This window comes from Eurytemora carolleeae, unplaced genomic scaffold, assembly GCF_000591075.1.
Source record: "Eurytemora carolleeae unplaced genomic scaffold, Eaff_2.0 scaffold773, whole genome shotgun sequence".
NCBI classification, from domain to species: Eukaryota; Metazoa; Arthropoda; class Copepoda; order Calanoida; family Temoridae; genus Eurytemora; species Eurytemora carolleeae.
The window spans coordinates 40,196-106,637 of NW_019396899.1; the positions used below are offsets into that span (position 1 = coordinate 40,196).

The window sequence follows — 66,442 nt, forward strand, 5'->3', positions numbered from 1 at the left end:
GATATTGTTATTTACTAGGCTATTAGGGGTCTTCGCGCCCATATTCCATTTAAATTGTGAACATGTTCTTTTTGTTCACATTTTAAAACAAAGAAGAAAAAATTTTGCGGATTTAAAAAAAAAAATTCTCGGATTTTCAAGAATATTAATTTTTTTACAAAATTAAAAACCTTTAAAACACATTTTTTAAAATTTTTTATTATTCATAAATCTTCCCTGTGGTCACGTGATGTCCCACAAAATATTTGGGCCCGATCGGTACAATCGTTTATTGGATACAAACAGACAAATAGACAAGCCAAATTTATGTATAGAAGAAGGAGTAATCTTTGTTTGTTTGGTTATTTATATTTTTCGACCATAACTCGTGACACCCTTCGCCGATTTGCCTCAATTTTGTATCGGGGAAATGATTTTGTTTTCTTGTTTAAATATTATATGTTGAGTGAATGATCTTCACAAGAACGGCTTAACTTTCAGGCCAAACTGCACACGCAAATCTGCCCCTTTGATAAAAGTAAATTCAACCTATATCAAGTATAAAGCCTGACCGAGTCAACCTTGTTGCACCGGCTAGTCCTGTCCATATAGGTACAGTATAAACTGGGACCGGAAAGGTTGACCCGGCTCTGAACTTTAAATGTACTACGGCTGCCTGTGACTGGGTTATGAAGCTAATTATCGCATAATTGATTAATTATTATATTCCTCTAGATGCAGAGTTGATTAATTGATTAATTATTATATTCCTCTAGATGCAGAGTTGATTAATTGATTAATTATGTACAGGTATATATTTCAAGTATTAAAATATCAGAGGCAGCTGTGTACAGGTATATATTTTTCCCCTTCGTTTACAGGAAAAACAAATCTGTTATTTATGACATCCTACAATGGACAATGAAAAAGGTAGATATCCTCTAATAATTAAGAGTTTAGAAAACTTGCCCTTTAAACTTTTCTTCACCTATTGATTTCCACCGAGTTCTCTTCAATTTTCTTTTATTGACACATAAATGTGTTTATTATAATCATTCAAGCCCTAATAAGTCCAAACTGCTTTCAATGGAATCATTAAAGTTCTTATTTAAATTGTATACAATATCAGTACAAAGGAATTAATGGGGAAAAGTAATACTAAAGTTAGTTTTATAACATTATAAAACTAGATTATATTAATAATTACTAATTAAACAAGTACTAATTACTTAACTGTTTTTAACTAAATTTACCGTAACGTTGTATAATGTCAACAACAATGTACTGTTCAAACGTTTATAAGTATAAAGAAACTGAAATAATTAATTAGAAAATAGAGCCTTTGCCACAAACTTTCATTTTCTAATCCTTATATCATTGCTAACCAAAACCAATATCGTAGTCTCGTAGATATATGATATTTCAAACTATGAATCCTGTTGGATCAAATAATAATCTTAGATTGAAATATCAAAGGTTTACATCATCAGGATTCAAAGATAAGGAGATTAGAAACCTTGAGTTTGTGGAAAAGACTCAATTCGTATTCACTCTTGATCATTGAGAGAATGTAACGGTACTGTTATGTTGTTTATAAGAAATACCACAATATAAACAAGGGGCATTTTAATTGTTTATAAGAAATACCACAATATAAACAAGGGGCATTTTAACTGNCCTCCTCTCAATCTCCCCTCGCCTCAATCCCCACTTCCCCTCAATCCCCCCTCCTCCTGTCTCGGTCTTGACATAAAGTTTAGTGGATCCTGTTTTACAGGAAATAATGAAATTGGAAAAATCTGTTTTTCCAACAATAAAACTAGTTCAAAGTTGCAACAGCTTTATCTACTAGCTAGGATGGAAAAGGAAGGATAATCATTATTAAATCTCATTTCAGATAGAAATCTCTTATTTTTTCAACTTTATCGCTTTTAAATTCTATAATATTACACTATGGGGTTTAAAAGATACAGAGTTAAACCCCAGATTCGGAAAGAAATTGAGTGTTTGCCACAAAATCAAATATTCTAATCCCTATATCTTTTCAACCTGATGGTGTAAACCTTTGACATTTCAAACTTAGATTATTTGACATAACAGAAGTTAAAGTTTGAAATATCTAAGGGCTACAACATTGCTCGGATATACGGATTAGAAAATCAGAGTTTGTGAGAAAGACTAAATTCCTTTAAAATAAAAATAAAAATAATATGTCTTAATAAAATATGGGTATCTACATAACTGCCTAAACCCATTCATGAAACTGGGTTTTCGATACTGGGTTTCATTACGATATCCTGTCTTAAGTTTCGGGCACTGGTTAATATCAGAAAAAAAGAGTTAAGCAATTGTACGCTAAACATGTTTTTATCTTTTTAAAATCTAACCTAAAAGCAAAACTTAAAACGAAGTTTGTTTATCGATATATTTTTTAGCCAAAAAACTATTTTCTTTTTGTCTTGTTGTGTAGATATTGATTTATAGTATTCATAGGATATATATCAAATATGTTTAGTGTTAACCCTAAAAGGCTGGGGGCAAGCGAAACAAACTGTAAGTGCCCAGAGCTGAAAACTTTAGAACAAGCAATATTTAATCTGGAGATTAAGAAAAAGAGTGGATCAAGCATTAATCCCGATATCCACCATTCTAAAGTTCCCAGCTCAGGCATTGTAAGAAACGTAAAATTCGCTTTACTTCAGTCTCCTCTGTAAAGAAATTGAAAATAAAAAAGTAGAAAACAATAAGAATAAAATAAACTAAGGAAAATACCATATAAAACAATTACGTACTTCTATATGTTGAGGAAAAATGATTCATATCTATTATACAATGTAACTTATGATTAACTTTGGTTCAAACATGAGAAACACATCATATTCATATACAAGTATCAAATAAATAATAAAGTATAATAGTACACATTACAAAGTTTGAGTATGATCTATTGGAGATATTCTGCCTTTTACCTTGTTATTATCATTATGAAAATGAAAAAAAAAAGTATAACTATAACATTAAAGGACAGGAGATGTTTGAATCTGATAGCAAAATCTCTGGGACATGTGACTCATTTAAGAGTTGCTCTCCCCTTTAATCCTTCTTCTAAGGATAAATTTTCTTATGAAGGTTCTTAATTAAAGATTCTTTTGTAGATTTATGCATCATGATATCTGAAAGGAATTGAGTAATTTTACTACAAACTCTGATTTTAGAATCCATATATCTTTGCAACCCAATGTCGTAGACAATAGATAGTTTAAACTATGAATTCTGTTAGATCAAATAATCTAAGTTTAAAAGATCAAGGGTTGTTTACACAATAAGATTGCAAAGATATCGGGATTAAAAAATGTGTATGTGTGGCCCAATACCCAGATTTTGTTACACAGTAAAGGGGATTACACTTGTGAATCTAAAATTAAATATTTCTTTAGAGTATCAATAAAAAATCGCTTACAGTTTTTACGATGGTTTAAACCGAATTTAGACGATTTGATTTATAATAATTTAAAATATCAAAGATTTAAACACATCAGTTTGCAAAGATATAGCCATGGGGATTAGACAATCAGGGTCCGAGAAATTGTGGCAAAAACTCAATTTCTTTTTTTGACTTTTGAGAAATAGTACTCTAAAGGATAATTTACCTAATTTTTTTTTAATGCATAAATAAAGGTGAAGAAAGGCAAAAAAGGTTGGTCAGTGTTAATCTTTTTTATTTGTCAAACGCAATTTTCTTAGTTTAAGTTTTTCGACTTTTCCCCCCATTTTTTTTAAACCTCCCTTGCAACCATAAATGGCCTTGAAAAACTGGACTTTAAACATAAATGTATTCCTTTCCTTACAGGACTTTTACACCCCCCCCCTCCTCCACACAGCCTTTATAGGGTTAAAGATCCGCAGTAATATATTCTTGATTCGAGGGTGTTTTCTGTGGTTGTTAAGCTGTGTATTGTATAGACACTAATATATGAATATATACACCCTGATATAGACCCATAAACATAAACCCCTGGAGGGGCATTATACTTGGCCATAAATATATGTTTACAGATATACAAACAAAAGGCTTTACGGTGCTTCGAACCCCCTTTCTAATCATAACTAAAGCTTTACCTTGTGCTTTTTAAGATCGACACCAACCTCCACGCATTTCCAGCATGCTATAAAAAAAAATTTCCCGGAATTTTTGTTTAAATTAATTGATTCTCGAAATATTCAAAAGTCGACATGTTTTCGTGTCTCATTTTTTTTATTTCGACCAGCCATAACCTTTCCCTTTGGTGTATGCAAACTGGCACACAAAGTTTGGGCCCGAGGACATCATATTTCCCTCGTACATTTTAATAGATAATAAAGATTTCGTAGATTTTTCTGATTCCATTCCTGGTTTTACAAAATCTAATAAAAATATTTTTATTAAAATATATAGATATCAGTTATAAACCTACCGGCTACCCTTGTGTCAGATAAGGTCATATAGAAAATGTTTAGATTATCACTCAGTTCAACAGGTAGTTTTGATTGGATATAAACATAGAAAAAGTGTACAGAGAAAATGAATGTTACAAGTATTATGTACGTATGTACCCCCCCCCACATATTAAAAGTTCAGTTCATTTGCTTTTTCAAGGTCTGTAATTGTATAGGTGGGTTTTTGATACAGGGTTAACCACAAAGGATGAGACTGTAAAGACGACATTAAACTATTTATATTTGACGATTCCAGGATTGTTAAGTCTTTTGCTTTAATTCATAGTTTTTATGGCATTTTTAATGATTGAGCACAGAAAGAATTTAATATCTAGTTGCAGAGAATCCTAAATATAAGGAAGCAGACGGTATGAATTTCATACAGTCGTCTTTGAAGGTTCATCCTTTGTGGGGAACCCATGATACTATGTCAATATAATAAAACAAGACAATCATATATATGCTGCGTATAGCCGACCAAACGGCTGGACCGAATGGGCTTACATTTTTGGTGGACTCTCATGGGTGGCCATGGGGTGTCTTAGGCTAAAACAAAACGAATTTTTTTTCAACATTTTTTAATTCAAAAAAAATATTTCACAGGCAAGGCCGGGCCCTTCAGCTAGTATTATATATATACTTTTCTTGACTGTCTGTTTGTTTGTATCCAATAAACGTCAAAACGGCTGAACTGAATGGAACCACATTTTTTGTAGGACCTCGCGTGATACCGTGGAAGGTATATAAGAATTATCGAATTTTCGAAAATTTGCCTCTAACAAATTTCGATTTTGAAAATTTTTAAAATCCACGAAATTTTTTTTTTTTTTTACAATGTATACAAAGAGAACATGTTCACAATATACATAAAAGATGGGTGCGAACCAGTGCAAACCTAATATTATATAATTTGCTTCTCTGTCTGTACAGGATGTTTGTTTCCAATAAACGTCAAAATGGCTAAACGGGAACTATACATGACCTCAGGGAAGGTTTATGGATAATCAAAATTTCGAAAAAATCGGCCTGAAACAAAATTCGACTTTTATTAAATTTATGAATGCGCAAACTCTTTCTTACAAAAAGAAAATGTTCACAATTGAAATAGAAGATAGGCGCCAAGCGCCCTGAAAGCCTACTAGTAAAATAGATTTTCATACTTCATGTTTTCTTTTTTCCTTCTACTTCTAGCTTTTTTTCAAAGGAATTGAGTCTTTGCCACAAACTCTGCTTTTCTAAACCCTATATCTTTGGATTTAAATGTCATAGACCTTAGATATTTCAAACTATGAATACCCCCTCCCTGAATCTGATTAGGATTAATTGTGTGTAGTTAATTCTTAATATACTTTAAGACTAAGACTGATGTAGAATAATTTAGTATTTAACCATTATAGAATCTAACTTTTCTATCTTTAATGTACAAACTCAACCTGGACCAAGGTTGTAATGCAAGAAAAGTTAATTGCAGTTCCGTATACTCTAAGTACATACATTGAAACCAGTTCTCTCTAAGCGGAATTGATAAACAAGAATAGATGCATCAGTGTTCGTTTAGTATCCGAGGAGGTTAAAAGCATTATATTTTGATAATTTTGATAATTCACATAATAGTTTCCTATGACCAGAATATTTCATTGATTTTTTAATGTAGAAGATGGATCCCATGTCAGGCTTTGACATCCGTCTTGTGTTTACATTACCGCCCAGAGACAGTACACTGCATGCAGTACAAAAGATGCGTACACTTCTGAAATAACTTTCCTTGCATTACATCCTTGCCCTGGACTTACCACTAACCAGAGTGAACAGCTTTCGTTTTCTTCTATTTGAAATCAAACGGATTTTGGTATATTTTTCTTTTAAAATGTATATGCTGACAAAAAAGTATTTAAGAAAAGAGAAAAGGCTAAAATAATATGTTTAATGGGTCAAATTGTGATCGAAATTCACAGCTTTCTGGAATATTGACAGAACTGTTAAATCCACGTGAACTACCCATAAGGAAACTCACCTGGGAATTTTTGAGTTTGATGCTCACAATTCCTATCACTTAATCTTGACATAAACTTTTAAAAAGTATCTGTATTAAAGGAATCCTTCTAAAACTATAATTTCCATATCTTCTTTTTAGTTATTTCTCCCATGATCAAAACTGGCAACGATAACCATGCGGAATATCAAATAAAGATTAAATTAATCTGCAGATTAACCTAATATAGAGATCAAGCATTGATTTCGATATTCACAATACAAGAGCTCTTAGCTCTGAATACTTGCCTCAATCCCTAAATTTTAATTTATTTAATTTGACCTCGATTTATTCATTCTTATATATTTCAACTTTTGAAAATTCTGCCGCATTTGGTGTGTCATATTTGGTGTGTCATACCAATTGGACAATTGGACAATTGAACGAACATAAGTTTTTGATTAATGTTTATTGAGACTAATGTTAAAAGAACTATAGTCCTTAAATGTGATAAAATATGATTTTAATAAGTTCATATTAACATGATCAAGTTATATTTGTTTAAATCAGGGGGCGGAAACGTCATGTGCGTGTGTCTGTACCAAAAGAGTGTGTGTCAGTTTAAAGTACCGAAGGTGTGTACTACGTAGGTTTATACAGTACGTAAGAATCTCGGTATTAGTACAGCCTAGGAGAGTACATTTGTTTTTTGTTAATTGTTTACTTAGAAATAAGTTTAATATACATGTAATATATTATTTACATATTTAAGTCAACACTGTTAAGCCAAATTTTCACGCAAAGAATACAATTTGATTAAAGTTTGCAATAAACTACTCGTTATTCAAGTTTAATTATAATCGACGACATTGTTCTACAATTTCCTTGACTGTAGTCGTGTTGTGTGTCTGTACCAGAAGAGTGTTTGTAAGTTTACTGTACTGGTCTGCAAAGCAGTGCGACTGGCTTTCTCATGCCGGACCAGCGCCATTTCCTTTCCCTATATTCCTGTTCCCTGGTTTAAATGCTTTAAAAGCCGGCATGTGAACAGCTGACTTTAGTCCAATCGAATATTAGTCCAATTAATATAGCATCGTATTACATGTAGTAGAAATGATATATCCAACAAGAGCGGATTAAAAATTCTAAAGTTTTATCTCTGATGATGTGCAGACGTCTGATTTTTCAATCTATAAGGTTTGCTGTATAAAATTTTAAAATTTTATACAACAAAGATCGTCATCTGTTTTTAAACATTCAAGGTATTTTTGCTTTAAAACAATTCCACAAAAATCTTGATTTAAAATGTTTTTCTTGAAAAGTTTAAGGAAAATAATTTCTTTGACAAAAGATATTAACTGAAACAATTTATCTTATCTAAAAATATCGTTGACCTAAGTAAAAGTTTTTCATTATGTCAGGTTGGGGGCGAAACCGAAAAGTGTTTTTTCGCATGAAATTGCCTTTTTTTATAGTCTTATTCATTTACATTTTCGTGTAGGAATAAAAGTTTATTGTGCAAACTTATGTACAGGATGTCCCACATCATTTCGGATCGTTAAATTGCAATTGTTGGGACTATTCATAGCATCTAGAAAGATTAAATCAATTAAAAAAATATATAAGTGTACACAAATTTGGGTTTTTCAATTTATTTAAGCGTTAAACCTTGGAGATATATGATATGGAACGGTCTGTATAAGAACATTAAAATGTCGAATAGATTTCCTTTCCGAACGTGCCTAGCGTGCGTAGCACTAGTTAATATCTGGTTAAAAACCATGTACGTTTTATATGAACCTTGACAACGCTTTGGTATTGGAAGGTTGCATTATAACTAATATTATACTAATTATACAGATTAACTTTAGATTTAATTCTAGATTTGTATTAAATACTGCAACTCCATTTCCTTCGAACAAGACATTGTCATTGTTGAGAAAATACAAGTTGGATTTAATTTTATTCGGTTTTAAAAATACCGAAGCATGTGACTCATAGCGAATGTTTCACATCTTTGTTTTTTCATTCGTTTTTTGTTTATATTTACCCTAAGGTTCAAAATTGACAGAATTTTAGAAAACAAAAGTTTCTAAAAGTTATTCATTCTTTTCTTACACTATGCATAACTTTGGCCCTGCCAGAAATTATATTCAAAAAAGATCAAAAAAGACCCAAACTCTAATGTGTTGTTAATACAATCGTTTTTGGTTCATTTTCGATTTCTTAGGATAAGAATATTACAAAATCTAATAAAAGCAAGCACTAGCAAAATACAGTTTTTTAATGGTGCAAGCTGTATAAAAAATTGTTAAAATAAAACCTAATTCTGATTGGGCTATTTTTGTCCAATATGGACTTAAGGGAGTTTGATACATGTCCATATAGTTAAACTTTTCAAGACCTTCTCTTGTTTAAAAATTTAGACCTATAATGATGTTTAGGGTGCAAGGGGGGATTTTTAAAAAGTTCAAAAAGTACGTTAGAAAAATGTTAATTTTTTACTTTTGACTATACGACACATATTTCATTTTTCAAGTGCTTTTTAAATAAATATGTAAATGTTAGCCCTGTTTAATCAATTAAAAAGTAATTAACCATTTATGATTTTTTTCAAACACCAACCCTCTGTAATTGAACGTCCTCTACTCTTACCATATGAATCAAAAAAAATATATTTAATTTTTTTTTTTACACAACTTTAAAATTGAAAAAGTGAAGATGTTTTTGCGTTCCAATGTACGCAGTTATTAAGTTAATTATAAAAAACCACAGGAGGGCAGGGGGGGAGGGTGAAAAACATTCCCCCCCGGGGCCCCGGTTGTGATAGGGTTAACGTAATTTAAAGTGTACTTCTATTATTCTTCTATGATTAGGGCTATTTTTTGATAATTATTTCATTAAAAATATTGCTAAAATCAGTTTACATAATGAATGTCGCAATCTAAATCTAATATGGACAAATTTGAAAACACGCAGAAAGTGTAAAATAGTTTTACAAATGTTTCTGGTGCAATTTCTCATGCAACAAACTCCCAAGAGCATTTTCTACAAAAAGCATATTCCCAAAAGTCAATTAAAGGCTTAAAAAGGAAAAGATTTCTCTAGTTAATCGGCTCTATTGTCGTTTGAAGTTCATGGTGTGGAGGGGGGAAGGGATGGGGTGGATGGTGAGTAAAAATAAGGTGTTCTACACAATCTTAAGGTGACCCAAGCGATGAAAAGAAACATGTAGTAAAAAGTTTTTAGAACTTTCAGAACTTTAAATCGGCTTGGGAACCCAGGGTTGTCTGGAAGTGTTTGAAAATTCCAAGAAGATTGTACAGTCAAGACACTACACTTACTTAAAATTGCAATAATTCATGTTGTTTGTTTTGTTTAGTTCCCCCGACTAGCCTGGCGTTGTATCTACATGAAGAACAACGAAGTATTACAGAGTATACTGTACTGCAACCAGTTAAAGAGAATACACCGTACTCAGCCAGTTGTACTACAAACACAGGTACAGCAAAAGGACAGTCAAGGGCACAGTCAATGTTTTAAGTCAAGGGTACAGTCAAGGGTACAATCAAGGGTACAGTCAATGTTTTAAGTCAAGGGTACAGTCAAGGGTACAGCCAATGTTACAGTCAGGGGGTACAGTCAACGTACAGTCAATCAGTATGGCACAGTTAATATTACAGCCAATGTACAGTCAATTTAGAGTCAAATGGGTAAATTAAATGATACAGTCAAGTTACAAAAGCAAGGGTACAGTCAAGGGTACAGTCAAGGTTTAATCAATGGCACACACAAGGGTACAGTCAATGATACAGTCAAGGATACATTTAAGGTACAATCAATGGTACAGTTAAAGGTACAGTCAAGGGCACAGTCAAGGGTAAAGTCAAGGGTACAGTCAAGGGTACAATCAATGGTACAGTTAAGGGTACAGTCAAGGGTAAAGTCAAGGGTACAGTCAAAGGTACAGTCAAGGATACAGTAAAGGTACAATCAATGGTACAGTCAAGAGTACAGTCAAAGGTACAGTCATAAGTTCAGTAAATGGTACAGTCAATGGTACATTCAAGAGTACAGTCAAGGGTACTGTCAATGGTAAATTCAATGGTTCAGTTCATGGTACAGTCAAGAGTACAGTCAAAGGTACAGTCAATAGTTTAGTTAATGGTACTGTCAATAGTACAGTCAATGATACATTCATGGTAGAATCAATGATACAGCCAAGAGTACAGTCAAAGGTACAATCTACGGTTCAGAAAAGAGTACAGTCACAAGTACAATAAATGGTACAATCAATGGTACAGTCAAGATTACAGTCAATAGTTTAGTTAATGGTACAGTCAATAGTACAGTCAAGGATACATTCATGGTAGAATCAAGGGGTATACCCGATATAAATTGGGTGGTTGGGGATTTCTTAAATGCATAACTAGCACAACTAACACAACTTAAGATACTCAAGGATAGAAACAAAGGTATAGTCAAGGGTACAGTCAAGGGTACAGTAAAGGGTACAGTCAAGGGTACAGTCAAGGGTACAGTCAAGGGTACAGTCTAGAGTACAGTCAAGGGTACAGTCAAGGGTACAATAAAGGGTACAGTCAAGGGTACAGTCAAGGGTACAGTCAAGGGCACAGTCAAGGGTACAGTCAAGGATAGAAACTAGGGTACTGTCAAGGGTACAGTCAAGGGTACAGTCAAGGGCACAATCAAGGGTACTATCAAGGATAGAAACAAGGGTACTGTCAAGGGTATAGTCAAGGGTACAGTCAAGGATACTGTCAAGGATAGAAACAAGGTAGAGTCAAGGGTTTAGTCAAGGATACAAACAAGGTTAAAGTCGAGAGTACAATCAATGATACAGTCAATTTTGTTCAGTCATTTTGGTACAGTCAATTTTGTACAGTCAATTTGGTACAGTCAATTTTGTACAATCAATGATACATTCAATTTTGTGCGAGCAATTTTGTACAGTCAATTTTGTACAGTCAATAACATGGTTTAGGTTTAAAATTGAGTCTTTCTGTCACAAACTCAAACCTTCTAACCCCCCTATCTTTGCAATCTGATGGTTTGATATTTTAAACTTAGATTATTAGATCTTTTGATTGAAACATTGGGCAAAGACTCAATATTCCTTTACAAAAAAAATGGGCATTTGATAATAATAGAAACTACTAAAAAAAATTATTCAGGGAACCCGTTGCCTCGCCTTGTCTGGTTTATAGGAAAAGATATAGTTGATGATAGTTACCAGGTACTTTATAGTCCCGGCTTGGAGGGAAATAAAATTTTTTTTAAAAATTATAATTTCAAAATAATGTAATATATTGCAAGCCCATTTTTTAATTACAGCTTTTCCAATTTTGTAAATTTATCATAATAACAATTTCATAGAATCAAATCTGAATCAAAAATAGAACCGGATTTTGACAAGAACTCCTTATATACCGTGGCCAGAATTAAACACTTGCTTTAAATTCAATAGATATCTTACATTATGTAGAATCTTATTTGTAAAAAAACAGATAAAAATTTAGTCTTAAGTTATCTTAAAAAACACCAGAGGAGCAATTTGATTGTTTCAAGATTCAAACCGGTTTTGTATTCTTAATTTCAAGTGACCCTCTATACAAAGATGTTCATGCCCGATTTACTATGGTACCCTTTAATAAATGTATGATTTAGATTTCACTTTTTTCATTTTCAATGTGATTTCTTTGCAGAAATTACTTGCGCATTTCTCGGTCGTAAGAAGCAATGAAGAAATTATCGGAAATAAACTCTTTTCGAGTTAGAAAAACGACGCTATATCTTCCGCATTATTATTCAGATTAAAGTTTTGGTAACGTTGTAAATTGGACATTGCCATTTGCCGTACTTGCATCGAGGGTAACTTGAACTTAATTACACGTACAGAGGCCGAATTTAAAGAATTTGAGCCGCAGCTTAAATTTAAGCCGCGGCAAAAATTAAATTTTATTAAGTTTTTCAAGATTGAAGACCTATAAAGTAGTAAGTAAAGTAGTGTTGCTTTTCATTCCAAAACTGATGTCCCTTCGATTTTGGAACTAATGTTCCCTGAATAAAATAAACAACAATACACAATAGACATTTTTGCTTTAACTAAGTTGTTTACTACTAATATAAATATATAACAATATATTTTCAATATTGGTTCAGTTTGTGGTGCAAAACTACTAATATAAATATATAACAATATATTTTCAATATTGGTTCAGTTTGTGGTGCAAAACTACTAATATAAATATATAACAATATATTTTCAATATTGGTTCAGTTTGTGAAGCAAAACTACAAATATAAATATATAACAATATATTTTCAATATTGGTTCAGTTTGTGGTGCAAAAACGCTTTGCTGATTAATAAGTAAAAAAGTAACTCACAAACGGCTCATTAATGATGAGAATTCAGACTCGACTTTGCATTTTTTAATTTCTTAAAAATAAGACTTAAGGCAAATTTTCAAGCTTTAAGACTTTGAAATGTCGCTGCTGGCTTTGATCTTATTTTGTTTAACATCTAGACTTTAACCCTATTCCTGCTGGGGGGGGATCAATTTGACCCCCACCCCCTGTAGTTTTTTTTACATAACTCAAAAAGTATTGGTCTGAGGCTGTTGGAATTTCCTGACTTTTCTTACATTCCCAAAGCCCTCCTTTTAGGCCAAAAACCGGGCTTTAATACTAACTTCCTGAGTCCTCAGGCACACTGCCTGAATGAATGCTTTTGCCTGTAACAAACTAAATCTTTGTTTTGACCCACTTTCACTTGTCAGATTTTGATAAAATTTAGCTTTTTGGAAAGCCTATGACATAAGGAAACGGATTGCACAAGTTTTGCGAAAAAAAATTGCAAATTTTTTGCAAACAACCTGTCAAAGGAAATTTGCACATTTTTAGTTTTTCTTGATTAAAAATCAGGTTATTTAAAATTTTGCAAAATTTTTTGCATATTTTAAATAACATGGTCAAGGGCTTTTCAAAAATGTATAATTTTTCATTTTTTGGACAAATTTTTTTTTGCAAACATTTTACTATATAACTGGATTTTGCGATAAAAAATTCAATTTTTGAAAATTTGCATTTGAGAGCACAAGAGCTTTCTAATGATGTATCATTTGTCATATTTGGACATAAAACATGGGATTTAGAGGGGGGGGGAAATTGTCCCCCCCCCCAGCATATCCTGGTTTTCAAGTACCCCAGCAGGGAAAGGGTTAAATGTTTCAAGGGATTGTTTTTAACAGAACGTCTGACCAAAAAGTGTCTTGAACTTCAAATTCAGGAGTACAATGGATATGTGCCTGTGTGTTTACAAAATGTACACATTTGTTCATTGGACTACAATCATAACTGGGCTACACTGTACCAGAGACAGAATTTAATGAATTTGAGCTACATCGTTGAACTACGAACATGCTGCCGGTTCAAATTTGAACCACCGTTAAAGGTTAAAGATTCTGGAAGGATTTTTATCGGTGATTCAAATTTGAACCGGCGATAGGTTCAGTTCAGCGACGCCGCCAATCCATTATATTCGATCCCAAGATAAATCTTGAATATTGTAGGAACAAGATGGAGCTGTTTTCAACCATCTGACAGTTCCACATTTACCAAGAGAATGGGCTGGCCGGAATCTGACTTGTCAGGTAATCAACATATTACAATTTACAATTTTACAATTCGGTCCTTATCCCATCATGCTTTAACTTTCGATCACGATTTGATCTTTTAAAAATACATTTTTCGCATTTTCCCCTAAAAACATTTTTGTCGGCATATACCTTTTCGATTAAAAAGTATGAAAAAATTAAATCTGTAATTTTAAATATTGTTTAGTTATAGATCAAAATGCGATTAAATGAAAAAAACGAACCGAATGCATCTTGCCCTGGTTGGACCAGGGGTGCTAGCTAGTGAACGATGTTTAAACACATTTTTATAGATGAACATTAAATTCTAAGAATAATTTAATTAATAGACAACATTTGTGATGTACTCAACGAATTTACACTGTAAATGACACTTTTTTAAGAGTAGAATACGCGACACTTTGGAATATGAAGACATTATTTAAGAAATCCTTATATGGTTTAAAAACTGTTGAAAATCAACCTTTTCAGTGAAATGGGTCTTTGTACACTGCACAATTGCAATATTTTATACTAATTTTACTTTATAAAATCAAACCTTTCTATTTCGGAGTTGCATGAGGCTTAATAGCTGTCTTCATGTTCCTAAGATTAATTTGACTTTTAGATTATAAATTAACTCTTTTTTAGGCTTCTAACAACAATATTTCTACTCCTCTCACCCTTCCCATTCTTCTCAACATGTTCAGTAAGTGGTTTTGTAAATTATAGATATTCGAAACTATGAATTCTGTTAGTATGAATAATCTTAGTTTGAAATATCAAAGGTTTACACCATCAGGTTGCAAAGATATAAGGATTACAAAATTTGAGTTTGTGGCAAATATTTAGTTCCTTTTTTTAAGAATGTAATCCTTAATAGATTTTTAAAAACAATGGATTGACTTTTTAAGAATTTTAACAATAAAGAGCTTCCGCCCCCCTCCAACCCCCCCCCAACTCCGCCGGCCCGACCCCTGTTTTTGACAGAGGAAGCCAACAAGTTTTGGGAAATCCAACTAAATTCCGAATTTATATATCTTTGCAACCTTGAACTACATTTAATGAATAGAAAGAATGAGTTGAACCATTGTAGACTGAATTGATCCCATTTTATTAAACTTGAATCAGTGCACAAGAAGTTGTTCAACGTAACCTACGTAATTTAATTACTCTTAAACTTTAACTTTAAAAAAAGTTTTACAGTTTCAAGAAAGCATTCATTCCTTTAACATATCCCGGCGGGCTATTTTGATCAAATAAATATTTAGGGGGGGGGGGGAATTCAATAAAACATTTTTTCATTTGCAAGTTTGACAAATCTAAAAACATTGTCAATGAAGAAATCCATCTTTTCAAACTTATTATAGCAAACAGATTTTATGAGAAAGAAGTATTTTTAGTTTTCAAATTTTACACATAAAAAAGGTTTATAAAAGTCAATAATCGTAATTTAAAATTTTTTTCATGCAAAGATGACAATACTAGCCTATACACTATGTCCCATTTGTCCTTTCCTTTCATAATTCATTTTGTTCGCTTTCAAAATTATTTCCATAGATATCGAATTTTAACTTGAGAAGACAAAATCATTGTTTACTGGTAAAGGAGTCAAGGGTACCATTGTGAATCAGGCAATATCATCTTTAAAATTTTGTTTAAAGTCTCCTTCTAACCATACTAATCTGTTTTCTGTGTTTGATTTTATGATGTTTGTTATATATACCACTTCAGACTTTTTTCTAACCGTCTTTTTGGTCGGTAAGCGGATATACAACCAATCAGAGTAGATCAAATTTAATAAATTAAAAGAAGTCATTGAACTACACGAAGGCGGATCCACTCTATATGGCTGGTTCAACTAGAACTATAACGGGGTGCTAGAGCGTCGGGAAGCCCGTCGCTCGCAGGGTGTAATTTAAACTGCCCTTTAAGAAGTTATAAATTTTGAAATATCCTTTATAGCGAATGATGTCCGACTTAAAAATTAGAGTTGTTGAAAATCGATGGTTCAGGATTTGTACCAGTGAGCACATAAGAAGTAATTGAACCGGCGGTATGTAGTTCAACGAACTTTTTTTCCAGTTCATTACAGGAAGTAAGTCCTAGTCACAAACTTTGTTCTTGTAATCCCTATTTCTATGAAACCTGTCGTTGACGAAGGACCATAGACATTTCATATATGAATTCGGGTTGATCAAATAACATTAGTTTGAAATATCAAAGATATCCACCATAAGATTGCAAAGATATAGGGATTAGAAAATTCAAAGTGTGACAAAAGACTCAAATCCTTTGGTATTACTCGCAGGAGATCATAAGCCTTGTGGCCCTGACCTTGGACAAATGATAATTTGTAAAATCTAAGGGTTGTTTCTAATGGTTGTTTTAAGATAAAGATATATCTATTGGTATATATAACTTTAAAAAACCACAATGAACATTACACACATTGATCGGCGACAAATCATTAACAGATGTTCTGCAGTAGACCATGTTTTATGTCATATCTGTCATATTATCTGAATGGAACCTTTGTCAGACATCATTTTTCTTCTAAAAATTGAATAGAAGAAAATATGAGAAGTGTCAACTACGCGCCAACCTACATAATTTTAATTCTACTTTTCCTTTCAGTCCTTTGGGATTTTCCAGGAAATATCTCAAACTTTTCATATCTTGGATGATTTAATTTATAAAACAACAATTTTTATTTTGAATCTGAAAAAAACTCAAAGATTATTAAAGATAGGGAAGAAAAATAATTTTGACCTTGAAACACAGCAAACAGTAAACCAATGATATTTTAATTTAACAGAAATTAAAAGTTATGTTTTAAAATATCAAAGGACTACAACGTCATGAGGAAAAGCTAAAGATAAAATTAGAAAATTAGAATAATTTGGAAAGTGTAGAGTTCCTTTAGAATAATTTGTTTAGATAAAGTTTTTTTTTTACTTCTTTCGTAGGAAGGTACCTAAGTGCACACAACAATAAAATAGCCATAACTGGGGAGGAGAGAGGTGTGAGGGAATAAGGACCTGGATTTGTAATGTCCAAATCATGTCATTTGATATATCTGAAAATGCAAAAATTAGAACTTTTATTGAAAGAAAGAACTGTTTACAATTTTGAAAACAAATTTATAGAAACATGTTGATATATGTTTCTACTCAAAATTGCAATTTCAATAACCAGAATTGATATCAATTTAAAATTATATGCACAGCTTTAAATTTTTTTTCTTTTAAATTTCGAAAATAAATTGATATTTCTCCTATAAATCTCTTGCTGTAATAAAGATGGATTTGTTAAAAATTTTGATTTCTCAAAAAACATTTTACTGCACACAATTACACACCAAATTCTTAGCATTTGTTGTTTTTCATTTAAACCTAAAAATTTGATACTTAAATTTTGAAAAAAATGTTGTTCAGCCTACCCAGTGTTTATTAAACTGACTGGACCAGAAGGGGAAATGAGCGATGGAAATAATTACTCCTTTCAGGTAAACATCTATACGCTTAAGCTCAGGTATAAATGTACATTTTGTTTGCAATAATATCTGTGAAAAAGCTCTGAAGATTTAAAGGCAAATTTTAAACATCTATTTATTCTAAAAAAAGGAATTGAGTTTTTGCCACAAACTAATCTTCTGATTCTTTGCAATCTTTTGATGCAAACCAGAAATATTTCAAATCTAGATTATTAGTATTATTAGTTTGAAATATCTCAGGTCTAAGACATTGGGTTACAAAGATATAGTTATTAGAAAATCAGACTTTGTGGCAAAAACTCAACTCCTTTCACTGAAAGAAATGTTTAATTTGGTGTAATGTCCTGTTTTGATCTAAATACAAGTATGTTTTTGTACTGTACTGCACCTAAATATACCGCTTAAAAGTCGACTTGGTACTAAAAGTCTATTTCACGTGTGCAAAATATATATTGTAAACATTCATCACATTCATTTTTCTTGCTTTAACTTTAAAAATTTGCTAGAAAATTATAAAAAGTACTGTTGACAACAGTTTATTAAAATAATGTATCTAAAAAAATTGTATTAACTTGTATTTAGCGAATAAACTTTTCAAGTACTTCGTAACTACAATATCATAACAAAATTCGACTACTTGTGCATTGTGTGGATCTGTAATAAATGTCTTTATGTACTTTAATTGATTACTGAAGTCACTTTTAATGTTTGGGAATTGAGTAACGGTTTTGATATCGTCTTTTAAATTAACTTTTTGACATAGTTTAGTGATAACTATTGAGAAAGCTGTTATCTGTAAGATTTTTATCTGCTATGTTTACAATTATTGTATTTATGTTTTTACTGCATACGGTTGCACTCTCTAGGTAAATAAGAAAATTACAATATACAAATACAGTAAACATGTCCGTCTTCACTGTTCATCTTGCAGAGACATTACAGACACATCATTGCAGCAAAAATTACCGTTTCAAAAAATAAACTCTAGCAGACAAAGATAGATTATGGCTTTTGAAATCAGGGATTATATAATATAAATTCTTTGCAAAGACGATTCCAAATCCGTCACTTTATATAATTCCAATGCTTAGTGGGACACATTTACCTCCTGTGAAAAGGAGTGTTCGCGAAAAATGAAAGGGGGTATAGGCTTACGGCGAAAAATAATCGCTTTTCATCGCTACTAATCTTACTTCTATCTGTTGCGTCTTTAAGGAGAAAATTGTAATAAACGACCATTGCTGAAGAACGTAGCATCCATACAAATTCAGAAAGTTGCAACATTCAGCTCGGATCGTAAAATAATCTATTTAATTCCAAACAAATCATTCAGATATTTCAAACAATAGTCAAAAAATATTTGTTCACTGAGAAATACAGAAAATGACAATGCAAGTCAAACTTGATATAATCAAACTACTTTAAACTATTTCTCATTCCCCCAGGCCAAATCCAATCGGCCGGCCCCATCGAGGCTGTTGACATCATTTTATGAGAATCATCATTTTAATCCAGGTTCATAACCACAAGCTCTTATAAAGTGCTTAACGGATTTTATGCCATAGAGACAATTAACTTAATTTTCAGAATTCAACACTTTTTAAGTTAAAAAATGCTATATCCTTCCCATAGTTATCACATTCAGAAAATCTATTTTATTACAATGTTGTATCCGTCTTTTGTCCTTATTTTCACAGACTAAGAATTGTAAGAAAGTTTCTAATTTCAAAAGTTTTGTCCAAAAGACTTTAAACTTTGCTGTGTTTTACGACCTAATTAGTTATACATACAGGGTGTCCCAATAAATATGGGAATTCAGTGACGAATTCGATATCGTCTTTAAAAATAATTTTTTGATTTAGTATAGTGTACTTTCTGAGAATATGTAATCCTGAAGATTTGTGTCTGCTATGTTTACAATTTGTTTGTTTATATTTTGACTGCATAGGCCATAGACGCTTAGACGTCTAGACGCATCTTTACAGCCATAACGTTTTCATAAAATAAACTCCTAGAAGACATAATAATATAATACCTTTTGAAATCAGGTATTACAATGCTTATTTATAGCAAAGACGATATCGAATTCGTCACTGAATTCCCATGTTTATTGGGACACCCTGTAGTTAAAGGTTAGTTGGAATAATAATCAAAATAAAAAAGAAACTAATCACTCAGTTAAAACATCTGTAACCGGATGATCGATGATTTTTCTAACTTTGATTATTTTATCAAAAAGAATTTTTTTTTGAAATATCAAAAATCTACAACATCAGGTTTCTGAATATTAGACAATTAAAGAATAGCATTTTAAGAAATTGCGTTTTATTTATCCAAAATAATAATGTATCATATCTGAAAATTTGTAAAGATTTAAGAAAGATTGAAAATGGCCACCTTTTAGAGCAAGACATTAAAAAAGAAGAAATTGATATATGTTTTTTCAAGTGTGAAAGCGAAGGCTCAAACCCGCCAGCTGATTTGGAATGGTTTCTTAAAGGAAAAAAGATTCCTAATCCTCAGGTGACGTATTATTTTTAACTAGTCTTTGAACCCAGCGTTGCCCAGGTCACTCATAGTTACTTCCGCCGTTTACCCGCACTTGAACGATTTTACCGGGAAACTAAGTCGATCCAATCAAATTAGAATTTTAAAACTGCAAACTATGAACATTCCCGTGGCCCCAATCTAAATTTTAGGCAAATCTGTCCAGCATGGTTTCTGAGTTATGATCGGACAAACAAACAAATAGACAGACAGACCAAAAGAGATTACAACTTTATGTATTGATTCCTTCATTATAAACTATTTCCAGATTTGAATCCTTTACTTATTATTATTTTAGAATTCTCATATAGGTATAAGGACAAAAAATATAGAGCACAGAAAAAACGGGGATGTTTTTGTCATCAATTCTTACTGCTATCTAACCCACCCTAGCGTTTTTTTTATATTTTATAATAAAGTAGGGTTTCCTTGCGCGCAATTGCGAGCCCTTGCAGGCAAGTAATTTTAACAAAAAATTCAATTTTAACATTGCTATTGGCATACAATAAACTGAACTTCATTAACATTTCAGTCTGAAATGCTAAGTAAATTGAATTTTAAACTTAATCTTATATTTTATAATATTAACATGCAGCATGTAATAACCGGAAAACGAAGACGACATTTTAGACTCGAACAGACCCATTTATCTGAAAAATGAATAAGTGATTTAATAAGTTACTAATTATTTTTTTTGCTTTGTAACGACATCAAATACACTGTAATGTTGTCTTTCTGTACCATAGTTTTCTGGTTCTCACTGTAGCAAAATATATAATTTTAATTAAACGAGAACCTTTTTAACCCTATCCATGCTGGGGTACTTGAAAACCTGGATACGCTGTGGGGGGGGGGGGTCAATTTGACCCCCCTCTAAATCCCATGTTTGATGTCCAAACATGACAAATTATACATTACTGGAAGGCTCTTATACTCTACAGGAGGGGGGGGGGTAAGGGGGGTCAGATTGCCCCCCCCCCCAGCAGGAATAGGTTTAACCTAAATAAGTTTCCAAACAAATGAAAAATGTATCATATTAAATTGTTAATTTGTAGCTTAATCAGCTCAATAAACTTTAATTTAAAAAACTGTTGAATCAAGTGACACTCGAGCCTCGATTATTTTACAGAGATATTTTCATTCTTGCATCTGCTGCATAAATTTGTAAGTCACAATTAAAATGATTGATTTAGATGGAAACGCAATTCCGCGTTGCACACATTTCAGAGCAATTCCGCGAATATATTATTGCTTCCTTGTTCGCGATTATAACGCAATGCCGAGCAATCAAATGGTGCAAAGGGAATCAATCATTGCAAGTCTTTGCACGCGCAACGGATTGGAAACCCCATTATAAACAGAGGTTCATTCACTTCCAGCTGTACACCATGACATCCCATTTTAATTCTTCACTATCAAAATAAAAATCATCTCAAGAACACAGTGCTTAGCAATCATGAATATAAAACACAAGCTGTCGACGTGGTCTGTGAAAATATTTAAACTACGATAAGCTTCGTAACCATTTTTCTCAGAAAATTTGGAAAATCCTTATTTTAAATTTTTTTGATAAAATTCAACTGTTCAAAATCTTTTAACAATTTTAGAATTTCTCTATATGTTGACAAGAAATCGATGGTTAGAAAATATTTCTATTTCAAGCTTTTCAAAATATTGCATTAATTGCATTTATTGCATTTATTGCATTCATTGCATTCATTGCATTTAATGCATTCATTGCATTCATTGCATTCGTTGCATTCATTGCATTCATTGCATTAATTGCATTCATTGCAACCAATGCATTCATTGCATTCATTGCATTCATTGCATTTATTGCATTCATTGCATTTATTGCATTCATTACATTCATTGCATTCATTGCATTTATTGCATTCATTGCATTCATTGCAACAATTGCATTCATTGCATTAATTGCATTCATTGCAACAAATGCATTCATTGCATTCATTGCATTCATTGCATTTATTGCATTCATTGCATTTATTGTATTCATTACATTCATTGCATTCATTGCATTTATTGCATTCATTGCATTCATTGCAACAATTGCATTCATTGCATTCATTGCATTCATTGCATTCATTGCATTTATTGCATTCATTACATTCATTGCATTCATTGCATTTATTGCATTCATTGCATTCATTGCAACCATTACATTCGTTGCAATCATTGCATTCATTGCATTCATTGCATTCATTGCATTTATTGCATTCATTATATTCATTGCATTCATTGCATTTATTGCATTCATTACATTCATTGCATTAATTGCAACCATTGCATTCATTGCATTCATTGCATTCATTGCATTTATTGCATTCATTGCATTTATTGCAATAATTAAATTCATTGCATTCATTGCATTTATTGCATTCATTGCAACCATTGCATTCATTGCATTCATTGCATTCATTGCATTCATTGCATTCATTGCATTCATTGCATTTATTGCATTCATTACATTCATTGCATTTATTGCATTTATTGCATTCATTGCATTCATTGCAACCATTGCATTCATTGCATTCATTGCATTCATAGCATTCATTGCATTCATTGCATTCATAGCAACCATTGCATTCATTGCATTCATTGCATTCATTGCATTCATTACATTTATTGACCTATTCAAAATTCATGGAATTTGAACTGCATACCGCCGGTTCAAATTGATCTTAAACTCTGAATCATCATAACTTCATAAGATATTTAGCTAACTTGTGTTGTGTTCTTTACGGCCAAAAAATGGGATAAAGGAATTGAGTCTATGAAAATTTCTTCTAAAATCTATGATCAGAGTTCGACATTATTGAAGACATGTTAAATCTAATTTTACAGCAAAATTTGTGTTGCAAAAACTCTGATTTATTTCCATTCATTAATTCAGATTTGGATCTGAGCAGCTGCCACATTAATCCATTAATTACAACCAATCACAGAGAGGTTTTCTTATCTTAGACCCTGATTGGCTGTAATCAAATAGATTATCAAGTACAATAGGTGGCAACAGAGAAATGGCTCAATTATACACGACGTCACAAGTGTCAAATATAACAAGAAAAATGAAATTTTCTCACATTAGTTGACATATTTTCCAAGAATAAATAAAAGTGTAAAAACAGATAATAAAGAACATTCAAAATTGCGCTAATTTTTCTGTAAGATTTAGAGTAGCTTTTTAGTCTTAAATTATCACAATTATTAATAATTTTGTCGGACACAAAGACTAAGTTGACACTTGTGACGTAATAATACAGCTGTACTGAGAGTGTTTAAATTCTACGTTGCCATCTATTGTATTAGAATCTATTTGACTGTAATAAGTAAAAAGGACAGTGAGAGCCAAAAAAATGTGGAATAGGAAGACGACGTGAAAGCGATATTTTAGTTATTTTATGTTACTACAGCGAATTTGCAGACATATGAATAAATCGCAAGAGTTTTGTATAATGTCGTATTACATATTTAAGATCAAATGCCGCGGAAAAATAAGTTTAATATTAATATTTCATTTGCATTCATATTTCAAGGCTATTAATTTACCTTGATTAAAAGTAAAAAGAAGTTTCTTTAGAATTATACATTATACAAAACTCTTGCTATGTATTGATATATCTGGGATTCACTGTATTGATATATCTGGGATTCACTGTATTGATATATCTGGGATTCACTGTATTGATATATCTGGGTTGATATATCTGGGATTCACTGTATTGATATATCTGGGATTCACTGTATTGATATATCTGGGATTCACTGTTTTGATATATCTGGGATTCACTGTATTGATATATCTGGAATTCACTGTAGTAACTTATAAAATCATTTTTTTTAAAGACAAAGGGATCTTTTAACACTGTTGCTGTGATTAATGTTTATTGGATAATTTGAAGTCATAAATTGAGATTAAAAGGCGTCCTTCTTTTCCACAATTTTCTGGTTCTCATGGTAAATTCCTTATTATTTTTAAGAACAGTTCACATTTGAACTACACACTTTTAGTCCGTAATTACGAAAATATTGTTTAAAGGAATTGAGTCAGTTTTTGTAAAACCTATATCTTTGTAATCTTATGATGTAAAGCTTTGATATTTCAAACTTACATTATTTGATCCAATAGCGTTCATAGTTTGAAATATTAAAGGTCTACGACATTGGGTTGCAACAATATTGAAATTAGAAAATCAGAGTTTGTGGCAAAAACTCAATTTCTTTCCAAAGAGACAGACCGGGATAACGAGTCGTTAGGTAGCTATATCGATAGCTGTTAAGTTCAGAATGGTCCTTATCGAATAGTAAGTTTCGATCTGCACATGAATCACTTTCTAACTCCGGGTTATTTACATGGACTAAATTTGGAGATGAATAAATGAATACATGAAGAATTTTTTAAAATTTTATAATTTGTTGAGAATTTTCAGATTTGATGAAAAATGTTTAAAAATGTAGATCTATATCATATTTGACGGGATCAAAGGCTTACTCTACCAAAGCATGAGTTTGTCAAAACCAAAAAGTAAAAATCATCGTTGCCACTTTTACAAGTGATTGCATCTTTTCTACCTGAATATCATGATGATAAAATGTTGATGTTTTTTTCTTGATACACTTTAATTTATGGCATTTGTAATAAAATTTCTCCATCACTAATCTACAGCCTATGATTGTCCGTTAAAGACCAGATCATTTGCATAAAAAAATATTTATGTTAAAAAAACATGAAATTTTTTTTTTAAATGGGTTTTTATCGAATAATTTTTCAAATTGTGAATTTGAAATTATTTCTGTAAATAAAAAAAGATGGAGTAAATGTGTAAGGATATACTATTAACTCTACCTAGTAATTATCTATCATATATTTTACATTAATTATTTAACAATACTATTTTCACAGCCCCGAACTATAATAGTAATTTATAATAACAATAATATAAAACAAAACTTTTAACGTTTTAGAATTTTTTTTTTTTTTGATAAATAATTCAAAAATGAAATTTCGTCCAAAAAAATTAATTTGTCACAAACTAAAATAAAAATTTCTAATCCCTATATATTTGCAACCACTGGCCTGAGATATTAAAACACGTAAAAGATTTCAATCTTACAAGAATTTTACTTTAGTTTGAAATGTTGGAATATGGTGTTGTGTATTTTTCCAAAAGCATTTTCCCGATGGCAACTTCCCATATGACAATTTCCCATGAAGCAACTCCCAAATGTGAAAATTCCCAAGCGGCAACTTCCCAAAGGTTATGAAAGGCCTTCTGAGGCGCAGCAGTCTTTAATGTGGGGAGGGCAGAGCGTTGCGGCTAGGATTGATCAGGGGGCCGAACATCCTATCTAGAGGACCAAAAGATGCGGCTAGGACAGACTTCGGAGGTTGTCGATTGGGAAATCACACAGTTGGGAAGTTGCCGCTTGGGAAGATACCTTGGGAAGTTGCCACTTTGGAAAAAGCCTTTGGGAAAGTACCTAACATCATGCCGGTTCAACCAGTTCTCGGTGCGCTCGGTCAAGTTTAGAGAAGTGGTTCAGTTAAATTACTTCAAGCTCTAACTAGCTGAAACATTTTTGATTATCTGAAAGTACGCGATGGAAGTAACCGGGAAAAAGGTATTTTAAAATCACACTTTCTTTAATATTATTGCATGAGCTTTAGAAAATTGATTTTAATCAATTTGTTTTTTCAAGAACTGGTTAAATAAATTCGTATCACGGAATTTAAACTTAGGACCATTTAAACATCGTTTTATGCATACAACATAATTTGTTTAACAGATTGTAGATTTTATTCTATTTTGGAGGAGTTTATAACACCTCATATTTCCCGTTGTAGGGTGATAAAGTTACTTTATCATACTACAACAGTGCGATTCAGTAACTAGTTTATTTTTCTTCTATTAAACAAGCTGAGCAAAAATGAATGAAACTATAAATGTTATTGCAATGGGTGTCTTGCGTGCGAAATAGTTTTTGCTGGGATTTCTTATTTTTCTAGTTTTCCATCAATGCAAAGTTTCGATCACTACGTATGATGTAAAAATACTATTATTTTGATCTCAAACAAACCTAAAAAATAGATCCCAGGACAATCTTTTTCATAATAATAACCTTTATAATAACATAAATAGATAATATTGGAAATGATTTTCAGGTCTTAAAAGTTCAAAATGAGGAAAATCCTTTAAAGCGAATTGAGTTAAAATGATGAATATTTCCGATTGATTTTACATTTAAAAGGGACTGCAAAGGAAAAATGAAAGGGGGAATAGGATATAACCTGAGATTTCAGGTTTGAACAATACCTATAAGACATCTATCTGATGTTCCTGTCTCCAGAAAATTGACATAAAACTGTGTCAAAATTATACCAAAACGGACATATGTCAGATTTTATAGAAAAGTTGTAGCATTAAACAGATCATATTTAACAATTACAAAACCAATCTGAAAACGATTATATCCCACAGGAGCCTGAGAATCTCAGGTTTCCTCATATTAAAATTCTTATTTTGAATTTTGCATTTTTAATAGATATACTAAAATAAATAAGACATATAGTCCGTATAGTCCGTATAGTCCGTATTACGTCACAATAACTTCAGCCAATGACAGTGCAGTATCGTTGTCACGTGGTACAGATGGAAACCACAGTGACCAGTATACTGCACTGCCATTGGCTGAAACTGGTGACGTAATACAGACTATACGGATTAAATGCAATAATATTATCAATTATATCTATAAAAAATGCTAAATGAAAATTAAATAATTATAACAGGAGCAAACTTAAGATTTTCAGGTTGCTGTGAGATGTAGTCTTTTTCAGATTGGTTGCGTAATTGTTGAATATGATCTATTTAATACTACAAGTTTTAACAAAATCTGACATATGTCCTTTTTGGAATAATTTTGAAACAGTTTTATGTCAATTTCTCGAGACAGGAACTTAAGATAGATGTCTTACAGGTATCGTTCAAAACCTGAAATCTCAGGTTATATCCTATTCCCCCTTTCCTTTACAGTCCATTTTAAATAGATTATTTTTTCAGACTCATCACCATACTTTTTAAATTCGAAAATATTCTATTTAATATCGTCATAACCAATTTAAGTTATTCTCAAAATAATATTACACTTCAAAATCTCTTAAAAATTGACAGAGTTAACCCAATTTAGCCAAAAATGGTCTAAAAGGCCAAAAAAATGGCAGGAAAACAGTGAAATGGGTGGCCCATTTAAGAAAATTGTTTTAAATTAATAAAATATCGTATTTGAGGTTCCTGGTAAATATATTGAACATTCGGGAATTTTTTTAATGTATTATTTTTTAAATGAACTATCAGTCTGAATATGAAAAGCGTATTTAATGATTGATTAATTAGTTGGTTGGACTGGTTAAAATGACCCCCTGAGTGTGACAAATGATAAATATACTAGAAGTAATCGTAATTATCCAAGACAAGTACAGGACTAGAAAAACAAATGATTCTCGACACTGATTTATGACTGCTGTGGAGGGTTCAGGGTTTTACTGTGTTAGCTTGAAATATAATGATATATACCTTTGGTTAGAAGTTAGACCTGGGCATAGTGCTGTTAACGTACGAATTTTTTTTCAATAACGGAAATTCATTGAAAAAAATAAAAAAATCTGTTTTTTGGTTTAAAAGAGCCATTCATTTAAAACTAATAATTTAAGTCAAAAATGTGAATGGTTCTTTAAAACTCGGGAGGTTTAGAAAATTACATAAACAGAAAGTACCACTAAGGTAATACACAAAGGCCCAAAAAGCCATGACAAGTTACATCGATTTTCAAGACTAGGTCAACTTTAAAGTGTTGCAACGTCTTGGCCTTTAAGTTTTTACTTAACTTACTTCTTTTTTATAGTCCTAGACATGTCAATTTTGGATAACTGGTTTTAACTTTTGTTTTGAAGAAAAATTGTTAAAATGGTCTTTTACTACAAAAGGGAAATTTTCTGGTCATTAATACACAAATTAACCGTCCAGTCTTATTTATGCAGGATGGATAATTCCTACATAGAAAAGTATACCGTACAGTTTTTAGTTTAAAAAATACCATTAATTTCGAATATCTGTAGTCTTTCTATTTTAAATAATAAAATATTATTACGAGTTTAATTAGTCGGAGGGTTACTTGTTTTTAATTGGATAGACCGGAAAGCTTATGCAATAAAATTCAACGCTGGCATTCTATAATTGCAATAAATATATTTCCGAGAAAAATCATTTCATCGATAATCATGCTTATTGATTAATTAATAGATCCTTTGCATGACATTTACATTCAATAGAAACTTAATAACTTATTTAAATTTACTTAGCTTAAAAATAAAAATGGCAAAAGATATTTTTTACAAAGAGCAGTGGTAATCGTCTTGAAGTGTGGGTAATCGTCTCGAAGAGCAGTGGTAATCGTCTCAAAGAGCAGTGGTAATCGTCTTGAAGTGTGGGTAATCGTCTCGAAGAGCAGTGGTAATCGTCTTGAAGTGTGGGTAATCGTCTCGAAGAGCAGTGGTAATCGTCTTGAAGTGTGGGTAATCGTCTCGAAGAGCAGTGGTTATCGTCTTGAAGTGTGGGTAATCGTCTTGAAGAGCAGTGGTAATTGTCTTAAAGTGTGGGTAATTGTCTCGAAGAGCAGTGGTTATCGTCTTGAAGTGTGGGTAATGTCTCGAAGAGCAGTGGTAATTGTCTTGAAGAGCAGGGGTAATAGTCTTGAAGAGCAGGGGTAATCGTCTTGAAGTGTGGGTAATCGTCTCGAAGAGCAGTGGTAATTGTCTTGAAGTGTGGGTAATCGTCTTGAAGAGCAGTGGTAATCGTCTTGAAGTGTGGGTAATCGTCTTGAAGAGCAGTGGTAATCGTCTTGAAGTGTGGGTAATCGTCTTGAAGTGTGGGTAATTATGTAAATGAACAATTGCTATCCATTAAGGATGAGACTTCAGAGACGACTGTACGGAATTTGTACTTTCTGATTTCTATCTTGGGCAAGAAAATTCTCAACTTTGCTAATAACTATCTTTCCCATTCACTAGTGCTTTGCCCATATGTACATGTATGTTGGTTAATCAAATTTATACCGTAATAACCAGAAAACTGTTCAATAAGAAGACGAAACAGCACAAAACCAAAAATTATTTTTTGAAGTGGTTGCAAAGCAATTAGTTTTAATTGTAACTTATTAAATTATTTATTAAGGAAATTGGGCCTTTGCACAGTGCACAAAAGAGGGTTTTCTAGTTTAATGTACTATTTAAATTCATAAATTGTGTCTAAAAGTCTTCTTCCTTTTCCAAAGTTTTCTGGTTGTCACTGTATTAAGATTAAATGTTTTTGTTCCAGGTACTAAAATCCGGGAATTCTTCCAGTTCAAACTTATCAATAATCGCGGACTATAGGTAAAACGTATACGTAATAATAAGAATCTGTCAGTAACTATTCCATTTATCTATCTATCTATAATCTATCTATCTAAATATCTATCTATATTTATATCTATCTATCTATCCATCTATCTATCTATCTATCTATTTATATCAATCAATCAATCATCTATCTATCTCTTTATCTATCTTTCATCTATTCAATTTTTTTACTTAATTTATTTATCTAATTATCTAATTATCTATCTAATTAATCTATCTGTTTTTAAGTCATTCTTTTATATGAATATTAAGGCTTAAAATAAAGGTTTTAAGGAAAAAACCATTAAAACTTGAAAAATGAAACAATGATATAGGAAATAATGGAATTTTAGCATTGATGCTAGAATTGTTGTGCATAAATCTAAATATTCAAAATTGCTTTTTTTAAATAATCATGAATCTGTAAAAGGGATTTATTACTCTTGAAATAAAAACAGGGAATAAAGTTTGATTTAAGTGACCTGAGGCCGAATTTAAAGAATTTAAGCAGCGGCTCAAATATGATTGGTTCCTCTCAAAATTGTATTCAATGTTTCAAGATTTCATCCGGTGCTCAATTGATGCCGGTTTTTGGTGGATTTGAGACGCGGCTCAAATTCATCAAATTCGGACACTGGCATATTGAATATTTCAGGTTGGATGGGGAAAATGTATCCTGTATTGTACTAAATATTGAATATTTCAGGTTGAATGAGGAAAATGGTACCTGTAATGTGCTAAATATTGAATTTTTCAGGTTGGATGGGGAAAATGTATCCTGTATTGTACTAAATATAGTATATTTCAGGTTGGATGGGGAAAATGTATCTTGTATTGTACTAAATATAGCATATTTCAGATTGGATGGGGAAAATGTATCCTGTATTGTACTAAATATAGTATATTTCAGATTGGAGTGTAAAAAATGTTCCTGTATTGTACTAAATATTGAATATTTCAGGTTGGATGGGGAAAATGTATCCTGTATTGTACTAAATATTGAATATTTCAGGTTGGATGCGGAAAATGTATCCTGTATTTTTCTAAATATTGAATATTTCATGTTGGAAGGGGAAAATGTATCCTGTACTGTACTAGATATTGAATATTTCAGGTTGGATGTGGGAAAATGTACCCTGTATTGTACTAAATATTGAATATTTCAGGTTGGATGGGGAAAATGTATCCTGTATTGTACTAAATATAGTATATTTCAGGTTGGATGGGGAAAATGTATCCTGTATTGTACTAAACATAGAATATTTCAGGTTGGATGGGGAAAATGTATCCTGTATTGTATTTAATAAGGAACTGAAACACAAGAAACTTATTTCAAATCACACTCTCAGTATTCAATGTAAGTTAAAATATTCTAATTTATTAATTAAAAATAACTTAGATTTCATAAAATATTGATACTACACAATTGACCTTTGTAAAACGTTTCAAAAGCAAATTTTTTCAATAGTATTTGTCGGCAGAAAGGGAATGAGTTTTTGCCAAAAACTCTAACTGTTTCCCCCTATATCTTAGCAACCCGATGTCGTAAACCTTAGATATTTCAAATTTTGAATTATGTTATGGTCAAATAGTTTAAATTTGAAATAACATTGGTTTACATCATCTGGTTTCAAAGATATAGGGATTAGACAATTTGAGTTTGTGGCAAAAACTCAAGTCTTTTGTTGCAGATACTCTTTATTTCAGTTTCTTCACATACGTGACTTGCATATTTATGCAGCAGAGACAAAGAATGTTATTGACAGAATTCAATGCTTTAAAAATAACGTAACAAACCTCAACCAGATAAATGTACACATGTGAATCGAACTTTAATCATCGACGATCCCTTCAAATTATTTCTACAGTCCCTTTAAATTATTTCTACAGTCTCTTTAAATCTGCTGATTTAATGATTGATTGATTAGATAATTGATTAGATGGTTAAATTGGGAATGTTCTGAATGAATTTACATATTAGTTGTGTTCGGTTAGATCTGGAATTTTATGAGAAATCTCAGTTTATAGAATATATAGAAATTTAATTACAGAGGCGGAAACTTTTAAACAATATATAGAAATTTGATTACAAAGGTTGAAACTTTTAAACAATAAATAGAAATTTAATTACAGAGGTGGAAACTTTTAAACATAAATAGAAATTTAATTACAGAGGCGGAAACTTTTAAACAATATATAGAAATTTAATTACAGAGGCGGAAACTTTGAAACAAATTTCAGTTAAAGGGACTAAAGACGTAATTTTAGGACAAATGGTATTTCCGATTTACAATGATACCCTTTCAACTCTTGTACATTGTTTGAATTTTAATTCGAGTTTCCAGGGGCGCTCTAATTTAGTTAGAAAATAAGGATATATGATGGTTTAATGAAGGGTTGCCTAAAACGGCAGATTTTTATTAAAATCTCCAATTTTTGACCATTGATTGATCGTTAAATGTAGTAAAGGTTTAAGTTTAAGAGGATCAACAGAACAAAATTAATCTAAAGGAACTGACTGTTAGCGTCACTTCAAGTGACCTTCCATCCATCCATTTTAAGAGTGGCATGTACGATTTAAACCGATATTCTAATTAAACCTTTGTTTGTTCAAGAATTTTATGGTTTTCTTAAATATATGGCGGGAAATTAAGTGACAGTTGAAACCGCACGAGTGTACACTAGCACGGATACTGATCACTTGAAAGTATTCTTACAATCTCTTTAACTTATGTGATTCGATTTGTATTTGCCATTGAAAATCCAAATAAAAAAAAATAATTCAATTTTTTTGTTTCAGATTCTCCAATATTAAAGTTAACGATGGGGGCAAACTTGAACTCAAACAAAATAATTCAGGGAATCATCTAAAACATAATTTAGATATTCTTTTATTTTATCTCTAAAAGGTATGTCAATACAAATTCTGGCATATATTCAGATGCTCCGACTAATTAGACCCAAAAAATGCGGAAAAAAGCAGGCATTAAAAATTAAGTCCTAAATAGCCGAAAACCAACTAACTTCTCTTCAAAAATAATTTTAAATTTTGAACCTTACATATTCAGGGTGTCAAAATCTTAAAAGTATTCCAGTTAAAACAATCATCATCAAAAACTTCAAGATGTCAAAATTGTGGTCTACCATCTTTTCCTATCTTTTGAACAAAATCAAAATAGTGAAAACCTTTGATACATCTGTAAATCTGATTGATAAAATTAAGGTATACCACATTTTCAGACACTCATAATAAATACAATCTTTTTTTGATACACTTTACCATCCATCATCAACTATTAGACATAAAAGACGATTTTCAAGTTGTCTCATAATAATTCCCGTGTTTATTGGAACTCCCTGTATATTGAATCCTATACTATCCCTCCTTATATAAACTCTTCAACTCTCAATTATGTTAGGTCTAGTTTTTCTCTTTTCTGCCTTTCTGCCGAAATAGTTTCAGAAAGCCTTGGTCTGAACTTAAAATATAACGGCATGAGTTTTTTAAGCAATTTTAAACACTTTTTTAACCACTATAATGTTATTTTACAATAAGGTTAAAAATGTTTTATTGAAAATGTCAAATCCTTTTTGCACCAGAAAAAAGTTATGCAGCAGTAAATTTGAAGCAATACTTTAAATGAAAAAATAAAACTAAAAAAAAACTGATTCAGAAATTAACAATTTGTTTTCAAAACAATATTGATATGGGTATCGAAAGATGCGTATATTGAACCGCTTTCGATATTAAAAAAAAGTTTTATTTACGGCTTAATTAAACTAAAAGAATTTGCTTAATTTTTAAGGGATTTCTTCGAATTTTACTGTGCTTCTAAACCCAGTGTTTCAAGACGGATCTATCTATCTGTTTATCTAAAATTGTTTTCGAAAAATTTATTTTCTGGCTTACATTTTTAACAAAAAAAAAAACTGAATGACTTTGAAAAATTTGAACACAAAATTCTCAAATCTTTTTAAAAAATGTGTCTAAGAAAGTATAAAAACTGGTACAATGTGTATTAAAGCATTTTGATAAAAAATTGCTCAATAGCCCTTAGTTTAGACATGGTTTACTCTTAAATGTGTGGCCCATTCAGGATTGTGTCAGCTTTATCCCCCCCCTTCCTTTCAAAAAAATCTTCAATAATCCAGAGAATAATAACGTACATATATTCAAGGTTATAATACAAGGAAAGTTATTTCAGAGGTGTTCGCAACTTTTGTACTGCAGTGTACTGTCTCTGGGCGGTAAATGTAAACACAAGACGGATGTCACAGCTTGACATGGGATCCATCCATAGATAAAGATAGATTGCGCATAAGACGACATTTTTCATCTTGAAAGATATAAATGTACAGAGATGTTTTAAAGATATTTCTATTTTATAGATTAACTAGGTCGGTTGTGAACATTGGCTGTTCTTATGTCATTGAGTACTTGTGGTGTACATGAGTTCTGAAGAGTGAAATTTGAGTTAGTTTAGTCCTTCTCATGTCCTTCTTTAGTTCTCGTCAATATGATATATTGCTCAGTGAAATATTGTTGTTCAAATAATTCCATTCCCGGAGTTATTTTACACTCTATTATGAAATCCATTAAAACACCAAACCACCCCGCTTATCATTGAAGTACACTTTGAACCCCTAGAAGTATGAGTTCGCGGACTATACAATTCTTGGGGATTTTGCGCACATAAGCTATTTATGTTTATTTATTTTCACATAAAAAGTCAATGAAATATTCTGATCATAGAAAACTATTATGTTCAAAATTTAATGCTTTTATCCTCCTCGGAAACTAAAAGAACACTTATTATTATTATTCTTGTTTACAGACACCGCCCAGAGAGAACTGGTTTCAATATGTACGCAGAGTATACGCAACTGCAATTAACTTTCCTTGCATTATAACCTTGCATATATTTTGCTAAACTTTGTATAACGAAGAAAAATTCCAATTCTCTAGATTAAAAGTAGAAATCTAATTAATTAAAGTGAATAGTGAATAAAATATTATGCCCTAGTTTTTCAAGTACTTGGTAAATTACATTTATGCCGGAATGTATTAGTTACTTTCATAGCAAAATTAACCAATATAAATATAAACCCGGTGCAAAATTGTAACTTTTTTTTGCAACTCTCCTGTTTGGTGTTTTTTCAATATTTTTTGAAAATTTGTAACTTTTTTGGTACTCGAATAGCCCAAAAAAAACCGCAAACCTTTTTTCTCTCAAAATCAAAAGTTCAGAAAAGCGAAAATAGATAGAAAACCATTTATTTGCACATTTTCGTTTTTCTGAAATTTTGATTTTGAGAGAAAAAAAAGGTTCGGGGATTTTTTTGGGCCATTGCATTGGTGTACCAAACAAAATTACAAATTTTCAAAAAATATTGAATAATCACAAGTCAGGTACAACTTTGCACCAGGCGCCGCAAATCACACTTTTTTGACTCACCCTGTATATATTGGATATATGTTTGGTTCTGAAAACAGGGAACTGATGTCTTCTTCCAATGTTCCATTCTCAGCAAACCAAAGGAATACAAGGTAATCAAGTCAGATTAAATAGAAAATAGTCAGAACCCATTAAGCTGAAAAGGTCCTAGATCAAAAACCTGTTTAAGATTTTAGTTTCTTGACCAGAAAGCATTTTAGTCTTTACCACAAACTCTGATTTTCTAATCCCTATATCTTTGCAACCCAATGCCGTAGACTTAGATATTTCAAACTATGAATTCTGGTAGATCAAATAATCTGACATATCAAAGGTTTGCACCATCAAGTTGCTAAGATATAGGGATTAGAAAATTTGAATTTGTGACAAAGATTCAATTCCTTTGGCCATATTTTAGACTTTTCAGTTTTAGCATAATTTTGAGCCCCGTTAAGCCAATGGTTTCTCCCAACCTAACCCACCCTCCTATCGGGATTTTTTAAGTGACTTGCTCAAAATGAAAATCATTTTGTTGTCAAGAAACTGCAATTGGGAAAATGTAATTTTGAAATGAAAAATAGGATGTTTTATAATTTTTGGTGATTTTTAATTTTCTATAAATTTATCATTTTTGAACTCTTTGAGAATCCCTCTTTAAATGGAATCACAGTTCTTTTAGGAATTAAAATGTAACCCTCCCCCCTGGGTGAAATATGTTCATGACAGGGTTTCATGACTTCATCAATCCTATTTCTTTAGATTTGCAAAAGCATGGAATTTATATTGTTTATATATCAAACTGTTGGCTGCCTATTGAGAAAAAAACAAACATTTTAGGAATATTTTTCTCTGTACTATTCTAACTTATATGACTAAACTGGAAGCTTCCCAAGAAGGTACCTTGCTCTGGTTTTGTTAGTTGGTACAAAGATGTATTATTTTAAAGAAAAAATACAATAGGTTCAAAAAATATAATTTCAAATTAAAATTATTAAAAATTCACATGTCTGATGTTATACTTTAAACTGAATTAAACGTTTTATCTGTGTTTCTATCTGAAAGATACTTTAAACTATTAAACGTGTTATCTGTGTTTCTATCTGAAAGATACTTTAAACTATTAAACGTGTTAACTGTGTTTCTATCTGAAAGATACTTTAAACTATTAAACGTTTTATCTGTGCTTCTAACTGAAAGATACTTTAAACTATTAAACGTGTTATCTGTGTTTCTATCTGAAAGATACTTTAAACTATTAAACGTTTTACCTGTGTATCTATCTGAAAGATACTTTAAACTATTAAACGTTTATCTGTATTTCAATCTGAAAGATACTTTAAACTATTAAACGTTTATTTGTATTTCAATCTGAAAGATACTTTAAACTATTAAACGTGTTATATGTGTCTCTATCTGAAAGTTACTTTAAAACTATTAAACGTGTTATCTGTGTTTCTATCTGAAAGATACTTTAAAACTATTAAACGTGTTATCTGTGTTTCTATCTGAAAGCTACTTTAAACTATTAAACGTTTTATCAGTGTTTCTATCTGAAAGATACTTTAAATTATTAAACGTTTTATCTGTGTTTTTATCTGAAAGACGTTTTATCTGTGTTTCTATCTGAAAAATACTAATTTTCAACGTTTTAAATTGAGGGTTACTTAAAATTTACGTCGATTATCCCTTTAAATTTTTTATATCATTTTTTTATTAAAAAAGTACTTTGAACTTATTCTTGTTTTTCTTCAATTGTAAAAACAATTCGTTTACCGTCATAACAATCATTTATCAAACCTTTAATAAGAATTATCGTTATGTAATATTATTTAAAGCTTTTGCTTTCCATTTCAGTTTCCTAGAACAGATAGTTAATTAAACGTTTATTTTCATAAATAATTTGTTTTAAATTTGAAAAATTTAGACTAACGTCAACATTAATAACAAACAGTTGCAAGCAAATAGATTATCTAGTATAATAGGTGGCAACAGAGAAATGAACCAATTATACACGACGTCATAAGTGTCAAATATAACAAGGAAAACGAAATTGTATCACATTTGTTGAAATGCTTTCCAAGATTAAATAAAAAAGGGTAAAAACAGAAAATAAAGAACACATGAAATTGCACTTATTTTACTGTAAGATAAGCACTTTTTTCTAAAACTATCACTATTATTAATAATTTTGTCGGACACAAAAACTGAATTGACACTTGTGACGTCAGAATACATCTGTACTGAGAGTGTACAAATTCTACGTTGCCACCTATTGTACTAGAATCTATTTGGTTGCAAGTGTAGATTGCTTGGTTGTCAAATTATGTACAGCTACAAATTAAACAGATTGAAACGTACATTATGTAGGTGAACATAAAGTATAATACGTATATATATCTATGTACATTGTACAGATTGCATATACATGAATTAAAAGAAAGTATAATATGTATAGATATTTATGTAAAAGATAAATGTCAGATTGAAGCGTACATGAAGAAAAAAAAGTATAATATGCACGTACAGATATCGTATATACAGATTGAATGGTACATGAATGATAATAAAGTATGTACAGATATTGTTTGTACATGTTGAATGATACATGAATGAAAAGAAAGTATGTACAGATATCGTTTGTACAGGTTGAATGGTACATCAATGAAAAGCAAGAATGTTCAAATATTGTATGTACAGGTTAAATGGTACATGAAAATGAGAGATATACAGGTTAAATGGTAAATGAATGAAAAGAAATTATGTACATATTTCGGTTGTACAGGTTGCATGGTAAATAAATGATACGAAAGTATGTTTTTCACATATCTATGTACAGATTGAATATTCAGGTACATGAAATATACAAAAGTATTTACAGATATCTATGTACAGGTTGAATGGTACATGAATGATGAGAGAGTTGAAGAAAATATTTCTGCTGGAATTATTATTACAGATTCCTCGCTTGTAATTCAGGTAAGGAGTGTTGAATGACAAAACAGAGAGAGAGCTTGCGCGTTTTTCCTTTTGGGCCTCTGCCTCAGGGTTATTGAAATACATGTATTCTCACTGTTTTAAACAATTAAATATAAAGTTTTTTGTCAGTTTTTTTTTAGTGCAGTTTCGTACATCCAAAGATGGTAGGTCAATTTATTTTTACAAGACTAGAACTGTGCGCGTTTGTGCATGCGCAAATATACACAATTTATGTAAACCTTTGATTTTCTCATGTTTTTGTTACTTTAATAATGTAAACCTTTGATTTTCTCATGTTTTTGTTACTTTAATAATGTAAACCTTTGACTTTCTCATGTTTTTGTTACTTAAATAATGTAAACCTTTGATTTTCTCATGTTTTTGTTACTTTAATAATGTAAACCTTTGACTTTTTACTTTTCTCTGAACTAGCAGAATGCATAGCAGAAAAATCTAATTTAAATGATATGAGGTTGCAAAGATATTAAGAATAGAAAATAAAAGATTTAGGCGAGTAATCTGTTCATTTCAATATTTTTTGATTAATGCCTCTTCTAAAATAAATATAGAGATAGCCTAGAATAGCCTAGTATAATGTTTAAATGAGCATAAACTAGTCAGATTTTAAACTTTCTCTTTAAGGAGGAGGCTAAATGTCAAATCAAAATCAATGATTTAAGTTAAAATTAATTTCAAATTTCAAAATTTACTATTTTATTAATTTGATAAAAGCAAGTACTTAAACTAGAAACTGCAGTTGTTGTAATTCACCTTTTCTTGTTTGAAATGTGTTTATTTTTAATAATTCTGTCATTGTTTTCTGCAGCAGAACCAACGATTAAAAATCAGATTTCAAAAGTAAAAACATGGATATCTATCTAATACATTTTCACCGTTGTGAATCGCATCTACATTGCTAAATCTTTGCATGATACGAGTCAGTACAACATGTACTGTATATGCATTCAGTTGTACTGTCCAGTCCAGACTACCAGCGTAGAGTCGACCCAGCACGTTTTATTCAATAAATGTAGCCTGGCGAGATCACAGTGGTACTACTCTTTAAATTAAGGATAACTAAGATTGTCTAATTGATAAGTAATCTATCCCTATCTTCTATTTAGTGTAGCCGATGTTTATAGTTATATAAGGGACCATCTACTACAAAAATATATGTTTAAGTGGGCCCTGGCGTGGCTTCATAGTAAAATATAATGGGCTTTTGTTGTTTCGTCACTGGTTTTTTATTCTTTCTGTCCTTTCGCTTTTTCTTCTTCTTCTTCTTCTTCTTCTTCTTCTTCTTCTTCTTCTTCTTCTTCTTCTTCTTCTTCTTCTTCTTCTTCTTCTTCTTCTTTTTCTTCTTCTTCTTCTTCTTCTTCTTCTTCTTCTTCTTCTTATTCTTCTTCTTTTTCTTCTTCTTCTTCTTCTTCTTCTTGTGACAGTTGAGTTTTAACAATAAAATGGTAAAAGAAAAGTTTATATTAGTTTTTGTTTGGGTGTGAAGGCTGTATAGTACAACTATGCCAAAGTTAAACTTAAAGAGTTCTTTTAAAGTAAAGATATTATAACCTAAAATTCATTTTTTAAAGAAAATAAAAATAGAACAGATTTAATGAACAGCAAGACGAAGTAATAATTTCAGCTTTTACAGATTATTACCCCTTTTTCTCTGCACATCATAAAACTAAAAATATCTAGTTTAAACTATGTCGAGTCATATTTTAGGTTTTTTAAAAAAATTGAACATGGCCGGACCCAAATACTGTGTGAAACATAACTGCGCGCATTAAAAATAAATTCGTTCTAAAAAATCATTTTAAAAAATTCCCTCCCTAAAAAAAACAAAGGAACGCCTGTAAAATTTACTTTTTATTTTATGTTTAAAGGGAGAGACCGGCGAGAGTGGTAGTTAAGCTGTAGGGTTCATTTGATACCTACTAGACAATATTTAAATATGAGCGTAAAGTTATTTGTAATATGTCACCAATTGTTTCAGTCAGCAAAAGAACCGAGTTTACATACAATAACTAAAATACAATAACTAAAATAACATGGACACAACGTGTAACAAATACTATGCTATTGCCAAGAGTGGGGGGGGGGAAACATATATATGAGCTCCTAGGGGGGGGGCATAGTTTGAATTGTAAATTTAAAACATTTGGCATCTTGGATACTTCAAAGGTACGCATACAATCCAATTACCTGGCCAGTACTACTTTATTTCTCTATCAAACAAAACTAGCAGACAAAAACAGTAAACTAATTTTTTTATGCTTTTCACTCTTCAGTTTCAGATTTGAAAAGTGTTATATCTGAGTAGCTGAGTTCTACGGGGGGGGGGGGGCACTGACCCCACTTGTGTACGCCCTTGCTAGTTGCATGTATAAAAACAGGTTGAGAAATATAATGAAATTAATTTATTAAAAATAAGTTATACAAATTTTTCTACGGTTTTACGATATGGCTTTCCTCGACACTTTCTATCAATTAATTATGTTCCCAAACAGTAAATAAGTCTCTAAAATATTTTTGTTAACATTTATTTCTAGTTTTTCAAATAATAGGAAAGCATGTTTTTTTCTGGTGACTGAAACAACTGGTGAAAACATAAAGGACTTCACGCTCGTAATTCAAAATTGTACCCCGTAAAAATATCTCATTGGTATCAAAAGAATTCAAAATATTTTCTCTACAATCTGCACTTTCAGCTCAACTAATATTTCTAGCCGGTCTCTCCCTTTAAAGAAATGCTCACAGGAAATATAGAGGCTGAAGCAATTTTTAAAAGCTCATTTTATGCAAGAAAGAGGAACGCAAACGTTGGTGAAAGTCTTCGTAAGAATTTTTGCTTGTTCATTAAAAAAATGACACACTCAAAGACATATAGGACGCTTATTGTACATATGCCATGTAGATACTGGGAAAATGGTTTGCCACTGGAATACCAATGTATCTCATCCATCTATGTAATTACAAATCTATCTTTCCATCTATCTATATATATCTTTATTTATCTGTCTATCTATCTATAATTCCATTAGTATTTATTATATCTTACATACGTTGATCATTATTCTCTAATGTCAAACCCAGTTCTACTCTTATCATTATATGCTTAACAAATATTCAGATAAGATAGATGGATATATAGACAGATGTATATATATTGTAAGGAGTTTACACTGTTTTCTTATATTCATAACTCTCTGCAACTGCAAACAGGTTTTGCTCTTTGCTTAATCATGAAATAAGCCTATTTAAATGACAGAAGACATAATTCAACCTAGAAATCGTCATATTTTCATTTTATTTCATAGCGCACTGCGATTTAATGGTCTCACGCTCTCAAGCAAAAATCGTTGAGAATTTTGCCAATAACTTCTAAAAAACCACATCTAACAACAAGTGCTTTACAGTGCTAAAATGTACATGTAAAGGGCTACAGAAAAGCAAAAGTGAGTTAGAGCGGTAAAATTTAAGCTTAGGGCGTTGCGACACTTCAAAGTCAGCCCTGTCTTAAAAATTTATGAGACTGTTTATAAGGAGGCTGAATCTATGTGAGCGTCATAATTCAGTCTCATCCTTTATTGGGTAACACTGTGTAGAAATCTAGGAAAAGATTTTTAACACTAAATAATTGCACTCTTATTAAGTTTGCTCTGATTCCAAATTGATTCAAAATACTTAAAAATGTATGGAACGATTGTTGTCTACGTTCAGTCATTTACAGATTTATTTTCTGTTTGTTCTCCTGAATAAATATAAAAGAAGACATTTTCTGGTTATCACTGGACTGGGACAATTTATTTGTAACTCAAAACGATAAAGGAATTTGTTGTAATGAAGATTTAAGATTTCCTATAATAAATTTAAATTTGAACAAAATACAGTGCAATAGTGCACACAAAATAAACACATTTTGAAATCCCAAGAATTGTTCGAAGAATTATGCTTAACAAATAAAATTCAGGGCCTGGCTATACTTTGCATATGCATGCTCATCTGACTGGACCTGGTGCACGATGAGTTAACATATTTTTAAAACCAAGGAGAATTGAATACAGCTTTTTGCTTAACAACAATAATAAAGGCAGCCGATCTAGAGTAAACAAACATGAGTTAGTATACGGTGAATCTTCATCTAACGCCAGAGATGCGCCAGATGTCTGTTTATCATTTGTGTTATTGTTTACAATCTTTGTTATTGTTGTTGCGCAAAAACAAGTTCTTCAGCAGTCAAAAAACGTCACAGCAAATTGTACGGAAACATTATTGCCCCCTCCTTGTATTCAATTCTCCTTGTTTAAAACAGTGTACTCTAACGAATGCCGCAACATATTTCGAAAAGACAACATGGCTGTATGTTTAGAAGGTTGGATTGATGGCAGGAGGAGAGTATGGATGTCGGGCCAGCAACATTCAGGGAGACGGATACAGTAATAAGATTCATCTCAATATTCTATGTAAGTTTTTTTTTATAATTTTCTTGGATGCGGTTGGTGTTGAAATTGAAGTTTTAGTGAATTTCCCTACAAGGGGCTGGTTCATTCTGTGTACTGACCCCTGTGGCCTGGCATAATCTGTATGTGTACTGTACAGGTCTCTCTAACTGATTTATATATGTCAGTCCGTTTCTTAAAATGACCGGGAGTTAACAGTGCGTTGTAACAAGTAATTAAAAGCATTTGGACAGCAACTTACTAGCTGCAAACACAACAAAGATGTATTTTTTTTTTCTTATGATAAAAAAATCAGCTTGGCCGATTTGAAAGAAATGTAAGCTCTGCAGAAGTATCTTACTCGCAACTAGTAAATCATAAATCCTACGGGATATTTCTAAAGTAAAATGAAGAACAAAGATGACGGTTTCCTGGTCCTCATTGTATATGTTTCAAAATCCTATTAACAACAAGATTTATCTGGTTTTGAAAAATACACAACGCTCTTATAATTGGTAAGTCTGTCCAGTGTCTGGTTACGACATCTATCACTTCTGTTATACAATAAACAAAAAGAAAAGGGAAAAGTATGCAAATTTCTGTAGACAGAAGAAAGAAGCTCGGCCCTGGAAAGTTTAAACTTAAAGCATTGACTCTCTTGTTTTGGTTATACATAGCAATATTTTACATTAAATGTTAGAACATTTCCTTAAATAAACCATTATTTATGTAAAAACTAGTATAGTAGTATTGTGTCTGATGTTTAGTGTTGATATATTTATTATCCAAGTCTATAGGAAACAGAATACATGGATACACAGATTGATTTTATTATTGTCCTGGAGTTGTCAATATCCTTAGTATTCTCTATATTCTCTGTATCTTCTGTATCCCTTGTGTCCTCTGTACCCTCAGTATACTCTGTATGTAATAAATATCTTAGCAATCTCCATATCTGTAAACCTGAACACACCTAGATTTATTATGTTGTACATTATTACCTCAATGGGATTGTAAATAACTATGTCAAACCTGTATTGTGATTAAGCTTACATACGCTTATATATAACTATGTAAAACTTGTAATTACATTCATTAATGTAAACTGTATCATAGAACTCAAAATATACGTTAGTTGGAATAATACTCCGCTTTGATTACAATGTTAGAGAAATTGTTCCTCATTTAGCAAAAGAAAGGGGTCTGAATCACTTTCTTGAAAGATAGATATAGATTACAGTGAATTGTATCTTGTAAGGCAGATACCTGAGAATACAGGCTAAGTCATATCAGGATTGATATTGACTTTGAAATAACTGAGGAACCTTTAGTTCAAGATTGAATTGTATCTTTTAAAACAAATACTTGAGAATACTGATAGACTCATTTCCGGATTGATACTGACCAAGGTATTATTGGAGAAACTGGAGTTCGAGAATGAGTTGTACCTAGATTGGTACTGACCTAAAAGTATTTATCGGAGTAAGGCATTTTCTATAAGCATCCTCTGTGAATCCTCTGTTATCATATTTATATCAAATTATTTTCTCTCTCCCTTCATAACTTATTCATATTTTATTCCCTAGTTATAAACAAATATATTATGCACGGGAGGAGGGGAGGGGGGGGGAGAGAGGGGAAGATGTCAGATAATAAATATTTATTACACCCTCCCCCCCCCCTTCCCCATCTTAATTAATTCCTCTCAATCCTTTTATGAAGTTACATGGCATAAACATAGCTCGTGAAATTTTCATAAATTGCAATTTTCCTGTTATATAAAGAAAGAAATTGAGTTTTTGCCACAAACTCTGTAATTTCTAACTTCAATATCGTTGCAACCCAATGTCGTAGACCTTTAATATTTAAAACTATAAATTCTGTTAGATTAAATAATTTAAGGCTGAATTATCAAAGGTTTACACATGAAGGTTGCAACGATATAAGGATTAGAAAGTTTGAGTTTGTGGCAAAAACTCAGTTCCTTTTTTTTCAAAATAAGAAAAAACATCAAAACAGCTATTAATACCAGAAAGCTCTGAAATTGAAAGTCGACTTTTAGACTCAAGTTATGACTTTAAATAGTCCATTTAACATGAGATGCTACAATTGTGCAGTGTTACCAGACCAATTTCACTGAATAAGTGATTTAATAGCTTACTAGTCAAACTATTTGCTGCTTTGTAACAACATCAAATGCACTTCAGAATTGCTTCTTCGTCTTCCTATTCTACAGTTTTCTGGTTATCATTGTAGATTAATTCTATTAAATCCTAAAATGTTCTAGCCATAAAATAACGCTATTAAAATTTCAAATTATTATTTCATTTAAAATGTCCTCCATCTATTCATGGAAAGCCTTGCTGAAACAATTAAACCAGAAGTAAAATTGCGAATTTACGACATTCAGTTTTGCGGATTTTTTCCAAAAATAATCTTTATGGAATATTAGGATACTAGCCTTATAGGGCGCTTCGCGCCCATCTTCTTAATTAATTGTGAACATGTTCTCTTTGTGTACATCGTAAAACGAAACAAAAATAATTCGCGGATTTTCACAAAAAATTTCGTGGATTTTCAAAATTTTCAAAAAAATAATGAAGATCGAATTTTGATGGAGACAAATATTTGAAATTTTGATCATTCATAAACCTTCCCTGTGGTCACGTGATGTCCCACAAAAAAGTTTTATGAATGATAAGAATTTTAAAAGATGTGTTTTAAAGGATTTAATTTTGTAAAAAAATTTGATTCTTGGAAATCCGCAAATTTTTTTTTTTTAATCCGCAACATTTTTTTCTTCTTTGTTTTAAAATGTAAACAAAAAGAACATGTTCACAATTTAAATAGAAGTTGAGCGCCCTAAAAGCCTAGTTTTCTAAATTTTCTAATTCCTATCTTTTCAACATGATGGTCTGTGACGTGTGCATTTTAATTTTTGTAAATTCAACTTTTTCATCTTGCCAAATTCCATGATTAAAATGGATCCAACGGCATCAGGTGGACATTAATTAAGGATAAGAAAAATAGATTTTTTTTAATTTTTACTTTTAAACATAGTTTTTTTCTTTGCTAGATGCACCGAGGTGTAGTAGAAGCAAAGGATCTCATCTAGTTCCAATTAGATCCCGGAGAAACCTAACCTGCTCCGTAGACTCTAATCCTCAACCTTCGTCCTACTACTGGTCCATTAATACTACTGGACAAGAATTTAAACTCTTAAATCAAACTGAGGTATACAAATCAAGATTCGTATGATACTATAACTAAACAGACCTGGAAACTTTTGAATGGTGGATATCGGGATTAATGTTTGATCTCCTTTTTTTCTTAATCTCCAGATTAAATAATGCCTGTTCTCCTCTTGTTATTAATCTACAGATCAATTAACCGAACGGGATTAAGTATATCCTATTATAAATTCCCAGCTCAGCTGTGGCAATTATGCTACAGCTAAAAACAACGGGAATACTTCAGCGTTTGCTAATATGCTTTTACTTAAGGCAATCCATTTACACTTTCTTATGTTCCCGGATATACAAAGATTTTAAAGCTCAACAGCCCCTGGATCAAGGAGTAGTTTGCAACTTCCTACTCAAATTTTACACCCTACTGTACACATTTTTCATCCTAGCAATAACGATTTTAAAGAACGTGTAAATTTGCGGATTTTGATCAATCGGAAAAGAAATTTAAACCAGTACCAAAACGGATTTTGTTTTTCGTCTGTTTTACTTTACCTTAGTAATTGTTGCAAAGAGTGATTGCAAAATTAAGCATTTTGGCCATTAATAAGTTTTCATTTATTTTTTCTCTTTCAGGGGTTCCTCGATTTATCCACAATAGAGACGGAGGGAACCCTGGAATGTTTTGCAATAAACAGTATTGGAGAAATGCAGAAACCTTGCTCATGGACTGCTGTAGAAATAGGTCTATTATTATTATTTAATTTAATTTAGTTCACAAATAGTCTGCAGTGCAATGTAACGTGCAATTTACTTAGTCTGCAGTACAATGCAACATGCAATTTACTTAGTTTGACGTGAGAAATAATCAAAAACATTATTAGGTATCCCAGACCCTCCTACTCAATGTAAAATCTTAAATCAATCTGTTTCTTGGATGGATATTTCTTGCAATCCTGCCTGGGATGGAGGGCTAGGTAAATCATATGTTTAACTGTTCATCTGTTTATCTGTTTATTTGTTCATCTGTTTATCTGTTTATCTGTGTATCTGCTTGTCTGTGTATCTGTTTATACGTGTTTCTGGTTATCTGTGTATCTGATTATCTGTTTATCTGTTAATCTGTTCATCTGTTCATCTGTTTATCTGTTTACTTGTTTATTTGTTTATCTGTTTATCTGTTTATCTGTTTATCTGTTTATCTGTTTATCTGTTTATCTGTTTATCTGTGTATCTGTTTATAAGTTTATTTGTTAATCTTTTTATCTTTTTATATGTTTAACTGGTTATCTGTTAATCTGTTAATCTGTTAATCTGTTTACCTGTTAATTTGTTTATCTTTTTATCTGTTTATCTGTTTATCAGTTTATCTGTGTATTAGTTAATTTTGTCATCTGTTTATCTGTTTATCTTATCATCAGTTCATCAGTTTATCTGTTCATATGTTCATTTGTTTTTCTGTAAATATCTGTTTATTTTTTTATCTGTTGACGTGTTGATTTGTTTTCATCTGTTTATCCTTGTATCCATTTATCTGTTTATCTGTTCATCTGTTTAAACCCTAGACTTACAGTAGAAAGTTGTTCTTGGCTTCTGACGAAAGCTGAGATTAACAGCTTTCTAAAATGTATTTTGAATTTTCTGTACCTTATCTGATCTCTTTTTTATCGTAAATCCTGGTCAAATAGTATTAAGTGTATTAAGTCACTGTCTGGTTTATAAGAAACCCCGGTCAAATAGTATTAAGTCACTGGCTGGTTTTTAAGAAACCCCGGTCAAAAAGTATCAAGTCACTGGCTGGTTTTTAAGAAACCCCGGTCAATTGTATCAATTTACTGGCTGGTTTTTAAGAAACCCTGGTCAAATAGTATTAAGTCACTGGCTGGTTTTTAAGAAACCCCGGTCAAATAGTATCAAGTCACTAGCTGGTTTTTAAGAAACCCCGGTCAATAGTATCAAGTCACTGGCTGGTTTTTAAGAAACCCTGGTCAAATAGTATCAAGTCACTGGCTGGTTTTTAAGAAACCCCGGTCAAATAGTATCAAGTCACTAGCTGGTTTTTAAGAAACCCCGGTCAATAGTATCAAGTCACTGGCTGGTTTTTAAGAAACCCTGGTCAAATAGTATCAAGTCACTGGCTGGTTTTTAAGAAACCCTGGTCAAATAGTATCAAGTCACTGGCTGGTTTTTAAGAAACCCTGGTCAAATAGTATTAAGTTTTTAAGAAAGACACAAGGATAAATAAAGATAAATAAAGTCGTAATTCACAGCAGAACTAACCAGTGACATTAATTTCATTATGATCAGATAATAATTTATCCTTTGAAAGAAATAAATGCGGTGGTTTTTTTCCAACACCCTTCAGGTGATGGGACCCGACCTGAAAACCCTGGCCCACAACATGTCCAGGGGGAATCTTGAAGGAAATCAGTACATATTGACGGATGGCTTCTGGCTAAATACTAGCTCTATTGTATTTATGTATTTGAAAAAAAATATCTTTACAATTTTTACTTTTAACCCTATCTCTGCTTGGGTACTTGAAAACCAGGATATGCTGGGGGAGGGTCAATTTGCCCCCCCCCCCCTCTAAATCCCATGTTCGATGTCCAAATATGACAAATGATACATCATTGGAAAGCTCTTGTGCTCTACTTTTAGAATCTGCAAAAAAATTGCAAATTTGCAAAAATTGAATTTTTTATCGCTGTCCAAATATGACAAATGATACATCATTGGAAAGCTCTTATGCAATACTTTTAGAATCTGCAAAAAAGTTGCAAATTACCAAAAATTGAATAAAACCCCCAGCAAGAATAGCGTTAAACTCATTTTTTTTGAGACAGCGGCCAATTCAAATATCGGGTCTGTATTTGATTAAATATTTATATGTTTTCAGTTTATCTGTCAGTTTTTTTGTCGTTATGTTCAACAGCTTGTTAATTCGTTTATTACCTGTTTTTCTGTTTATCTGTTTTAAGTTTATCTGTGTATCTGTGTATCTGCATATCTGTTTTCAGTTTATCTGTGTATCTGTGTATCTGTGTAACTGATTATCTGTGTCTCTGTGAAACTGATTATCTGTGTATCTGTGTATCTGTTTATCTGTGTATCTGTTTATATGGTTTTCTGTTAATCTGTACATCTGTTTATCTGTGTATCTGTGTATCTGTGTATCAGTGTATCTGTTTATCTGTTTATCTGTTTATCTGTTTATCTGCATATTTATCTCTGTTCTCATTATCTGTTTATCTGTGTAACAAAATGAGTATATCTGTTTATCTGTGTATAAAATGAGTATCTGTTTTAGATCAAGTATTTCATCTGGAAGTTTATAACAGTTCTCCTTTTACTCTCATCAGGGATAGAACCTCAATAGTCAAACCTTCAATTTTTTTCATTAAAAAAAAACTTTTCTTTTGATAAAATCAACCTATTAAAACTGATCTAATTATTATTTTCTCTCAGCTAGTGAGAGAAAATGACACTCATTGTACAAAGCTGGTTTTCTGTTTTAAATGGTTTTTAACATAATGTTAAGTCACTCCGGACTAACCAGAGTGAGCAGCATATTTGGTTTTTTCTATTTGAAATCAAACGTGTTTTGGTCTATAATTCAACAATCTTTTACCTTACGGATTTGTTTATTCTTTACTTTTTCCTTCAAAATGCATATGCTGACCAAAAAGTATTTTAGACAAAAGACTAAAAAATGTGTTTAATGGGTCAAATTGTGATCGAAAGTTACAGCTTTCTGAAATATTGACAGAACCGTTAAATCCACGTCAAGTGTTAAGATTATTAGCGGGATTCAATGAAATTTATTCATTTAGGAAAAACCAGCTATTTATTACGGAATGTAGATTTTCATCCCCCCCCCCTGTATTTATTTCATTTACTAATATAATAAAACAAGAGATTTATATACATGTTGCGTATAGCCGGCCAAACGGCTGGACCGATTGGGCTGAACTTTTCTGTGGACACTCATGGGTGGCCAGGGGGTTTCATAGGCTAAAAAATTCTATGATTTTTTTTCTCTTAAATTTTATTATTTTTTTTCCACGGGCAAAGTCGTGCCCTTCAGGTAGTAGATTATAAATTACATTTTTTATTATTTAAATCATTTTATTCAATGCACTAGTTTACTCTGCTTAAAGTAATCCATGAATCTTTATGTGTGTAGCTAACCCGGGGGGGAAGGGCTTTTGTATCCCACCCCCACATGTTTAAAGTCAAAAGTAGGTTTTAAAAAAGGCAATAAAGGTTGGAAAATGTAAAAAAGTGAAATACAAAAAATTTAACAAATAATGCTATAATGCAATAGCTATTTGATTTAATATTCCTTGATCAAAGACTTTAAAATTTTAAAAAATTGTTACACAAATTCATTAAATTATTACTTCTCTAAAAGTTAAAATTATAGTATTTTGCAAAAAAAAAATAGAGAAAGGGAGGGTTGAGAAAGAGATTGTAACACATTTACAGGTTCCCTTTTCAATAGAATATGTCGTGGAGACAGACATCTAATTCTACAATTTAAAAAAGGTTATGGTCAATTTTAAGCGTTCATCATTCAAACATTTTACTTGTCCGCTCCTCCCGTCCCATATCCCTCACTTTTTATTATTGAGAATGTATTTTTTTGAGAGATAAAATTATTGAAAATAATTTATTGAGGAATACATTTTATCAGGAATATATCCAACACTGGCGCACCAGCCTTCACTGTAAAGAGGTAATTTTAAATATTGACTGATCAGTGATCAAGGATCAAAGGGATATCTTTCTGTTTTTTACAGAAAATTAATTTTTTTCAATTGTGATGTTTTGCCATAAAACGCAATTATTTCCAAGGACTCATAATTGATTGATAAATAATTGTAGATTTGAATTTGATTTTAGTGAGTTAAATATTCAGAGTTACACTTAATTTCAATCTTTGATTGATTACCTCTGTGGAGGATACTTTTAAGTGAAGAACGTTTCACCTCCCAACCTTATCGTCAAATCCTGTTTCACCTCCCAACCTTATCGTCAAATCCTGTTTCACCTCCCAACCTTATCGTCAAATCCTGTTTCACCTCCCAACCTTATCGTCAAATCCTGTTATCTTAAATATCTTAAATCTGTGTATCTGAATGCTAAATGCCTGCATAGTGCATGCAGTTAAGTTCTTAAACGTAAATATTGGGAGCAAAATTTCCGATTGAAATTTTTTGCAATGTTTCTAGATTTCGAATTTAGTTGCCTAAGCAACGTGCTGCTATTTCAAAAGTATGTTTTACCCACTGTTTCTAGGGTTTCTAATCGGAATTCCGTTTCGCGGAATTGCAAAATTGCGGGGAAGTACAAGGCTCGCAATTGCGCGCAAATAAAATCCAATTCGCATTTCACCCAATCTGTGTCATGTTAAAAAAGCTTCAACCGTTTTTAATTGTGCATTTCAGAAATTGACACATTACAAAAATAAAAAATTAGTCGTAAAAATTACTTTAAATACATCGCTTGAAGGGGGATGGGAGTCAGCTATCAATGTCAACACAGACACAAGCTTGTAATCTATCGATGCCAAACCAATAGAAACGATCTCGTCAGCTATTTATTTCAACACGGACACAAGCTTGTAATCTATCGATGCCAAACCAATAGACACGATCTCAACAGCTATCAATGTTTGTTATGAATACAGAGGCCCATTGTAATATAGATAAAGTACGTTAAGAAGTTCCACGCAGGCAGCGTTGAATTGCATTTGCAAGACAGAGAGAAAGACCATCCGCATCCCTCCTTTGGGCCTCTGCCTCAGGGCTATTGTAAACAAACAAAAGAACTATACTAAGATATAATGTTCTATCTGTATTGCTAATAATCTATGACATTTTGTCAGAAATACCTAACACAATTATTTTTTAGACCTTTTCAAAAACAAACCCAAAATAACGTTCTTAATCTTTAGATCTAAATATAGAAAAAAGCACTTGTCTATCTCTCTTTTTCTGTCCGTTTGTATCCAATAAACGTCATAAATGTCTGAACCGATCAGGTTCAAATTTGGTGTGTGGCCTCACATGACCCCAGGGAAGGTTTATTATAGATGCTCAGAATTACAGAAAAAGTTTAATTTTCTTAAAACTCCCATAAAATCGCAATTCAAATCCACAAAAATAATTATTGTTTCATTGTTTTAAGAGAAAAAGCTGATATCCGCAGGGGTCAATATAATCCCAATCCCAATGGGATCAGGTCAAAATTTTTGGGACATAAATTAGTTTAAGGACTGAATACTGAATATTGGGAAATTACAAAAGAAGCTAATTTGGTTTCTAAAAACAAGTTGTCTGATGTTTTCTCTTCAAAATGTTTTATAATGATGCCAAGTTGTCCTGATGAAACGGATAAAAGAAGATTAAAACAAACTTTAAAAATACACTTTAACTTAAAAGAATTATCACTTTAAACCAACCAAAATATTTAAATAAAAGTATTTGTTTGAAAAATAAAGATATTTAAAAATATTGTTTAAGAAAACTCAGGATATTAATAAAGTCATTTTTATATTTGTTTAATCAGAATCTATAAATCGTTCTCACAAAAAAAGTCTTTTGAAAAAAAAACTATTTTTGCAAAAAAAATTGTGTTAATTTACTAAACCTTTCAATCTATCTAGATTAGAACCTGCTCAGCACCTAACTATGACCATCTACTCCTCAAATGCAAAAGGTAATTTATTCTAAAAACATTTTGAACTATGAATTTAAGTAAATCTGTATTTAATGGTTGTCAGAAACTGTAAAATATGAGAAGGCTCTTTAAAGAACCTGTCATTCTTATATTAATATTAATTATATAATATTAATTATAATTATATTAATATTATTTGTATCCAGAAGTCCAACCGTTTTTCGTTATTTCTAAATCGATCTAAAACGAACCACACCCTTTTAACTTTAAAAAACGTTAAACGATCGTTTTTTTATGATCGTTTTTGTTAAACGATAGTTTTTGAAAAAAAATGTTTCTCATGAATCTGTGTTTTTTTACAATTAATTTCCTTCTTTTTTTAAGAAGATAAGTTACTGATGTTGTCTAAAATGTTTTTTTTATCGAGATAAATCAACTAAATGTTTTTTCACCTAATAAAGGACTCTTATCCTCTAATTTTAGAATCTACTAAAAAATTGCAAATTTGCAACAACAAAAAATTTAAATTTTCTTGTTTAGGACGGAGCAGTGTGATTGAGATTGAAAGTAGTACTTCAAAATTAGCAGCAGCAGTTTTATCAGGTTTAGAATTTAACAATAATTAATTTTGTTTATATAAAACCCCAATGTATGCATGTGTGTCACAAAATACCGCTTCAAATGCTTGTGTTGTCGAAAAGGTTGTATATTAATTTTAAATATCTGTGCAAATATGAAATAGGGGAAGGGGTGAACCCCAAAAATATGATTAAAAATATACAGTAAAATATATCATTTTCGCTCAATTGCTCAAAAGAAACATCCTGTAACCTGTAGGTAAAATTGTTTCTATAATAATTTTTTAATGTATATTTGCCACATGCCTATCTACCCCCACTCTTCCAAAATAACGCTGCAACCAAACTTCAGAAATATTTTTCATCCTTTAGAAAGCGGGGAGGTTTTGTTTCAATTAATTTAAAAGAATTCCAAGAAATTTTGTTCAAGTTATCAGACTTCAAAGAATTCCGGAGTTTAAAAATTAATTTTAGTTTTCAGTTTTACTTTTTCAGATTTGGTAGGATTTAACTTGAGGGGAAACCGTTTTTTATTACAAATACACTTTAGAAATACAAATATGATTTTGTAAACATTCCTTAATTTTGATTTTTAATATAAAAATTTGACTTTTCTGATTGTCTGACATGTCCCAAGAGAAGGTTTCTTGATAGTTGAATTGAAATTGAAATTGAGAAATTTTTTCTTGAAAAAATGTTGACTTATTTAGAATTTAGAAATCCATCAATGTTAACAGAAAAATCCACGAAATTTTTAGTGTTACTATTTCAAAGAAAAAGCAAGGATTGTTTAAATTTGTTTAAAATTATTACCACAAAATGGGCGCAAAGTGCTCTGAAAGCCGAGCTCTTATATATTTCTTTCTTCAATTTTAAGCAAATGTTTAAAAGTTTTGGCAAAGCCAATATTACAATATCAATTTTCAAGAAAAAAGACAATTGTGCAGGCATATTACAATTTCTTTAAATTTTCTGGTATGCATTAAAATTCAAAATCATAAATAATAATTGATTAATTGATGAATTAATTAATTGATTAATTGATTAATTAATTAATTGATTAATTGATTAATTAATTAATTGATTAATTGATTAATTGATTGATTAATTGATTAATTAATTGATTAATTAATTGATTAATTAATTGATTAATTAATTGATTAATTAATTGATTGATTAATTGATTAATTAATTGATAAATTAATAAATTTATTAATTCATTGATTAATTAATCAATTGATTGATTAATTAGTTAATTAATTGATTAGCTTTATAATTGATTATTTGATAAATTGATTGATCAATTAGATGGCGTAGAGGAAGCAGACAGAGCAGAGGTTCCACTAGGAATAATACTGGGAGTAACTTCAACACTGCTCATCATAATCATCATCATCCTTCTGCTCATACTAGCCAGGGATATCATCAAATATTTACAGACTTTAAAAGTAAAATACCTAATTCACAATGGTACTTGTTAAACCTTGTACCAAGCTTAAATCTGTTAATTTTCATTTTTTACATTCCCAAAAAAATTGATCATTCTCAGTTGCGGTGCTCTGTATAAGTGACTTTTAAAAAAGGGCTACAGGGTTATAATATTAATGATTGGGTATGTAATGCATTTAATTTAGGACCACTTAAAATTGTGTTGGGACTAGGGATGGATCGTTTTGTTTTAAAAACGTAAAAACGAAACAGTCGTTATTAAAAACGATTGTTTTTGAAAAGATTGGTTTTACATAAAAAAAACGATGAAGTTGTTTGTTTTGTTAACGAATTCATGATCAATTATTGACGATCGTTACCAACCTTTTATAGGAAACCCTTAGATCTAAGGTCAGAAAACATTCATGTTATATCTCTTGATAAAAAAACAAACATTTAAGACAACAGTAACAAACTTATTTTCCTGGACACAAATTTTAATTATTTTTCATAAAACAAAAACGATTGTTTTTTAAAAACCTATTAAATGGTTGTTTTGTTTTTCGGTTTTTAAAAGATCATAACAAGTGGTTAGTTCATTTCATAATTAAAAGTTAACCTATTTATGAATTGATTATTGTCTTGGTGAAATCTATATATAAATTTGGCTTGTCTGAGTGTTTCTGTGTTTGTCTGTTTGTTTGTTTGTATCCAATAAACGTCAAAACGGCCCACATTTTTTGTGGGACATCACATGCCCACAGTGAAGGTTTATGAATGATCAAAATTTTAAATATTTGTCTCCATCAAAATTCGATCTTCATTAAATTTTTGAAAATTTTAAAAATTCACGAAATTTTTTGTGAAAATCCGCGAATTATTTTTGTTTTGTTTTACGATGTACACAAAGAGAACATGTTCACAATTAATTTAGAAGATGGGCGCGAAGCGCCCTATAAGGCTAGTATTCAATATTTGATAATGAATTACCAGGAGGCACCGGGGAGAGTCAATGCCATCTGACGAAGAAATGGAGATTCGGTGAGTGTACTTTTTAAACTTTTTAAATTCTGGAACTAATGTGCTGGAAAACATCCTAAATGTACATTACATTGTACAACTTACATGGTTTTTTATGGATATAAATTTATGCCAAGGTTGGAATATATGTATCTTTTCAGAAAGAACTAATCCTTATTTTCTGTAATTTACATTGGGCTTAAAACAATCTTTCATTTAGACGAATTATTTACCTATTTTTAAGTTAAAAGAGTCCCACTAGAAGATATCTTGTTCATGTTTTGTCAATATGAAATATCTCATTCAAAAGTTTAATTTCAATCTCTGCAGATCAATTACCAATTGTTAATGTTCCATTTTGCAGGTTAAGTACTAATCTGCTTGAAAAATCAAGAGAAACACCAATTTTAACTTCTTCATCTCTCCTTTCCAAACCAAACCAGTTAGAGCGGCAAGGACAGAAAAATGCGGGAAAACCCCGGTTATTAGACTCCACAGAGCCAGAGCCAGGCATATCTGATGGGAGATTCCTGCGGTCATGTACCGGCACGCCGGACTCTCAATATCTGTTGCACGGTGATGAGTACACCAATAATGAGGCATTTAAAGAAGATGATTACAAAATTTATTCTCCAGATGAAGACACAGACACGTTCAGTGATTTCGAGCGAAAACAATTCAAAGGAAAGATACTAAACCCATCCGTAAGAAATATAAATATTAAAATTAATCCAAATTATATGTGATTTGTTATCAAAAGTTTATAAATGTTTATTATATATGTACAAAATATATTGTGCAAAGATTTGTCGCCGCTAACGTTGAGAGGTGTAGATTTTACTAAATCTATGATTTAAATAATATGAAAATAGTTGCATATTTTGACCAAATCGAATTCTAGTAAAACCACATCACATGTTTTTTCAATAGGTTTTTAACCATAGCGAATGGCTGGATATTCATTTCTATGCTAAATTGATATATCTATGATTTATTTTGGATCAGTTTTGATCTTTTAAGCTTATGGAAAACTTAGAGGGTGTCCCAAATTATATTAGATCGTTTATATAAGCTCTAAATTGCGGTCCAACCCCCACCATTCCCTGTCCCAAAGATTAATCTTAAATAAAAAATTCACAAATGCCATGTTTTTATTTCAAATATTTGAAGGAATGCATGTACATTTTCATGTAAAATCTATATTTTCGAATGACATTAAAATTTGCAGATTGCAATATCATTGTTTGTTCGTTGTTTAACCCTATTCCTGCTGGGGAGGGGGTCAATTTGACCCTCTGTAGTTTTTTTTACATAATTCAAAAAGTATTGGTCTGAGGCTGTTGAAATTTTCTGACTTTTCCTACATACCCAAAGCCCTCCCTTTAGGCCTAAAACCGGGCTTTAATACTAACTGCCTTAGTACTATATGCCTGAATGACTGCTTTTTCCTGTATCAAACTAAATCTTTGTTTTGACCCACTTCCACTTGTCAGATTTTGATGAAATTTAGCTTTTTGGAAAGCCTTTGACATAAGGAAACGAATTGCACAAGTTTTGCGAGAATAAAATTGCAAATTTTTTGCAAATAACCTGTCAAAGGAAGTTTGCGCATTTTTAGTTTTTCTTGATTAAAATCAGGCTATTTAAAATTTTGCAAAATTTTTTTGTTTTGCATAATTGAAATGGCATGGTCAAGGGCTTTTCAAAAATGTATAATTTTTCATTTTTTGGAAAAATTTTTGTTTGCAAACATTTACTATATAACTGGATTTTGCGTTAAAAAATTCAATTTTTGCAAATTTGCATTTTTTTGGCAGATTCTAAAAGTAAAGCACAAGAGCTTTTTAATGATGTATCATTTGTCATATTTGGACATAAAACATGGGATTTAGAGGGGGGGGCAAACCCCCCCCCCAGCATATCCTGGTTTTCAAGTACCCCAGCAGAGATAGGGTTAATTTTGGAAGACATGATCCTAGCTTTCAATTTTAAAACACCAAAACGAAAAATCTTAATTTTTATGCATAAGTTTACCATGGTTTATTCTTTTAAAGCTGTTTCTTACGACAAAAAACGTCAAATTTCAAATTGAAAAAATTTCTCAATTTCTGTTATGCACTAGAGTTTTTAACAAGCTTTTCACCCCAAAAAGGCCTTTTTTTTACTTTTGTAACGTCCTGTATATACACTGAACACTGTACACATAGATATGTACATTATAACTGTACAGTATAACTGAACACTGTACACCTAGATACATTAGAACTGTACAGTATACACTGAACACTGTACACCTAGATACATTAGAACTGTACAGTATACACTGAACACTGTACACATAGATATGTACATTAGAACTGTACAGTATAACTGAACACTGTACACCTAGATATATTAGAACTGTAGAGTATATACTAAACACTGTACACCTAGATACATTAGAACTGTACAGTATACACTGAACACTGTACACCTAGATACATTAGAACTTTACAGTATACACTGAACACTGTACACATAGATATGTACATTATAACTGTACAGTATAACTGAACACTGTACACCTAGATACATTAGAACTGTACAGTATACACTGAACACTGTACACATAGATATGTACATTATAACTGTACAGTATAACTGAACACTGTACACCTAGATACATTAGAACTGTACAGTATACACTGAACACTGTACACCTAGATACATTAGAACTGTACAGTATATACTGAACACTGTACACATAGATACGTACATTATAACTGTACAGTATACAAGAAGGAAACATTAAGAAGTTTACTGTATTTTGAGTACTCAGCTACTGAAAATGTAAATTGGTATATCTCAATTATAAACTCCACTCTTTGAAACACGGGTTGTTTGGTTTGGTTTGGTTACTCTCAATGCGCTCCAATGTACGGAAAATATCGCCTCCAAAGATAAATAGATAAAAACCTCATATGACGTCACTCTCGCAGCAATAATCCGTGACGTCATATGAGGTTTTTATCTATCTTAGGAGACAATATTTTCCGTACATTAGAATCAGATATACAGTCATAAAAATGTTGTGTCACTTATGTTGTAACTTATTTCTGTTTGGTACATGCAACCAAAGAGAATAGAATATATATTAGAATGGTATTTACTAGAAAAAAGTGTAAAACCGCCATTTTGTTGCACTGTTTCCATACTGCAGGTTTACTTCACATATTTGTGCTATATAACCTTTTGGGCCCTTGAACATCATTTTATAGAAAATCTAAAATTAGTATTAAAAGAAAACCAAATTATGAAAGAGGCTGGTTTCATAATTGACCAATTATCATTTCACGTAGACTCTATGCCTTTCATTTTACAAATGATGATTTTCCGTTATAACTATAAATCAAATGATGTTTTTATTCACCTAATTCATTTTATAAAGTTTATTTAACAGCTTTAAAAAATTCGAAATTGGAATGGATAGTTTAGGGACTATACTGTATTAGTGTAAACTACTTCATATAATTTGTGAACATTTACATGATTTGTACACTTTGAACTCCCTTTCAGGCTGAAAGGGACTGACAAAATTTATACCGCGGGATTTCTAAATTCCACTCTAATATATATTCTAATCTCTTTGTATGCCATATGTAAACTGTAATGTTTTGAAGAATTTTCAGAAATATTAAGAATTTTCCAAAATATTAAGAATATTTCTTTTGTTTTGGTGAAATCCCTACTATCAAGCTCAATGAGACTGTAATCCTAACATTTACATCTTTGTTTTATCTCAGTCAGAAAACGTATTCCTCTCAACTATTTAAAAAAGAATATATTCCCATGTTTCAGACTCGATATTTAATTCAAACAAAAAACGTTTTCTCTTTATAATTTCGTTTTTGATGGTTCTATTTCCAAGTTATTTAAATAATCACAAAATAACCGGCCATATTCCGGCATTTCCCAAATGTGGGTCTGCCTTTTTGGGCTTTTAATATTACCAAAGATATGAAGAATTTTGTTCAAAGTTCATCAACTTTGGTTTTATTTAATTAAAAACTAGTAGTTTGGTCAGTCTTCACACTGGTCAAGCGGAGTTTTGTCAGTCAGTACACTGTTCAAGCGTAGTTTGGTCAGTCTGCACACTGGTCATGCGGAGTTTGGTCAGTCTGTACACTGGTCAAGCGTAGTTCTGTTCAAGCGTAGTTTGGTCAGTCTGCACACTGGTTAAGCGTAGTTTGGTCAGTCTGCACACTGTTCAAGCGAAGTTTGGTCAGTCTGCACACTGGTCAAGCGAAGTTTGGTCAGTCTGTACACTGGTCAAGCGGAGTTTGGTCAGTCTGCGCACTGGTCAAGCGGAGTTTGGTCAGTCTGTACACTGGTCAAGCGTAGTTTGGTCAGTCAGTACACTGTTCAAGTGTAGTTTGGTCAGTCTGCGCACAGGTCAAGCGTAGTTTGGTCAGTCTGCATGCTGGTCAAGCATAGTTTGGTCAGTCTGCACACTGGTCAAGCGGAGTTTGGTCAGTCTGTACACTGGTCAAGCGGAGTTTGGTCAGTTTGCACACTGGTCAAGCGTAGTTTGGTCAGTCTGCACACTGGCCAAGCGTAGTTTGGTCAGTCTGTACACTGGTCAAGCGTAGTTTGGTCAGTCTGTACACTGGTCAAGCTTAGTTTGGTCAGTCTGTACACTGGTCAAGCGTAGTTTGGTTAGTCTGTACACTGGTCAAGCGTAGTTTGGTCAGTCTGTACACTGGCCAAGCGTAGTTTGGTCAGTCTGTACTCTGGCCAAGCGTAGTTTGGTCAGTCTGCACACTAGTTTTTAAAGATAAGTTTATGTTTGTATGTATAGTTGGTTGAATATGTATGAAAAGCAGGACAGTGTCCGGGAAATCAATTTAAAAGTGTAAAGACTGAGTAAATAAAGTGGTCTTGAATAGATGGGCAAGTTCCACTTTTTAAAATAAATTTATTTGGTTCGTTCTCAAAACTATCGTTCAGTTTCCATCTATGTCGTTCGTTTTTTCTCTGAATGATCGTTCAGAAAAATGATTAGTTTAATAAAATCGTTTGTTCGGTAATTAAAAAAACAATATTTTTTTTTATTTGGTCTTAAAAATCGTTTCTTCAGTAACTATATAAAAAAAAGTTTATTTTCCAAAAAATTATTGTTTTTCATTAAAAAAACGCGGTAATTTTTTTAAGTTCGTTCAAAGTATTTTAAATCGATCTTTTATTTCGTTCTTTTTTAAAAACATTTATTTTAAATCGATCTTTTATTTCGTTCTTTTTTATAAACAATAATTTTTCATTTCCCTGAATACAGAACAATCCATATATTTCGTCCATTGTTCATTTTTTCTAAACAACATTCTTTTTCACAAAAAAATTGGTTCGTTGAAAAAACTATGACCATCTCTAGTCTTGGATCCGGTAATCTGTCTTCAAACTCCTAAACTAAATCTTCTATTGGTGGAAACCAAATTTTAACTCTTTGAATGTTTAAAACATTTCAAAATTGACTTTGTCGAAAGATGTTTAAGTTAAAAATAGAACTTAAATCATCTTCTTGTATCCCATCACAACACGAAATCAGGATTATCGCCGAGTTAACATAAATCAGATTTTTAATAGGTTTCTAAATGTTCCGATAACGAAATGAAAAAATAGTTAATTTGAATAAGCAAAAATAATCTTTCAGGAAAAAAAGAAGAAAGTAATAAAATGATTGTATGTGCGTTTTTGAATGAACGGTGGCTTTCGTTAAATCTTAAAATTCCGTGAAAAAAACTAATAATAATTTGTTTTTCATTTTTCAATGTAGTCTTCTGTTCTGGATTTTGTGGTGGTGGCTCTATAAAAACATGTTCATTTTGACATATTCAGTAAAAAAAAATTATAAAAACTTTTTTCTTTCTTGTCTATAAAATATTCATAAGATGACTAATTTATAAACATTAAAGTGCGAGACAAAATACAAGTTTAGGACAAATATTTTCATTTCCTTTGATTATTTTTAAATTGTGAAATTATCAATTTACATATGATATATATATTTATCTATGTAATATTTATTAGATTTTAGTTTTTAACTTCACATTTTTATTAAAAAAAGAATTATACTAAACATAATGTTTCACGTCTATCATGACGATCCTCAGTAGCTACAATTCTTTGAACAACTAAAATTCCAAGATTTTTTCATCACATATTGCGTATTTTCTAAAAAATTATTACAAACATTTCTTTGCAATGATTTTCCCTTTTAAAAAAATACAGCACTCAACTGCAATATACAAATTAGTAGATACTTATAAAAACATGATCACATTTTGCTAAATCGATGATAATAGATATTTTCTTCTATGCCGACATGTATTTAGTAATTCACTACGCTGATTTAGAAGATGATGATGTGTAGATGTGAGGATAAGGGTTTTTTCTGTGTTGCATAAATTGCATCTCTTCTTGGTTGGATGATATGAGGGTGCATACATGTCGATAAACCATTTTATTTCATAAGGTATTAGAAGTAGTTTATTCTAAAATATTCTATAAATCTTACATTTTTTAATCTTTTTGACAAAGATGTAATATTCAACATTGCAATCAAATTTTCCCTTGACATTTTACTTTTGAAAATATATTTGTCTATGTGAAGAGAATGTGTTATTGTTCAGAAGCAAATGGAATATTTTTATTAAATCTGGCAGCAATTTGTGTTAAACCGAGAATATTCAATAATCCAATTCTTTCACAATATGGGCAACAGTCTGGAGACCAGGGGTGGGCATTCTCATACTTTTTTAAGTTTTGATATTTTTGAATCTCTCTATGACTAGAAATAAATGTATACTTTTATAATTTTATTAGGCTTTAAAAAGGTGTTATAGGCTAAAAAAATGCTTTAAAAAATGTTTTAAAAAGTGAAAATCATCATTTTGTGTTGTTAATCTGTTTGGATGGTTTTCAAACAAACTTTATTAAAACTTCCAATTAATTTAAAAACTGTAATATATTAAACTTTGTTTTTATTAAATCCAAAACAGAAAACAGATCGTTTTTGTTTCGTTTTTATTTTGTTTTTGGGTGGTTTTTGTATCGTTTTTGTATCATTTTTGTATCGTTTTTGTATCATTTTTGAATCGTTTTTGTTTCATTTTTGTATCGTTTTGTATCGTTTTTTAATCCTATTTGTATCGTTTTTGTATCGTTTTTGTATCGTTTATGGGTCGTTTTCTGCATATTTATTCTGCGAGGCTCAAATTTGAAAACATTTGTTCATTTAACACTAAGGAATATTTTACACTAAGGAATATTTTACACTAAGGAATATTTTGACTCTAAAAGATACTTTTGGAAACACGATTCAAAAACACGATTCAAAAACACGATTCAAAAACGAAACAACTGAAGGGACAGAACTACAGACATATTTACAACTGAAGGGACATACCTATTTATGTTTTAATTCCGATTAAATAAGATTTTTCTTTTTTATAAACATTCTCCTTGAAGAAAGAAAAAAATATGTTTATATTTGGAAATATAAATATTTTGCTTTTAGTTTCTTCTCCAGCATTGGAAATCAGTCTCTTCCAATAATACAATATCTCAGATACTTTTTATACTCTGGGTGTGAACAATAAATATTGCTGGAAACTGTTGAAGTCCATGCAGCCAGAAACTTAAGGCATAAAATCTGTTTTGAAAACCAGGTTTTGTAAACTTTTAAGAGAAAAATTTAATTGTTTTATCTACTATTATTTTTTTTATCTTATTCTTACATTTTAATATGCAGAATTTTGTCAAACTTAAGAAGGTAAAGGTTCCATATCCGGGTTTTCATGCTATTACATTTTTATTGTTATTATGGGGGAAGGAGGGAGGGGATACATTGACCCTTCAGTAAAAGTACATTCAGACCGCGTCAACCTTGTTGCACCGGCTGGTCTTATGGAGTGTCTGCTTTTTTTACCTAATGTTCGGGTGATACAGGACCGGAAAGGTTGACCCAGCTTGGAAATTCAAATGTACTACTGCTGGCAGTGGGGAGTAATCAATGATAAAGCTTAAATGTTACTTCTTTAAAAATGTTTTATTTTAAGCCGAATGGCGGTATGGTTTCAATAGTACGCAACAGTAAAGCCAAGGAATTAATGGAAGGAAAGTTATTTCAGAGGTGTGCGCATTTTCGTAGTGCAGTTAGCTGCCTTTGGGCGGTAATGTAAACACAAGACGGATGTGGAAGCCCGACATGGGATCCATCTTTTACATAATAAATGAAATATTATGTGAATTATCAAAATTATCAAAATTTAATGCTTTTAACCTCCTCGGATACTAAACAAAGACTGATGCATCTATTCTTGTTTACAAATTCCGCCTAGAGAGAACTGGTTTCAATATGTACGCAGAGTATACACGACCGCAATTAACTTTCCTTGCATTAGTACCTTGGGTAAAGCTTATTTTTTCTAATATTATATATGTTACAGGGTGTCCCAATAAACATGGGAATTCAGTGACGAATTCGATATCGTCTTTTTAAATAATTCTTTGATTTAGTATAGTGATACCTACTGAGAAAGCTGTACTCTGTTAGAGTTTCGTCTGCTATGTTCACATTTTGTTTGTTTACGTTTTGACTGCATACGGTTGTACTTAGTAAAACAAGAAAATTGCAGAATACAAACAGAGTAAACTTGTCTGTCTTCAATGTTCATCTTGCGGAGACATTATAAACACATCTTTACAGTCTTTTACCCTTTTCATAAAATAAATCCTAGCAGACATAATAATATCATTGCTTTTGAAATTAGGTATTACAATGCTAATTCTTAACAAAGACGATATCTAATTCGTCACTGAATTCCCATGTTTTTGGGACACCCTGTATATACATTATTTGGTCCTTAGTGTTCAAAGAGTATAAATTTTTGACCGCGTAATTTGAAATACAGAACTTTTTTGTTCTTGTCAATAAATCTTCAATTATGGAGTTTTGGTTGAAAACCTGATAGAATTTAATCTTTCAATTTACTAAAGTTTGACGTGCTAAGAGAATGTGAATAAGACTTCTTGAAAAAAAGTTTTAAGTGCATATCGGAAGTAAGATGAAAGAATAAAAGGGTGGCTGAACTATTGTTAGTGAAGTATTTTAAGCTTTTAAAGTAAAGTTTGGGTAAATTGCATTAAAAAATGAAACTATTATGCAGAGCATGCCTTACTAGTGCAAAAACTTCAATAGTGCTCTCATGAAACTTGTTAATTATACTTGTATGCATCATTTTGTATAAATTAATGTTGTTTTGTCAAAAGTTGCGCAAAACTGAGTTCCGAAAAAGCGGAATAGTGCATTTTTGCGCGAAATGAAATCTGCGAGAGATTGCACAAATTGTTTTTTTTCGCGTAAAAGAGTAACCCAACGAAAGAAATATTTTCTGTTTTGTTTCGCAAAAATTACGCAAAATATTTGCAAATGGAAACCCTATTCACAGTTAAATGTCTTTGTATCAAATTAATTTTTGACTTAACATTAAATAACAACCGCCATCATAGCTCTAGAAAAACCTTCGCTATAGGTTAATTTGTATGACATTTGCCACAGAGAGAGGGGGATTGAATTTTGTAGATCCAGAAAAACAATATCTGTGGGATGCCTGCGTAGAGACTTGCAGCTGGTGGGGTCTTAAATGTAAGACATGTGGCTGCAGCGCTCGGCCCCCTAGCCTGTCCTAGCCGCAGCGCTCGGCCCAGAAAGTGTCATAACTTAGCCTAACCCGTGGCCGCAGCGCTCGGCCCAGAAAGTGTCTTAACCTAACCTAACCCTAAATAAATACTGAATTCATTATTTTTCTGGATCTACAAAATTCAATCCCCCTCTCTCTGTTTTGGAATTTTACGGGGCATATGCGCACAACGATAGTTTTCCGATTGACAAAAATGTTGTGACGTGGTAGCCAAAAATTGTTGCAGCTCATGAATACCGGAGGAAAGAATTGTTTAAATGTGACATTAAAAGGAAACCTTTTTGGGATTTAGAGTCTGAAGTAAATCCCCGGAAATATTATGAATTTAATTGTTGGCCGTCAAAGTAGGAAGCAGATTACTCCATTGATTTATTATTTGGTTTCATGTCTGAAAACTGGAAAACAAATAAGAGATGGAGGGGGTGGGGGGAGGGGGGAATGGTGTTTCATAAACACTTTTTAGTACACACCCACTTTACAAAAAACATAAACAGAATGAGTGAGTATGTGAGTATTTTCAAAATTAATTTTGAAACATCCTAAGCTGACTTGGGGCCTGGGGAAGCTTTTTTCAAATATAGTAATTAGATCTGTTATTGTTTTAGTCACAAAAAAGTTATGGACCATTTAGATTTATTTTTTAACATACCGGACTTTTTACCATCCTTTAAGTTGTACTCTACCCTATGCATAAAGCTAAGACAAAAATTTTTGCAAAAAATCCTGCAGCGATAGTTTCAAAAATCAGAGTGCTAGGTCAAAAAAACCAGCCTGTTTATAGGGTTAACACTGCAATTATATATATATATATGTTATCAGAAAAAGAAAAAAAAGAGTAATTACATATCAATCAATCAATCAATCAAAAGTGTTAGGCCTCCTTTTCCAGTTTAATTATACCTAATTAACTTCAATTAGTTGAAACCACTACAACTCTTCCAATTAAACAACTTGAATAACCATGGGGGGGGGGGGTGTATTATTTATTTTTGTTTTTGATTTACAGAATGCGTCTGTAATATCAACCTAAAACACAAGTTTGTAATTTTTTTTTTTTTTTTAAACAAACTTTTAACATAAAACTTTAAAGTTTACAGTTATAGGAAAACAAGTCCGTTTTAAACAAGACTTATCTTTTCAGAACACCTTATTTTATCTTTTCAGAACACAATATTCTATGTTTTGGTTTGTTTTAACAAAATACATGAAACCATTTTATCAAAATTAATGAATGATAAAAAGCAAATATAAAATAAAGTTTTCTGAAGTCTCGTCTTTATACATTTTATCTCTATATTTGCAGAGCCACATAGTTGTTCTGATGTCGGAACTAGTGAAAAGCGATTCTTTTTAACAGGGGCGGATACAGGGGG

General features: G+C 31.4%; 1 protein-coding gene across 1 annotated transcript; it reads left to right on the forward strand.

Moving 5' to 3' along the window:
• Positions 1 to 9,776: 9,776 nt before the first annotated feature.
• LOC111709913 (nephrin) lies at positions 9,777 to 56,139 on the forward strand. Its single transcript, XM_023483855.1, has 22 exons — positions 9,777 to 9,929; positions 11,623 to 11,684; positions 14,022 to 14,102; positions 14,736 to 14,793; positions 17,522 to 17,592; positions 20,029 to 20,103; positions 29,523 to 29,578; positions 30,853 to 30,941; positions 32,385 to 32,443; positions 35,079 to 35,132; positions 37,912 to 37,995; positions 42,368 to 42,461; positions 45,514 to 45,671; positions 46,259 to 46,367; positions 46,507 to 46,599; positions 48,933 to 48,984; positions 50,319 to 50,360; positions 52,293 to 52,345; positions 52,847 to 52,909; positions 54,193 to 54,301; positions 55,306 to 55,353; positions 55,697 to 56,139. Exons 4-22 carry the CDS (start codon positions 14,787 to 14,789, stop codon positions 56,076 to 56,078), a joined length of 1,698 nt encoding a protein of 565 aa, XP_023339623.1. The 5' UTR covers positions 9,777 to 9,929; positions 11,623 to 11,684; positions 14,022 to 14,102; positions 14,736 to 14,786; the 3' UTR covers positions 56,079 to 56,139.
• Positions 56,140 to 66,442: the final 10,303 nt, after the last annotated feature.

Bases quoted from the DNA above. Each gene is read 5' to 3' on its own strand.
- LOC111709913 (XM_023483855.1), top strand. The intron at 20,104-29,522 runs GTGACGTATTAT...TTTTTGTTCCAG, and splicing joins AAAAGATTCCTAATCCTCAG to GTACTAAAATCCGGGAATTC. The intron at 29,579-30,852 runs GTAAAACGTATA...AGAATATTTCAG, and splicing joins TCAATAATCGCGGACTATAG to GTTGGATGGGGAAAATGTAT.